Source organism: Cebus imitator, unplaced genomic scaffold (genome assembly GCF_001604975.1).
Source record: "Cebus imitator isolate Cc_AM_T3 unplaced genomic scaffold, Cebus_imitator-1.0 Scaffold256, whole genome shotgun sequence".
Classification (NCBI taxonomy): Eukaryota; Metazoa; Chordata; class Mammalia; order Primates; family Cebidae; genus Cebus; species Cebus imitator.
In genome coordinates this window covers 746,534-798,328 of record NW_016107571.1, presented here as the reverse complement: position 1 = coordinate 798,328, position 51,795 = coordinate 746,534, and the positions used below count along the sequence as shown (strand labels likewise).

At 48.2% G+C, this 51,795-nt stretch overlaps 2 protein-coding genes across 5 annotated transcripts in view; both read right to left on the bottom strand.

Moving 5' to 3' along the window:
* The window catches only part of CELSR2 (cadherin EGF LAG seven-pass G-type receptor 2), a 26,408-nt gene extending 19,169 nt beyond the window's left edge, over positions 1-7,239 (bottom strand). For 2 of the 3 annotated variants that reach the window (XM_017499235.2, XM_017499236.2), the window contains exon 1: positions 3,400-6,760. In XM_017499235.2, coding sequence (XP_017354724.1) covers positions 3,400-6,709 — 3,310 coding nt within the window. In that variant the 5' untranslated portion in view covers positions 6,710-6,760. Of the gene's footprint in view, positions 1-3,399 lie in introns of all 3 variants that reach the window. The other variant, XM_017499237.2, reaches the window with a different exon arrangement.
* Positions 7,240-18,909: 11,670 nt separating this feature from the next.
* Positions 18,910-41,614, bottom strand: SARS1 (seryl-tRNA synthetase 1). Of its 2 annotated transcripts, XM_017499233.2 has the most exons (12): positions 41,358-41,612; positions 32,611-32,681; positions 29,189-29,269; positions 28,045-28,203; positions 26,512-26,655; positions 25,742-25,897; positions 21,621-21,842; positions 20,948-21,077; positions 20,507-20,664; positions 20,188-20,253; positions 19,686-19,815; positions 18,910-19,334 (listed from the first exon to the last, which is right to left on the bottom strand). In XM_017499233.2, the coding sequence occupies exons 1-12, from the start codon at positions 41,491-41,493 to the stop codon at positions 19,183-19,185; spliced, it is 1,605 nt and encodes a 534-aa protein (XP_017354722.1). In that variant the 5' UTR covers positions 41,494-41,612; the 3' UTR covers positions 18,910-19,182. The 2 variants fall into 2 exon arrangements, with proteins under 2 accessions (XP_017354722.1, XP_017354723.1); XM_017499234.2 differs by lacking the exon at positions 20,188-20,253 and having other exon boundaries at positions 18,947-19,334; positions 41,358-41,614.
* Between the last annotated feature and the right edge of the window lie 10,181 nt (positions 41,615-51,795).

The window sequence follows — 51,795 nt, the reverse complement described above, 5'->3', positions numbered from 1 at the left end:
AACAATTAGCCGGGCCTGGTGGTGGGCACCTGTAATCTGAGCTACTCAGGAGACTGAGGCAGAAGAATTGCTTGAACCTGGGAGGTGGAGGTTGCAGTGAGCCGAGATCACCCTATTGTACTCCAGCCTGGGTGACAGAGAGAGACTCCATCTCAAAAACAGAAACAAAAACCAAAAAAAGCAGGTGGAGCCCAGCTACCTATAAAAAGTGAATGCTTACCCTAGCAGTAATGGGGCAGGAACCCATGTTTCTGGGGTGGGGTGGGAGTAGGCGAGGGACATGGGAACAGATTCCTTGTCTGTGTTGTACCTACTTGCGGTGGCGGACTGTGACAGCCGTGGCTCAGTTGAAGCCGGGAAAGCTGAAGGCAGACCCCCATCTCGGCCGTGTCCCCGGCCCACTGCCCACCTACCCTCCAGCCGCTTCACTTGCTCGTTCTCAGCAGCTCTCAGCAGCAAGCCTGCCTGTCATCACCCACTTCTGTTCCTCCCGCTCTCATCCGAAGCTGCTGCACAGGCTGTTCCTTCCCACCCAGACACCAGCCCACAGTCCTCCGACTCTTCTAACCTGCCCTGATCTCACCTGCTCCAGGAAGCCTGCCCAGATTTATGGCATAAGGCTCTACTTTCCTTTTTGTTTCAGACTTCCCCAAACTCAGGTGCTCAGCTGGCACAGGGCTCTTGTGTACCTGGTGCATCTGCCTAATGATTCCTTGACGGGATATTTCCTCCAGGCTGAAAGCAGCTGGAGACTCCACATACAGTGCCCATAACTGATTAAGAGAGGACAGGAGGGAGAAACTTTGCCACCCCTCAGCCCTGGGAACAAACACTCCTCCCTGTGCTCCCCACCACCATTGACTTAGGCTCCGCCTGGGCCCCCTCCCAGCATGTCTCTGTTGCTTCCCATCTGGTCCACCATCTGTGGCCACCTGCCCCCCTCTGCTATTGTCCCCTGTCCCCAACAGTCAACCCATTGCTCTCTCCTTTCTATGTCAGCCTCCCCTGCCTTGACCCAGGTCACCCTCAGGTGCAAAGGCAGACTGGGAACGGGGGTGGCAGGTACACTGCCTAAGCTGTCTTCCTGGACAGAAAAGAAAGAGCTGGGATGGCCTCTGACCCCAGGAAATGCCACCTGTGCCTCAAGCTTAGCTAGGCACACCCAGAAAAGCACCAGGTCCTGATCAGCCTCCCACCTTCTCTTCCCCTGGCACATGTGCCAGCGGAGGCTGGAGGCCAGGAGGGCTCTGCTATTCTGGCAGCTGCCCAGACCATGGACAGGAGCTGCTGTGTGTCTGAGCAGAGGAAGAAAGAGGTGAGGGGAACTGAGACTCCAGGAGAGCCATCCAGCCCAGGCTAAGCCACAGGGAAGAAGAGAGGGGAGACAGAAACAGAGATCAAATAGGAGGAGACAAAGTCCCAGGAGAACAGCCAGCAATGGGCGAGTGGGAGAGCAGGAGAACCACAGGAGCAGGAAGAGGGCGCGGGAGAGAGGCAGTGCTGCAGGCCCCGCATGGGCAGGGCGGGAAAGAAAGAAGAGACAAAGAACAAGGGGAGGAAAACAAAGGGGCAGTGGGAGTCAAACCCCCTCACCCCGGCCTCCCTGAACTTTGGGGTTGCCGTGGTGACTGCCTCCAAGGGTCAGGGCCGAGGGGAGAAGGCGGGGCCGGCACTGCTGGGCCAGGAGGGGGCCAGGAGGGGCCGTCCTGAGTGTTGCCCCAGCCCTCTCCTCTAGACCAGGGAACCAAGGTCTGGGGCTCTGCCCAGGTCGGAGACTGAAGGCTGGGTAGGGGTGTGTCTCTGCCCCCATCACTCAGTGTCTGGCCACGCTCAACAAGGGAAGGCTGGGTGTGGAAACCAGAGGGAGAGGCCCTCTTTCCCACTGTCTCGAGTGCCCAGGCACACATCAGGACACAGGAGCTCCAGCCTCCAACTTCCTCCCCTGGAGGGGAAACTGAAGCCTCAGGAGCCTCAGAACCTCAGCCACAGCCCCTGAAAACCTCCTGCTTCCTGGTTCCTGTGACCACCTTGAGGCGTGGGGCAGGGAGGTATCTGTCCAGCAGGGACCCTGAGTGAGGCCACGCCCTGACTCTTGCATGCCCCTCCCTCCCCTTCAGACCAGACTTCCTGGGGTGGGAATAGGGGCCTGCCAGCCTCTTCTTTTCCTCCCTTCCCAGATGGGTCTGAAGGCTGCCTAAAGGGGGTGTGACCCGACCCACCCCTGGGGTGCAGCTAACAGCAGCTCCTCAAGAGGGTCTCAGTCGTTCCCAGGCTTGGGGGAAGCACTCAGCAACTCGGTGCGGTTCTCTCCCTGCTGCTACCTCTGGCTCCCCACAGCTGATAAAAAAAGACAGAATACTGTCACCAACCCCCTCCAACTCTCCTCCCCCAGCCCTGCTGTCCAGGGAGTCTGTAGGCTGAGCGCTTGGCCAAGCAGCAGGAATGCCCCGGCCTGGGTTCCCGCCAGGCTCCCACGCCCTGGGACTCTGTTCTCTCCTCAGATCAGGTGCCTTGGGGTCTCTGCTCTCAAAGCCCATCAGTCCCCTGGCCTGGCCTGCTCCCTACACCTGATTCCTGGAGCCTGGGCTGGTCACAGCCAGCAGCAAAGGAAGGCCGGGCACCCTAAGAACAGCCTGTGGGGTGGTAAGGGGGCCCAGGAGGCCTCAGCCTGCCCCCCAGCTTCATTGCAGCCCCTCCTCCAAGCCAGACCCAAACCAAGGATTCTGAAAGTGGGGTCTGTTTGGACAGACAATGAGCTGTGGCCTCACTTCCTGCGGGAGCTCTGAAGGGGGAGCCAGGCTGGGCTCCTTCTGCCTGGAGGGAAAAGAATGCGCTAGACAAAGTCCGTGTCAGCCGATTCTGCAGCTCAGCCAGGAGTCAGAAGGGGCCAGAAGAGGACTGCAGGGTCCTGACCTCTGGGTGGCGGCAGCCCTGTGCGCCCATGGCTCTCAGCTCTGCCAAAGGCTGTATGAGACTGCAGGAATATCTTGATAGGGATGAGGGGGCCCTGGCCTCACCTCCTCTCTTGGGCCACAGTCCTCTCTACCCTTCCCCCAGCTCTCCTGGCCCCCCAGGCTTCCACGCGCCTTTTCTCACAATTCTTGGCAGCCATAGCTGGGGCAGCCTCACAACACTTCCCCAACCATGTCACAGGCTGGTAGACGGTGGGGGCAGCCAACAGAAGCAGCCCAGCCCAGCCCCGGCGGAAGGCGGGACCTGCACCGGCTGCCAGGATTCCTGGGGCTTCTTCCCAAGCTGGCTCTTGCCCCCTCCCTCTCTCTGCCGGGCACCAAGCAGGGACATGGGTCCATAGCTGCTTCCTGGATCATGCCCTACCTCCAGTGGCTGCCCAGACCCTCCCCGCAAGCTACCCCTAGTGCCACCTGGGCCCTTCCTTACCTGACACCAGCACGCTCATGATGGCCTCCAGAGGCCGGTTGTTGTCCAGTGCGCGGCTCAGCCTCAGCTCACCCGTGGAGGCATTGAGCAGGACCAGGCTGAGCTCGTTTCCCCTCTCAAAGCTGTATGTCAGGCTATCTGAGATGTCAGGATCATGGGCAGGTACTCGGCCAATGGCACCACCAGGGAAGCTGCTTGAGCGGTTGGTGACATAGTTGTTGAAAAGGATCTCAAAGTTACCCAGCACTGGTGGGTTGTCATTTCGGTCAAGGAGGCGGACATGGACCGTAGCCCGGCTCACCAGAGGAGCTGACGTGGCCTGGATGACCAGGACGTACTCAGGCCGGTCCTCGTAGTCTAAGTCTACCAGGGCTGTCAGCTCTCCAGAGAAGATGTCCAGCTGGAAGACCTCTGGGATGTTGCCCTCCACAATCTGGTACATGATCTGGGCATTGGTGCCTTCATCGGGGTCAGTGGCCGTGACCCGGGCCACGGCCAGCCCAATGGGGCTGTTCTCTTCCACAAACACATCAAACTCGTCCTGCTCAAAGACAGGGGGATTGTCATTCACATCCAACACAGTGACTGTCACTTCCATGGGTGTGCGGGCTGGGGGCATCCCCTTGTCCACTGCATATGCCCGCAAGACATACTGGGCCACATTCTCCCGATCCAGCCTCCGTAGTGTTCGCACGATGCCTGACGTGGACTCGACAATAAAGTCACCATCTCCATCATCACCTCCTTGGAAGGTGTAAAAAACCCTGCCATTAAGGCCAGAATCACGATCAGTGGCTGAAATCTGCAGGACGCTGGTGAAGGGTGGCACATCCTCATAGACGCTGCCCTGGTAGGAGTCACGCAGGAACTGAGGAGCATTGTCATTCACATCGTTCACCAGGATCTCCAGGTAGGTGGTGTCAGACTTCTGGGGAATGCCGTTGTCCCGAGCGGTAATGGCCAGGGTGTAAGATACTTGGTCTTCATAGTCCAGCTCAGCCTGGGTTGTGACAGCCCCCGTGTCTGCGTCAATGCGGAACTGGGGGATACTGTCCTCCATGAAGTAGGTGATGCGGGCATTCTCACCTGTGTCCTCGTCTGTGGCGCTGATCAGCACCACCGTGGTGCCTGCGGGCCGGTCCTCATTAACATTCACTGTATAGTGGGAGCTCTGAAAGACGGGACGATGGGTGTTGGCGTCGGTGACATTCACCACAATCTGTGCTGTGTCCTGCCTCGTGCCATCGGAGGCAGTAACAGCCAACACATACTGCCGCTCAAGTTTGTAGTCCAGTGGAAGGGCAAGGGATACCAGCCCACCACCACTCTGGCTGGTGATGGAGAAGCGGTTTCGGGTATTGCCGCTGGTGATCTGGTAGGTGATGACACTATGGGCATCACGGTCCACAGCTGACACCGTCACCACGCTGGTGCCCACAGCTGCATCCTCATTGAGCCGCACTGTGTACTCTGGTTGGGTAAAGGTTGGATTATTGTCATTGACATCCAGGACAGTCACGCTGACACTGGCCGAGGCAGTGAGTGCTGGAGTGCCATGGTCTCGGGCTTCTACCCCAAAGCTGTAGAAATCAACTTCCTCCCGGTCCAGTTCAGCAGCCACAGAGATCCAGCCTGTGCCGTTGTTGATGGTGAAAGGGAAGTCGTGTCCCACCCCAGCAAGGCGGTATTCCAGGCGGGCATTGTCACCAGCATCAGCATCGATAGCCTGGACATGGAGAACCAGGTAGCCTAAGGGGACGCTCTCCAGGACAGTAGCCTGGAAAGGGGTGCTAACGAAGATGGGGGCATTGTCGTTGATATCCAGGACCTGCACTGTCACCAAGCCAGAGACATTAGAGAGCGGGGGACGGCCACCATCCTGTGCTCGCACCCGTAGGGTGTACTCCTTGGTCGTCTCATAGTCAAGAGGGCTCACCACATCCAGAGCTCCAGTCTGGGCATCCAGATAAAACTGTCCCCGAGCGTTGCCACTCATGATGCTATAGTGCACCAGGGCATTGCTGCCCTTGTCTCGATCTGAGGCTGTGACTCGGAGTACTGGGGCCCCGGGAGTCACATCCTCCCTCACCTGGACCACATAGCGCTTCTCACTAAACTGGGGGGCATTGTCATTGTCATCCTCCACAGAAAGGAAAACAGCGGCTGTGGTACTCCGAGGACCCGGGTCCCGACCCTGGTCACTCGCCTCCACCGTCAACTGGTAAGACTCCACCTCTTCCCGATCCACAGGGCCACGGGTTCGGATCACCCCAGAGCGAGGGTCGATCTCAAAGACTTCAGAGGGGCTTCCCCCAGGCCCCTCCAGCAGGCGGTACAGAATATTGGCATTGGGAGGGGCATCCCCATCCGTGGCCCTGACAGTGAGCACCTCATAGCCAACCTCCAGGTTCTCCCTGAGGCTCTCCTTATACTCCTGCTGCTCAAACACAGGGTCATGATCATTGGTGTCAGTAACCAAGATGGTGAGCGTGGCTAGGGCACTTCGTCGGGGCATGCCATGGTCCTGCGCCGTGACCCTGAAGACGTGGGTGCTCTTGGTCTCACGATCCAGCTCCTCGGCTGTGGTTACTGCACCAGTGATTGGGTCCAGGGAGAAGAACTGGTTGGAGCGGCTATCAAAGAGGGCATCCATGGTGTACTCAAGTCGACCTGCCTCACCCTCATCTGGGTCGATGGCCCGCAGGGATGCAACAGGGGTGCCTGCTGGCTGGTTCTCTGGCACTGTGGCCTGGTAGCTGGGGGGCTGGAACTGGGGAGCTGTATTTACATTCCTTTTCCGACGCCCACCCATGGACTCTTCTGGGGGCCCTTCCCCTGCCATAAGCCCCGGGGCCTGTGCCAGCTTGCAGGACTGGCATCTGAGCCGTGGGGCCTTTAAGCACGGGTGCTCCTGGGGCAGAGTGAGCTTGCCTTGTGGAGAAAGGTGGCCTCCAATGCCCACGAGGCGACAGCTCCAGGGGCAGCCTTCAGGGGCTGGTGGCAGGGGAATATGGGCCCCGGGTTCTGGACACCAAACCCTCAGGCCATCGTGGTGGGGTACCAGGTGGCCACTCAGCTCAGTGCCCGCATCCCTGCAGCGGCTGGTGTAGAGCCAGAGGTTCGACGCTGAGCCTGGACAGAGCCAGCCCATGGGGGCGCAGGCCCCCGAGGAGCCGCGTCCCCTGGACCCCAAGGAACGACAGGGCCCCACTTGGTCGCCCAATAGCCGCGGCAGTGGCAGCAGCAGCAGCAACAGCAGCAGCGGCGGCGGCGGCGTTGGGAGGGGGGCGCCGGTGGCCGGGCTCCGCATCTCTCCCCGCTCCCGGCCGGCCGGGTCAACAGCGGCAGCGGCTCCTCCTCCGGCTCCTGCCGGCCCCGCCGGGCCTCATGCCCGGGCCTGGGCGCCAGTCCCCGGGGGCCCCCCGCGCGCCCCGCGGGGCCTGCGCCTGGATGGCTCGGAGGAGCCCCGCGATGCGCCCTCCGATGCCCCCAGGCTCCCACCGCCCCCGGAGCCGGACCCGCTCCCGGGTCACCCTGAGCACCGCGGGCAGCCGCCGCGTCTCCACCTGTGCTCCGGGCACTCACCACCTGCGCCCGCGGGCCCCGCGGCGCCCCTGGCCTTGCCGGGTTCCGGAGCCGGGGTGCCCCCTCCGCCCCGGTGGGATCGCCCACCTGCGCCCGCGCAGCCGCGAGCCCGGACCCCGGCCCGGCCCCGGCCGCCCCCGACGGTCCCGCGCCGCACGCTCGCGCCCCGCGTCGCCGCCGCGGCTGCTGCCTGTCGCCGCGGCCCCGGGCCCAGCCCCGCGCTCCTCGCCTCCCCGGCGGGCGGGCGAGCTCTGCAGAGCGGCGGCGGCGGCTCATTACCATAGACCTGCTCGCGCCGCGGCCGCCTTAAAGCGGCGACGCCGGCCGCGCCGGAGGAGGTGGGCCCCACCCAGCGCACTCCTCCATGCCAACGCGCCAGGATTCCCGCCAGCAGGACCCTCCATCCCAGTTCTCCCTAGCCGGCCCCGCCAGATGCCCGGTGAGAATTAGCGATTGGAAGCCACACAGCCAATGGTAGTCATGGTGGTAGTACCCTAAGTATGCCCAGAGGTTTCCAAAACATTTCAAGGGCTCTCAGAGGCCAAGTTCCCACTTCATGCCAATCATGAGAGCCCTCATTGCTGTCTCCTCCCATAGGTCCCGGGTCAGACTGCGCTAAAAGGGCTCTGAGCAACACTACAAAGCCTCCAAAATCCCCCAGAAGCACCCACCATGAGCTACGGAGCCCGCCCCCTCCCTACCGTGCCCCCACTCCCCCTCCCCCACCAACCGAGGCTGTGGTCTGACCAGCATTCCCCTTGGGGTCCACCTGCTGGAAGAATGACCCCAGTCTCATCTTGGACACCACTTGGGCTTTTCCAGGGAGATAAACTAGAAGGGTCAGAGCAGGTGGAAGCCACCAGGTGTAAATACACTATCGCCACATTCGGAGGCTGGCTGCTGTGGAGCCTAGCTTTAACACAGGCTTCCTGCGTCCTAGACAAGGGGCTTGCACTGCCCTCTGAAGTCCTGTCTGGAGAAGCAGCCTCTCACCCCCTCCTGCCTCCCTGTTGGTGTCCAGCAGGTACCCCCTTCTTCCAGCACGGCTTTGTGTCCAGCGAGCAGACCTGCCACGTACACGGGCTCCTGACCCTCTTCATGGCAGCTTCACTTGAGAGGCTGTGCGGGATTCCAGGGGTCCTCGGAGAGGTCCAAACATGAAGCTGGACCAGGAGAGCCAGGTAGGAACCATGCAAGCAGCCCAGAAAAAGCTACCCCACACCATGGGCAGCCAGGGACCCAGTCAGGTGGTAGAGAGCTGGCCTGAGGGGAGGCTTAGGCCTAGGTCCCAGCCTTCAGCCCCACAGCTGTGTGACCTTGCTCAAATTCTGTGCCTCAATGTCCCTTTTTGTAAAATGAGGAGATTGAATAAGGTGAATGGTTCTCAAATGTTTATTTCGCAGTAGAATCCTTTTCTTTGAAAGAAATCTGAAGTGAACTGGGTGCAGTGACTCATGCCTGTAATCCCGACACTTTGGAAGGCTGAGGTGGGCAGATCACCTGAGGTCAGGAGTTCGAGACCAGCCTGACCAAAATGGAGGACCCCCGTCTCTACTAAAAATACAAAATTAGCCAGGTGCGGCGGTGCATGCCTGTAATCCAGCTACTCGGGAGGCTGAGGCAGGAGAATTGCTTGAACCCGGGAGGTGGAGGTTGCGGTGAGCCGAGATCATACCACTGCACTCCAGCCTGTCGGGGCCTTGCCCCTCTCCACCACTCCCTCAATCAAGAAACCCCTGGACTGCTCTGTGGAACTTGAGGGCCTGGAGGAGGCCATCTGCAAAGCACTGGATCAGGTGCTCCCTTCTCGCACTGCCCCCTGGTCACAGTGGTGCCACTTTCAGTGGGTCACAGCAGAGGACCCCACAGCCCCAGGCCCAAGGAGTGTCTGTGTGACCACACAGTGAGGCCAGGATGAGAAATCAGCTTTTCTCTTTTTCCCTGGGGAAATAGGAAAGGAGATGGGCCTTGGGTGCAGCAAGAAAGATTAGGGTTAGACTGTGCTTCTGGCAGGATGGAGAGAAGTAGGGAGAAGGAGCACCCGTGGCTCAGGGAAATGCCCTGCCATTGGCCAAACAGGAGCTTTCTTCCTCCCAGCAAGGCCAAGGGCAGCTCCGCAGGTTTTGCCTCTCCAGACTTCCTCAGACTCTGGAGTTGGGGAAGATCTAGGCACTGCGTGGGCATTTTGTTCTTCACCTAATAGCCATGTGATGCAGAGAATGCTTGGAAATTATGCCATCTGTTAATTATCCTTTGAATTGGGGTTGAGTAATGAGACTCTCATTTCTGGTGAAGGCCCAAGCCAACCCATGGAGAAGCTCCATTCACCTCTCTCCTTTTGTTGCTAAAATAAGCTTTCTGGGTGGTAGGGAAGAGTAGCCCTGCTCTGGATCTCGGAATGTGGTTCTGGAGCCTCGAGCTGAGGCGGGGGTTGCCAGGGAAAGCATGAGCACAGGAGCCCCCTCCAGGTGGGTGGCCTCTCCACCCAAGGGCAGACAGGTTGGGGGATCCAAGGAACCCTTCCCTTCATCCCTGAGCATGTTTGCCAAGTAGTCCTTAATCCTCCCTGGCCCTCCCTCCAGGGGCACGGGACAACGCTCTCTCCCCATCACTTCCTCAGATACTTCCACCTCCCAAAAGCAGAAAGGAAACTTCCGAGTTTCACATGCATCACTGGAAATCTCAAATGAGGGAGCGTTTGCCCTGGTGGCGGCCTCCCTGATCCCCAGGGAAGGGCTGCCTGCTTCATGGAGCTTTCCGGTTGTAAAGAACCTATGGACCTCCCTCCTACATGTAAGGAATATTAGGCCTCCTTTCTGCATAGCTTCTAGGTGCTGTCAAAGGGCAGCAAGGGCTTTGGGTCTGTTCAAAGAGAATTTATTGTTCTAGTCCAAACCTTCTGCTTCACAGTGGAGGCTCTGGGAAGGAAGGAGAGCTGCTTGGCTAGCCTTGGAGCTGTCTTTTAGCTCTCCTGGGATTTCCTCACTCAGGCTGCTTCCTGAGGGTCCCCTGGATAAGGCAGGGCCCTGATTCTCAACTCAACAGGGTTGTATGGTTGAAGTGCTCCAGGAGCAACTGAGACAGAAAAGACTAAAGGAATTCAGAGGAGAGAGCAGTGAGGGTAGAGGAAATCTCAGAGGGCCTCCTGGAGGAGATGGGACTTGGGCTGCATCTTGAAGAATCAGGAACAGCATTCCTAGAAGAGGAATTCATCAGTTAAGTCACTTAACCTACAAATTAAGTGTCTTCTCCATGATTATATAGCTAGTAAGGGAAGAGCTAGGATTTGGACCCAGGCAATCTGGCCCCAGAGCCCATGCTCTTAAGCAGTATACTATGAATGAATGAAAGAAATGAATGAAATGCAAGCATCAGCTTGGCTGGAGCTGAGATTGGGGTGGCTCTGCTGTGGCCCAGCCCATGAGGGGCAGACAGGGGCCACATTGGGAAGAACAAGGTGAGCTCTGCCTTGGGCAGATTCTTGTGGGCTGAAATTCTAGAGCCAGTGGCCTGCTGGGAAGGAGGGTTGGGGAGGGAGGCTGCTGATGGGTAAGGTCATGGTGACCTTCCGTGGGTGGTCAGGGTACCTTCTCTGGAAGGAGAGAATGGGGAAGAGGCCCTGGCACCTGATCTCATTTCTGGGCTCCATGCTGCTTTAGAAAGGGCACAGAAGGCCAGGCGCAGTGGCTCATGCCTGTAATTCCAGTACTTTGGGAGGCCGAGGCGGGCGGATCATGAGGTTAGGAGATTGAGACCATCCTGGCTAACACAGTGAAACACCATCTCTACTAAAAATACAAAAAAATCAGCCTGGCATTGTGGGGCGTGCCTGTAGTCCCAGCCACTCAGGAGGCTGAGGCAGCAGAATCGTTTGAACCTGGGATGTGGAGGTTGCAGTAAGCTGAGATTGCGCCACTGCAATCCAGCCTGGCAGAGAGTCTCAGAGAGCGAGACTCCTTCTTAAAAAAAATGAAAACAAAAAGAAAGGGCACAAAAAGAACCTGGCCATGGGGGGGCTCCTGGACATTGGGTGGCTTGAAGGGACCAGGAACCAGCAGACTTGGAGGTTGGGGGCGGCAGAAACCTCAGCATCCTTTGGTCCACACTTGCCTGCCATGCCCCGCCCACTGCCCCCCACTTTCTTCAAGGCTGGAGGGTGCACTCCTTGTGGGGGGCTCTGTTGTTTCTCAGCCCCCCGCTTTAGGTCTGTCACAGATACCCAGTCAGGGTTTTACGAATTCTTCATGTGGTCACTTCCCCTCCAAACCAGTCTCTGCTCAGCAGCCAAAGTGATTTTTTAAAAAACTAATAAACATGTTCTTAGGTTTAAAAAATCTCCCCAAGTTTTTTATTTGGGAAAATTTCAAGCATTCAGAGAAATTGAAAGAATGGTATAATGGTATAATGAATACCTGTTAGATTCAACAATTTTATTTCTCACTCTGTCACCCTGGCTGGAGTGCAACGGTGTGATCATAGCTCATGGCAGCCTCCACCACTTGAGAGCAGCCCCAAGCCATCCTCCCATCTCAGCCTCCTGAGTAGCTAGCTGGGACTACAGGCGCAGGCCACTATGCCCACCTTTTTTTCTTTTTTTTTAGATGGTTTTTTGCTTTTGTTGCCCAGGCTGGAGTGCAATGGCGCGATCATGGCTCACGGCAACCACCGCCTCCTGGGTTCAACTGATTCTCCTGCCTTAGCTTCCCCAGTAGCTGGGATTATAGGCATGCGCCACCATGCCTGGCTAATTTTTGTATTTTTAGTAGAGATGAGGTTTCTCCATGTTGGTCAGCCTGGTCTCAAACTCCCAACCTCAGCTGATCTGCCCACCTCGGCCTCCCAAAGTGCTGGGATTACAGGTGTGGGCCACTGTGCCCTGCCTTATTATATTTTCTTAGAGATGGAGCTTTACTGTGTTGTGCATGCTGTTCTCAAACTCCTGGTCTCAAGTGGGATTACATGTATGAGCGACTGTGTCTGGTGTCTGGATTCAATAATTGTTGACTCTCTGCTTTATCTCTCTCAATTTTTGAAGAATGAGAAGAAAATGAGGTGCCTGAGCCATGGGCCCCTCCACAGGCAGCTTCCGAGAGTCAGGGAATGCAGTTTTCTGGTTAAAGTGAATAAATTTAGAGCTGCCCTTGGAGTAGCCTAGAGATCCTGCTGGCCTGCCAGATGGTGGCTCCAGGCGTAAAGGGATACCTGGTCAGCCCTCTCTGCCATCCATCCATCCATCCAGCCTTCCATCCATCTATCTCATCCATCCATTCATCTACTCATCCATGCATGCATCCATGAATGCATCCATCCATCCATCCATTGATGCATGCATGCATCCATCTATCTATCCGTCCATCCATCCATCCATCCATCCATCCATCTATCCATCCATTCATCCATTCATCCATTCATCCATCTCCTTCCATCCATCCATCTATCCATCCATGCATCTATGCATCCATCCATTTATCCAACCATCCATCCATCCATCCAGCTTTCCTCCTTTCATGTATTCCTTTTTTGACCAATATTTTCCAATTGCCTCCCCTTCTTCCCTTTCTTGCACACCCACAGGACTGCTGCTTCAACTAGGAACATGAAGGGGAATTCCTGGTATCATCTAATATGCAGTCCAATCCAAATTCCTTACTGTCTCCCAAAGGTCTTAGACAGCTGCTGCCTTCAAGTTTGTGGATTACATTTGGTCATATGTCACTTTTATTTTCTTATTTTCTTTTATTTTTTTTTTAATCTCTCTCTCTCTCTCTTTCTCTGTCTCTGTCTCTCTCCCTACCTCTCTTTCTCTCTCTGTCTCTATCTCTCTCTCTTTCTCTTTCTTTCCTTTTTTGGTGACATTGCCTGAAGAGTCCAGTTCAGTTTTCTTGTTGAAATGCCACATTCTGGATTTATTTGATTAAAGGACAGGGTACTATTGCATAGCCTTAGATTTGAGCACGTCACTCCCCTTCTGAAAACCCTGCCCTGGGCCTCTGTTGTACCTTGAATAAAATCCAGCTTCCCTCTGTTTATCCACAAAGTTCAGTGTGGAGTGGCCCAGCCTCTTCTCATTCCTTCCCTTTCACTCTGTTCGGGACATGCTGGCTCCCTTCCAGCTGTTGAACATGGCTGTCTTAAATGCCCCCACTTTCCTGGCACATATGACAACTTGTAATTATATGAAATATTTACTTGGCTCACATCTGTCTTACTCACTGGCATTGAGCTCCAGGACCAGCAAGAACACATATGTCTTGAGTACCCAGCACCTAGCTCAGGACTGACACACACAGTAGGCATGTGAAAAATATTGGTCAAAAAATGAATACATGGGCAGGGTGCAGTGGCTCATGTCTGCGTCCCAGCACTTTGAGAGGCCAAGGCAGGTGGATCACCTGAGGTCAGGAGTTTGAGACTAGCCTGGCTAACATGGCAAAACTCTGTCTCTACAAAAAGTAAAAAATTAGCTGGGTGTGGTAGCATGTGCCTGTAATCCCAGCTACTCAGGAGACTGAGACATGAGAATCGCTTGAACCCAGGAGGTGGAGGTTGCAGTGAGCCAAGATCATGCCACTGGACTCCAGCCTGGATGACAGAGAAAGACTCTGTCTCAAAAAAAAAAAAAAAAAGAAAGAAAAAATGAATACACACATGGAGGATGGATGGATGGATGGGTGGATGGCAGCAGAGAGGGGCGACCAGGTGTCCTTTTATGCCTGGAGCCACCATCTGGTAGGCCAGCTGGGTCTCTAGGCTGTTTTAAGGGCAGCACTGAACTCATTCACTTTAACCACAAAACTGCATTCCCCATGCCTGCTGCAGCCAGGGGGAGAGGTTTTGATATCCCAGCCCTGTGAGATAGACCTTCTTTGGGGCTTGTTAAAAGGTGATATTGGATGGCTTATCCTACTGAAAGGTTCAACCCACAGAGCCAGTGTTCTTTGTCAAGGGTGGCTTAATACTCCCACCATTCCATAAGGATATAGAGCCATCTGCGATCCAGCTGAGCATACTTTCAGCCTCTGAGCACAGGACAGGAAGAGATGGAACCTGGGGCTGAGCTCTGAGCGGCAAATCCCCAAGTACCGTCTGAATAACATGGCTGTTCAGGCTGTCACAGCTGGCCGAGGCGGGAGGCCCTGTCTGGCACAAGCCAGGCTCCAGCCATGGGGATAGGTAGCTAAGTGTGAGAGGTGCACAGATGAGCTAGGGCCTCAAGGGACAGCCAGTCCCTTGGATAGAAACAAAAGTTGTCACAGAGCTATAGTCGCTAATATTTTTGTGTGGGGGTGAAGGTGTTAGGGAGAGCTTTTTAAAGAAGGTGGCATTTGGCTGTCTTGAAGAGGAAGGAAAAATTCCACAAGTAGGCAGGAGGAAAAGGCATTGGGGCAGAGGGAACAGTGTGAGCAAGCGTGGAGAAGCACAATGCACGGTCATTGCCGGGACGGAAGCAACCGAGGGGGCAGTGGGGACCAGGAGCAGAGAGCCGCTAATCTGAACTGGGACTACATTTTGATGAGCTGGGACTCCAGCTGAGGAGTCTGGACCTTATAAGTTGAGGGGAACCAACTGAAGTGTTTTGGCAGGGGAGGGATGATCATGGCTCTGCCATCTGGCAGGCTACTCTGGCACAGTGAGGAGGCTGCACCAGAAGAAGGGGCTGAGGTCCAGCAGACCAGCAAGGAGGCGGCTGTTATAGTCCAGGAGGAGGGCCTGTGCTGGGGCCAGGGAGCAGGCTGTCAAGGGGGCAGACCCGAGCGATGAACACTCAATGGGGCTGCGAAACAGACTGGCCCCTGGGGGTGAAGCAGGGGGGAGTTGTCCAGGGTGAGTCTCAGGTATGTGTTGGGGTGCCTGAATACTAAGAGGAGATGCCCAACATGTACGCTGGGGGTGGCTGGAGATGCTCAGATGAGAGATGATGGATTTGAGAGCCCTGCATGTGGAGGTCACAGAGCAGCACAGAAAGCGCAGGCGGAGGCCAGCATTTAGGGTCAGGCACCAGCTCCTGACCCTGCCCACGTCTCCAGCCTCCAGTCAGGATCACCCTTACTCTGTGCGTCAGACTGTCAGCCATTCAGGCATTCTTCCTGTCCCCTCGTGCAGTTCCCTCTGGAACATTCCACCTTCCCTCTGAAGAGGGTGGGGTGAAGGAGGGCCAGGAATGTTAATGAGGTAGCAGAGCCTGCAAGTGTCCACTGTTCATTAATCTTTGAGGGAGAGAAGCCAGATGGGATCGCAATTTGACAGGAGTGGCAAGACTGCGGGAGGGCTGTTTTCAGATGGGGAATACGTAAGCAGGTCGGGACTGAGGGGAAGCGGGACAGTAGATGAGACCTGGTTTTGGACGAGTAAAAAAAAGGTTTTCTCTGAGACAAGATGGAAGGAGGCAAGGATGAAGGCTATTCCAAATGGGAGCTTCATTCTTCAGTTTCTGCAGGGTTGAAAAACCACTTGTCCCAGAAGGTCACACCGTCTTATCAGCAATTTACACTTCAATGAAAATAAACTCCCAGGCCATTTTGACAGCAGGCTTGTGTAGTCTGGGGAAGGAAACCAAGTCCTATGGAGGGATGGGGACCAGTCTAAATGCAGGGCTCGTGAACCAGCCAGTCAAAGCAGCAGGAGAGGACCTGCCCTCCAGAACAAGAGGTTCTCTCGGAGGTTGCTGGGACACCCTACCTCCACCCGAAGGTCTCAGAGAGGTAAAGACCTGGAGTTCAGGGCTTCTTTCCTGGCAGGTGGATGGGGAGCTATCTGCACATTGCTGGGTGCACCCCCACCCCGCCCCCATGGGGAGAGCTTTTTTTTTGAGACAGAATTTCCCTTTTGTTGCCTAAGCTGGAGTACAATGGCATGATCTCGGTTTACTGCAATCTCCAGCTCCCGCCTCCTGGGTTCAAGTGATTCTCCTGCCCCAGCCTCCCAAGTAGCTAGGATTAGTCAAGCACCACTACGCTCCACTAACTTTTTTTAGTAGAAACAGTTTCATCATGTTAGCCAGGATGGTCTCGAACTCCTGACCTCAGGCAATCTGCCTGCCTCGGTCTCCCAAAATGCAGGGATTACAGGAGTGGGCCACAGTGCCTTGCTGGGGAGGGATCTTAAAAGGGCGATGTCAGAGGCTGAGGCATCAGCCCCACCAGGACCTGGCCAAGTCCAGGCTGCATGGATGCACTCTCCTTTTGTACTTGGGAGGAGCTGCTGGGGAACCCCATGCTGGGAGTTAAGTGGGGGAGCCAAGCATCCTGGCACAGGCTGGGACATGTAGCACATTTCTCTGGGGCCCATCCCGGCTCTGTCTGTCAGACTCATCCTGGGAGTGCAGCCAGGGCCGCCCCAGCACTATTCCCCACCTCCCTGGAGATGGGGGCTGGGGAAGAGGAGGCATTCTCAGGATCTGGGGTAAACCGGAAAAGCTTTAGGGGAGGAAAAGCAGGACAGGTGGCTAGGAGAATGTCAGTTCCCAGGAGTGAGGTTTCAGTGTTTGGCTAACAAGCTGCCCTGCCCAGCCTGAACTGTGAGCACAGGCGGTCCCTTGGTCTTACATGGGTCCCCAGTTACCTGCCTCTTTAGTTTCTAGAAGCCTGGCTTTTATGGTTGTCTGTCTTGGTGGAGAGGCCAGACAGTTGATCCCAGTTTCCTCACTCCCTGCCTAAAGCACCCAGACCTGCATCTTGGGCCTGAATACCTGGGTGTGGGAACCCAGGGTTGGTGAGGGACCCAGGGCTCTGACTCACTCCACTAGGCTTCTGGAGGGTGTTTGCTAACTGAGGTAACCCGGGTAGCTGAGGTTGGAGATGGGGCAGGTCAAGGTGCCAGGGATGAGGGCATCAGGCGTGGGTTGCGGAGGCAACTACCAGGGTGGAGTCTAGGCTATCTGGGCCTGTTCCCAACTGCTCAGCTTCCAGGTGGGTCAGCCCCTCCTAAATGAAGCTTGCATCAGCCCCATTCCACTGCCTCCGGGCGGGAGAGTCTGGTTTTCCCTCTCTCTGGAGGAAGGTGAACCACACCTGTCCCAACAGTTATTTGAGAGCAAGGACTCTTGCATTTTCTGTAGACACTGCTCCTAATGGTACCTGGCACAGGGTAAGCACTTGGTGACTGTGTTTGCCCTCCTGCTGTTGTGCTTTCCAGGTGTATGGCCTGCGGGCAGAGACCTCAGCAATAGTCATCCTTGCCTTCATTACCATTGGCTTTCTCTCCTCTGGCTTCGGGAAGCACTGGGTCCCTGCTTCTGGAAGCATGGGGTCCCTTACAGTTACTTTCTGCTGACAGGTCAGTTGGTCCATACAGCTGTCTTCCTAGCCAGCCAGAAGGCTGGCAGGGGAATCTGGGCTGTCCAGGGCAGGAGGGTCTCTACACAAAGCAGAGAGGAGTCCAGGCAGCCAGCTCCAGCAGGTAAGTCAGCTGGGTCTCCAGGGGCTAAGAGCCCCAGCTTCTGCCCAGAGCTTTCAGAGCAATGGTTAAAAACAGAGCCTCCTACTGGTAGGAAGGTCATGGGTACCAGGAGCCAAAGCAGGTAGGCATGGGGAGCAGAGCATGCAGCTATAGGGAGCTCTAAGGCAGCGCCGGAGTGTTCAGGGCCATGTGAGAGTTCCCAGTGGGTTTCTGGAATGGGGTGGGGGTGGGGGTGGGGCAAAGCTAGCCTCCTGCTCACTGTGTAAGCTGCATTTCTTCAAACCAAACAGTTGGGGCCACAGTAATGTGAGTTTCTGGTCCTTCTGAATTACAAATAGGAGCAGCTTGCCGTTTATCCCCTTGCCCCAGCTTTGTTATCCCAGAGTTGGGGGCAGTGGGCTATAGTCCAGGCAGGCTGTTTCGGCCTGCCTGTGGGCCCCCAGCTGGCATGGCCAGGCAAGGCAAGAAAGCCACTGTGTCACCCTTTCACACACCCAGCCCAGTTTTGACAGGGTTTCCAGTAGCAAGATTAATAGGATCAATCCAAAGCCCCCAGTGGAAAATAGAGCACATGACCCCTTTCCTTGGTACCGTGCTCCAGCAGGCCCAGGGAAGTTGCTGCTCAGGGGCTAAGGAAGCTGAGGTGAGATAAAGGCTCCTAAGTGACAGTCCAGTTCACATTCCAGCTCTCAACCTCCCAAAAAACATGAAGCACTGCCAAGGAGTTGGGACTTCCAACCTCCACCAGGCCATGTTGCCTCGTCTCCCTTACCGTCCTAGTATTTCTGTCTTCGAAAGGATGGAACAGGCATAATCATATAATCATGTCCCCACCCTACCTTCTGGGACCATCACAAAGATAAAAGAGATCATCTATAGGGAGTATTTTAACCTCCCAAGAGAGAGGCACTAAACTAACAGAAGCTGTTATTAAAGTAAAGGGTTTGTAGATTGCAGATGAAAGGCAGCAGGTAAATAAAGAGCCTAAATATCACCTTCCCCTGAGAAAGGAACTGGCTATTAGGGCAACAGTGGGAGCTCCAGGGAAGGGACTGCAGCATTTTTCTCTTCCCTTCTGCTCTGCTGGCTATCTCAGTCCTTTGGAGTCGCAGCAGCAAGATGCGATGCAGTTAGTTGGTCTCCCCACGTGGGGATGCTGTAAAGAGAGAAACTGCCGTGCTCGGGATAGAAGCTAGGGGCTCTTCTGGATTAAATACAGCCTCCTCCTTTCCATGGAGCCCTTCATAGGGAACAGAAGTGCTAAGAGGCTTTTATATCAGTTCTTGTCTAAGCTAGTCCTACCTCAATGATTTCAAGCAGGAACATATTCGTAAAGGAGGATCCTGGCCCTTGCCCTGCAAGCTTGTGTGTTTCAGACTCCATTTTCCACCTTCCCCTTGAGCCTCTTCTAAGTATACCCGTCCCTTCACCTACTTATTTAAAGGCTCTGTGAGTTGCTAACTAGAGGGAGCAGCCAAATTTGGAAGGAAAAGCAGAAATGAGTATCAGGGAGAACCATCAGAGGCGGGGTTCAAGTCCCAGGAAGAAGACTGAGGAACAGTCCTAAGCCCTCCCCAGAGATGCTTTATTACACGGTTTCATCAGTCATCGGTGATGGGTTCCTATGTCCATGCGAGGAGACAGGAACATCTGTGCGGTACGTGGCACTGTTCCCCTCTTAGCTACATAATCAGATGGGGGCAGGGCGATGAATGGGTGCGTGGCTTCCCTGCTCTTGGGCAGGCTCTGAGATCTTGGCAGACAGAAATGAAAGCCTGGCAAACAGGGAGGCAGGAATGTTCAGGCGTCGGTGACCTCCATGTTCTGAAGCCGGTTTTCCAGGGTGACGTCTCTTGCTTTCTTTTTGCTGCCCTCATGTTGCTTCTTCTGTTTCTTTGATGGCTCCTGGTCAATGGGCGCAGGCTTCACAAAGGGGATCAGTTCTTGCAGTCCTGGGAGGGAAGAGCCAACCAGATGACCTATTGTTTCTCAGGGAGTTAAAGCCCTAAGACCTCTGGGGAGAATTCAACAAGATGATGATCCCTTTGAACAGAGGGGTCCCTTTGATAGGCACCGGTTTCCTTTATTCTTTTCTTCCCTAGTCTGAATTTTAGTAGCATTTCAGTATCATAACTGCACGGGTTACTTTCTCAGCCAGGCCCCCTGCCCTTCCCAGCCCTAGAGGGCAGTTTCAGGGGCTGTGTCTGAACAAAAAAACCTGGTACCTTCTGAAAGTGGCCTGCTATTTAGAGGAGTGTGAAGACAGAAAAGAGGATGATGATGAGCTAAGCTGGGAGTTTTACCTGGTGGCATGAACTCCTTCAATTTCTCAGGCACAGTGATGCCCTTCTCTGTCTGGTAGTTCTCCAGGATGGCGCAGATGGTACGGGTAGTGGCGCACATGGTAGCATTGAGCATATGGACAAACTCCACCTGGGAAGACAGGGTCCCGGAGGGAACGTTGGGCTCAACTCTCAGCTGGTCTTACTGATGGCCAGGAACCATCCATTCAACAAGACTTCCCCAACCGTAACTGTCAGATCAAAATGATGGGTTCTACCCCTTAGCAACTTTTTTCCAAACCTGAATTATTTGGTGTTTACTGTCTATTAGGTAACTGCAGAAAGATCCCTCATGTCTCCATGAGTGGCACATGGTAGGTTCTGGTATTTTGAGGAGTTGGGCCCTTTGAGGGAAGAAAGAAACTACTACTGTGACCTCTCCTTTTCACCCCTTTCAAGCCCCTGACTTGGAAAAGAGTAGGGCCTGAAAATTGGGTTTAAAGAGAGAGCTTACAACCCAGACCTTCTTGGGTGAGAAGTGGGAAGCCTCCAACTTGTTCTGTGTAGATAAATGGAGATTATTCTTTCTCTGGAGTTAAGAAAAACAAAGCCAGAAAGAGAAAAGCTAGAATTACCTTATAGAAGAGAGCTAGATTCAGGTTTCTAGCTAAAAGAACTCAGTCCTGACTCAGAAGGCATTTTCAGATTCCCTTTTTGGTCTAGATTGAGAAGCTCAGATTTTCCCATGATGCTGGGGACCAATGCACCCCAAAGGCTGAGAAATAAGACAGACAGGCTGTGTACTGAAGGCTCTGCTTCCCACCTCCCTGGGGGCCATCTACCTTGTCCATCATCTTCTTGGTTTGCCCATATCGGATTCGAAGCCGGCGAGCCTGGTAATCCGTGCAATTAGAACACGAGACCAACTCACGGAAGGCTCCTGAGCCCGGAAACCAGGCCTCCAGGTCAAGCTTCTTACTGGCAGCGTGATTCAAAGAACCTGTAAGGAAAAACCCCTCCAACTCATGAAGGAGGGATGGTATTTCAGAAGCCTAACCTTTAGCAAGCCTGAAGAATTCTTTAATTCATGTCCTGTCTCCAGAAGTGAAATCACATCCAGATATTCTTATCACCAAATACTCCCAAGTGAGAAGAGTGTAATATTTTAATTAATGTGAGCCATGACTTGAATTGTGAGCTGTTTCTCTGTGTGGGGGGCTCAGGGGAGGGTGGCGTCTGCAGGATGCAGGAAAGGGAGGCTGAGAGGAGGCTGGGTCCCATACCTGAGACAATATTCACAATGTGGTAAGGAATCCCCAGGGACTGGTAGAACTCCTCTGCGGTGGTAATCATCTCTTCAAACATCTCCCAGGACTTGTTGTCATGGGGTGATGAGTATACAAACTGTTCAATCTGCAGAGAGGGACCCAAGGAGAGGGTGATAGCAGTATAGGGTGAATAAAGGACTGAAGCAGGAGATATCCTTACAGTGAAGGCCCATTTCCATACCACTGGGAGGCAGGCAAAGCTGGGACCCCAGCAACTGGGACTGGACCACAACAAGAGCAAATACTTATGGCACGAGCTTCCCATGTGCACGTCAGCCACTATTCTGTGTGCTTTACGTCTACTGACTGGGATAATCCTCACAATAGGCCACAACAGGCCTGGTGAGCAGGCACTGTTACAGTTTTCCTCCTCGCACAAAGGCAGAAACGGAGCACTGGGGGCCTATGCATTTTGCCCAACGTTACACAGCTGGTAAGTGGTAGAGCCACAGCCTGGTTTCAGAGTCCATATTCCAAGCCATTCCACCATGCGTTTCCCCAGATCCACAGATGGAAGCGATGAAAGGAAAAGCTGGAGCCAGGCTGGGCCTCAGCAGCACAGATCCTGTCTCTCGTCTAACCATCCTAGAGAGAAAGTTCCACTCCTTACCCTGACCCATCTACTCACCTTCTCAAACTGATGGACTCGGAAGATGCCACGGGTGTCACGGCCATGGGAGCCCACCTCCTGGCGGAAGCAGGTGGACAGACCAGCGTACTTGATGGGCAGGTCCTCCGGCCGGAGCCACTCATCCCGGTGCAGAGCCGCAATGGGCTGCTCTGAGGTGGCAATCAGGTACTTCTCATCATAGGAGTTGTCATCAGACTTTTCACTGCCTTTGCCAATCACCTATAGAAGGAAGGACCTATACCAGTTAAGAGGAAGAGTGGAGGACCTTGGCTAGAATAAGAAACCACAAGAAAGATAGCAATGATAATACAGGAAAAATTTCCTTTAATCCCTGCCTGGGAGTGGGGAGAGAATACTAAAAAGATAAGGGAATGGGTCAGTCCAAAATGGGGTTCCTGACAGAGACAAAAAAAATGTAAATTAAGAGGAGAGAATATTTTCCACTCATCTTTTTTTTTTTTTTTTTTGGAGATGGAGTCTCACTCTGTTGCCCAGGCTGGAAGTGCAGTGGCGGGATCTTGGCTCACTGCAACCTCTGCCTCCTGGGTTCAAGGGATTCTCCTGCCTCAGCCTTCTGAATAGCTGGGACTACAGGCACGTGCCATCATGTCTGGCTAATTTTTCTATTGTTAGTAGAGATGGGGTTTCACCATGTTGGTCAGGCTGGTCTCGAACTTCTGACCTTGTGATCCACCCACCTCGGCCTCCCAAAGTGCTGGGATTATAGGTGTGAGCCACCGTGCCCGGCCGGTAGCTACATAAATTAGTATTTGTGAGGCATTTACTAAACACCAATGTGGAGCAAAAAGGGACACCAGCCTCTGCTTTCTTGGTGCTTAAGGGTTAGTCTAGTGGTTATAATCCTTAAAGAATGCACTTTGCTGTTCAGCTGAAGAAAATAATGCAAAAAAAAAAAAACACCAAAAAACAAAAAAAGTTCGGACAGGACAAAGTTCACTGAAACATTATTTATGGAATATTATACAACCATAACAATGAAAACCATGTAGTAACACAGAAGAACACTTTTGATATGCTATGTAAAAAGGCGGATGAGCACGGTGGCTCATGCCTGTAATCCCAGCACTTTGGGAGGCTGAGGCGGGCAGATCATGTGAGGTCAGGAGTTCAAGATCAGCCTGGCCAACACGGTGAAATACCTTTCCTACTAAAAATACAAAAATTAGCCAGGTGTGGTAGCATACATCTGTAATCCCAGCTACTCGGGAGGCTGAGGCACGAAAATCACTTGAACCTGGGAGGTGGAGGTTACAGTGAGCCAAGATCGTGCCACTGCACTCCAGCGTGGGCAATAGAGTTAGACTCTGTCTCCAAAAATAAATACATAAACAAAAATAAAAATAAAAAATAATGCTAAGTAAAAAGGCAATTTATGTACATGGCAATTGATGAATATTTTAAGATGACAGTTGTTATATTAGGTCATCTAATGCTTCCCAGTAGGTCATGGAAAAGCAGAAAATTCCCCGCCATTTCTAAATTTTGTCATGTAGCAGTATTTTAATTAAAAAAAAAAAAAAAAAAGTAAGGAAGAAAGGTTCCCCTGGGTCAGTGTTTAGAGGCTTGGAAAACTACCTTGCTACCTGGCAGAAGAAATTTAGCCACTTGTGGGGTCATTCACATACAACATAGGAAAGCTCTAGGGCTGTGTGGCCTAATATGGTATAGCCGACCACATATGACTATTTAAATTAAATTAAATTAAATTGGGCTGGGCGCAGTGGCTCACATCTGTAATTCTAACACTTTGGAAGGCTGAGACAGGTGGATTGCTTGAGCCCAGGAGTTTGAGATCAGTCTGGGCAATATAGTGAGACCCTGTCTCTATATAAGAAATTAATTTTTAAAAATAATAAAAACAAATTAAAATTAAAATTTAGTTCCTCAGTTGCATCAGCCACATTTTCAGTGCTCAAGTCACATGTGGCTGATGGCTGCCATGCTGGATCATGCAGACTTAGAGAACATTTCCAACAGTGCAGAAAGTTCTATTTGGTAGCGCTATATTCATTCTTACAGAACCAAGGTTTGTTTTTATGATACAGAGTCTTGCTTTGCTTCCCAGGCTGGAGCACAGTGATGTGATCTCGGCTCACTGCAACCTCCACTTCCTGGGTTCAAGCAGTTCTCTGCTTCAGTCTCCCGAGTGGCTGAGATTACAGGTGCCTGCCACCACACCCGGCTAATTTTTCTATTTTTAGTCGAGACAGGGTTTCACTGTCTTGGCCAGGCTGGTCTTGAACTCCTGACCTCATGATCCACCTGCCTCAACCTTCCGAAGTGTTAGGATTACAGGTGTGAGCCACCATGCCCAGCCACAACTGAGGTAGTGCCAGCCAAATTCTTCACTATTGAAACCTGTGATTCTTCCTGCCTGTGGGTACAAGAAGCATCTGGAGATAAGAGATGGAGAATGCAGGACTCAGGGAACACCAGCTACCTAATAGTTTCCATAATACTCCATATAGGTTTCTCCCTCAGGTTGGTTACCTGCAGTGGACATTTCTTTCTTTCTTTCTTTTTTTTTTTTTAATTTATTTTTTTTTTTTTTTTTTTTTTTTTTTTTTTTTTTTTTTTGTTATTTTTTTTTTTTTTTTGTATTCTTGTGCAGTGGACATTTCCAATGTTCTGTTAGTGATTATCTAATCTTAGGAGTTGAAATTAGAAAAAGAAAGAAAAGGCAAAACAGGTTTTAGTCGATAAAGAAACACATTCCTTCGTTCATTAAAAGAAAGAAGAGAGGGAGGAAGTCAAGGTTATACTAATGCTCAGGGTTTAGAGACAGCATTGTTTCCCAGTGCGTCTTGAATGAAAACTTAACTTTGACCTCATCAACAGAACCAATGGAAAGATTGTTCTAATTATTGAACTATCTCCCTATATAAATTAGATGAGCCCAACAGCAGTTGTCTAACTCTTCCTCCACTGTCTGGAGAGGAAATAAGCCAGTAAGAACTAAGTCCCGCCGGGCGCAGTGGCTCATGCCTGTAATCCTAGCACTCTGGGAGGCCAAGGCGCGTGGATCACCTGAGGTCGGGAGTTCAAGACCAGCCTGACCAACATGGTGAAACCCCGTCTTTAAAAAAAAATGTAAAAAGAAGAACTAAGTCCCTATTTCTGACAGAAGAGTTGAAAGGGAGGGACAGATAAATAGTAGACACTGCTGATAGACAGCTGTTAGCAGAGACGCGCTAGAAATCTTGGTGCTCAACACAGAGTAGGGTGTTGTTATTGGTGTTAGAGCCAGTTGATCGCAATGACCTTTTGAACCTTGACTTGAATTGTCTGTCTCTCCCTGACGTGGTCCATGGTTGAGAAGGGGCCACAGACTGGAAGCCACCTCCATCCCAAGGCAAGTTATGTCTCACCCTGTGGAAGCTTCCAGTCTGGGGTTTGGAATGGGAGGACATGAGAAGTGGGCTAGGAGATCAGTGCCACCACTGTAATTTCCTTTTGTCCAAGCCCCCAGTAATGGGCTTCTTTTCTTTTTTTTTTGACGGAGTCTCCCTCTGTTGCCAGGCTGGAGTGTAGTGGCATGATCTCAGCTCACTGCAATCTTTGCCTCCTGGGTTCAAGTGATTCCCCTGCCTCAGCCTCCCAAGTAGCTGGGACTACAGGTGTGCACCTCTATGCCTGGCTAATTTTTTGTATTTTAGTAGAGATGGGGTTTCACCATGTTGACCAGGATGGTCTCCATCTCCTGACCTTGTGACCTGCCTGCCTTGGCCTCCCAAAGTGCTGGGATTACAGGTGTGAGCCACTGTGCCTGGCCTGAATGGGCTTCTTTTCTAAGCTCATGGTATTCAAGTATGCTCAATTTATAGACATCATACAGATTACCCAGGAAAAGGTAAAAGAGGCTCTGCAGCTGCACTGTCTAATATGGTAGTCATTAGCTACATGTTTAAGTTAAAATTAATTAAAATTAAAAATGTGCTTCCTCAGTTGCACCACCCACATTTTAAATGCTCAAGAGTCACAGACAGACAATGTTTCCATCATCACAGAAAGTTCTCTTGGACAGCGCCACTCTGTATCAATGAAGTTAAGCTACATAACTAAAGAAGTCATTCTGCCACATGCCCTGGGCTACTCACCTTATAAAGTTCTTCATCAAACTGGCTGAGCTGTGCCACCTCCTGCATGACCTCTTTCCTCATGAAAAAGGGGGTATAAATGGGAGTGTAGCCCCGACTTCCCAAGGTGCGAAGAGCATACTGAATGAGAGCCTGTTCCAGGAACACCAGGACCCCCTAGAGGAGCAGAGACACAGTACTGTGTGATTGGGTCCTGTTACCACCATGTTCAGCTAGAGCTGACACCCTGGGGCAAGAGAACAGGACTACCTAGGGTCACACAGGAGGCCAAAAAAGGCCACGGACTACAATAACTGACATTCTGAACCTTGAGTTTCATTCCAAACACCGAAGCAAGTAACAGAAGCAAGTAACAGCGTATCATCCAGGCATGCCGTTAAGAGAATTCTCTTTATGCTCTCAAAGCACTTTGGGCCTACACAAACCACAGCGCTTATGACAGTAGATTTTGATTCTTTGTTACTTGTCTGACTGTCCAATTATACTGAGCTACTTAAAGGCAGAGACTGTTCTGATTCAGTCAGCAAAACATACATTCATTATGGAGGACCACTTAGTGGCTTTTGTTCTATGGAATCCTGATAAGCCCTCTCTTGCTTTAGAAAGAGAATTGCATCTAATTGCCAATACATTTGCAGAAAGGCGAGTACAACTGGTAGATCTGTGGGCCTCTTTAAGTAGGAAGTAGGTTATGTTTCTCCACCAAAAAAAAAAAAAAATCTTTTTGTTTCTTCTTTATAATTCTATCCCCACTGGTTCCCAGCTCTTACCTTCAAGAAGTACCCTCGACTCCCAGCCACCACGGCCCCCTTTTCGCCTTCAAAGCCATCTACCATCACCACCAGGTCCACATGAGAGTACTTCTTCCTGACGGAACAATCACCCCAAATCCTCTCTACTTTGTTGTCTGCATCCTAAGGAAACAGACCAAGAAAGAAAGATACATGACATATGATTTTATTATATTTAAATTAATATTGTGTGTGTGTGTGTTTGTGTGTGTGTGTGTGTGTGTAGACAGGGTCTTACTCTGTCATCCAGGCTGATGTGTAGTGGCATAATCTTGGCTCACTGCAGCCTCAACCTTCCAGGCTCCAGTGATCCTCCCACGTCAGCCTCACTGGGACTACAGCCGTGCGACAATACGCTTGGCTCATTTTTGTATTTTTTGTAGAGACAGGGTTTTGCCATGTTGCCCAGGCTGGTCTCTAACTCCTGGGCTCAAGCAATCTGTGTGCCTAGGCGTCTCAAAGTGCTGGGATTACAGGGGTGAGCCACGGTGCCAAGCCTGATACATGATTTCTTAATTTTACAACCCCCATCTTTCCAACTTTATTCCAAGAACAACTTAGCTTTGTGAAGCCATTGCTTAACTCAAACACTACTGTGTATCATAACTAGAGAAAGCAACTTGCTACTCAATGGACAAGTAATAACTTACAAAGTTTGAGTAGTAATTCTAGCCATGATAAACTTAGATCTCACTGCTTAAAAAAAGAAAAAGAAAAAAAAAGAGAAGTAATTCTAGCCATAAAACTGGGAATGATAATTTTCCAAGAGTTCTATAGTATTGTTTGTTTTGTTTTGTTTTTTTACCCTTTTAAATTACCCCTCAAATCCTACACAAGGACAACCCTTCCCAGACAATTGACATTGCCTGGGGTGCAGAGGAGAATGTAGATTTTTTTTTTTTCTCCATGCTCTCATTGGTCCCAGGGCCACAGGAGGGCGGACTCAGGGCCCTGACCTCCGGAGTCTGCTCAAGGTCTGTGCTCTGCAGCCTCTGGCATACCCCAGCCTGCAGTGAGTTTAATGTTCACCAGGGAATGAATGAAAGAGGCACAGATGGGCCCTGCTTCGGCTGGGGTGTCAGGGAACAAAGGCTGGGCTCAGAGCAGCTTTGTGCAGGGGAAGCTCCCGCTCAGCAGGAAACTTTTATCATGCAGATTTCCCTTCAACCTGCAGCTTCTCAGCAGGGTGTGGGTGAGGGGGTTAGGTTGATTTAGCAGATCCCTCCCACGAGACGCCTGCTACCACGGGCAACACACAGTGGAGGACAGCAGCCCTATTTAGAAGAGATTTCTGTGCCAGGAGTCTCCTCCTACCTGCTGTCTCTGCTACTTCCCAATCAGACAAGGATCTGACTCCTGCAATTCTCAATTGGTGGACAGAGGGAATATACAAAGAACCTGCTTCTGACAGGGAGTGCCAGCGTTCCACATTCCACATGTCTCCTCCCGTCCCCGCCTCAGCAGAGACAGCAGCGATGTGAGGCAGACTCCTGCTGCGGCACAGCCTCCTACCTCATCGTTACTGATGGGCACAGAAGGGTGCAGAAGGTTCCCGATCTCTCGAAGGTTCTCAAACCGCTCTGCTTCCAGCTTTATCCGCTCAGCGTCACACTTCAGGATGGCTTCATCAATGAGGAGTCGGACTTTTTTGATTTGTGAGACTTTCAGGTTCTGTAGATGAACAGGCCAGGCCCGTAAGCAGGACGGTGAGGCAAGGACAGCACAGGAATAAGATTGTGTTGCCCTAACCCTGTTGTGCTCTAAGGATAGCCCTTGTGGTCGCATTTTAAAAACTGGAAACGAAGACTTTTGAAGAACTGAGATTTATTTCACACACGGATATATAGTCTTGCCCTACCAATGCATTGGCATTTTTCTTTGGGGGTGCTTAAGGCAGAGATGGACAGTTCTGGCCACTCCTATTGTTCCCTTACATCTCAGGAATTTTAGTACTGTCACTCTCTCAACAGGACTTTTCCTTAATTTCCACTTTCTGATTTTGTTGACTGAACCAATTTATTGATTGGTTCAGTCTATTGATGTGCTGCATTTAACTGTTCCCTAGGAAGATTATAAATGCATTAGGAGTAAGAGATTTGTCTGAAGCATATTTTATATTTTGTATTGCAAGTGTTCCAAAGTGTGCTCTTATTTCTTTGAGGTGAGCCCTTTGCAGTGGACGAGGCAGGCTTAGGCCCCCAACCCCAGCCCTTCAAGCACAGCAACTTTGCTTTTTTGGTTTATGTTCTTCTATATGCTAAGGGTTTCAAAAAAGGGTTCATTGACTAAAAAACTCAAAAATTACTGTTCTTGCCCAGCGTACTGAATATTTACCGTATTATAGTCAACTGAGGTTTCTTGCCTTTGTGAAACAAAGGGTAGAAAATGGAGTTATATAACCAAACACAGTCCCTTTCCTTTTTCTATTCTTCCTACCCTTGACTCTCCCACTCCATCTGTCTCCATCTCTGCTGTCTAATACTCAAGTTTAGAATATAACAAGAATGGGTGGGGACATTTCCCAGCAGCAGAAATTAGCAGCAGAAATTAAAGGATGTCACAATGCTGTGTAGAGCAGAGTGTGAGCACTTGCTGTCTAGGAATAAATTAAGACAAAATAGCAGAGATTCTAACTTAAAAAAGGACTGTAACTTACAGCTAAAGTGTCTGCAGTAAGGTCATCGAAATTCAGTACATTCTCCGGGATGGAGTCATCATCTCCCACTGGCTCTTTTTTCTGCAGGAAGGAAAAAAACCCAACACAACTAAATAAAAGAAAATCTCTGGAGTGCAGACCAAATTAACATATTGTATAAAGGAATCACAGAACTTCTTACATAAATTTTTCTAAAAGATTCAACATGTAGGAGAAAAATTAGTACACTGGAGGCCAGAAGTCAAAGTTTCAAGTCCCTGTGCTGCCACTGAATAGCTTTTTGATCCTAAAATCAATTAATCTGTCTGGGTCAGAGAATTAATATCCTGAAGAACATGAGAAGAATGTCATTCCCTGTACATAGATCATCACAGGAATCAGAAGAGAATTTATTTGAAATGCTCATGAGCTATAAGCGCTGGAGAGACAGTGCAGTGCTCAGGAGCAGGCCCTGGAGCAGACACACCCGCGTGTGGATTCTTTTTTTGTTTTATGGAGTCTCACTCTGTCACCCAGACTGGAGTGCAGTGGCATGCTCTCAGCTCACTGCAATCTCCGCCTCCTGGGTTCAAGCGATTCTCCTGCCTCAGCCACCCGAGTAGCTGAGACTACAGGCGCACGCCACCACACCCAGCTAATTTTTGCATTTTTTTTCAGCAGAGACGAGGTTTCACCATGTTAGCCAGGATGGTCTCGATCTCTTGACCTCGTGATCTGCCCTCCTCAGCCTCCCAAAGTGCTGGGATTACAGGTGTGAGCCACCATGCAGGCATAGTGGAGTGCACCTGTAGTTTCAGCTACTTGGGAGGCTGAGATGGGAGACTGCTGGAGCCCAAGAATTAGTGGCTGTGGTGAGCTATGATTATGCCAATGCACTCTAGCCTGGGTGACTTTTTAAAAAATTAGCCAGGCACAGTGGCATGTGCCTATAGTCCTAGTTACTTGAGAGGCTGAGATGGGAGGACTGCTTGAGCCAAGGAGTTGGAGGCTCCAGTGAGCTATGATCATGCCACTGCACTCCAGCCTGGGCAATAAAGCAAGACATTGTCTCAAAAAAAAGAAAAGAAAAGAAAGACCGAAAGGACTAAATCTTCTAAATGTAAAGCATGGAAATCCTTTAGGTTCATTATACATTCTCATACAGTCAAAATTCTAACCATAACTCTACTCACACCCTTCAGTGACTCAGAGCAAACTCATCTTAAAAAGTTGGAAAAATCTGGCCAGGTCCAGTGGCAACATTGGGAAACTCTGTCTTTACAAAAAAAAAATTAGCCGAGTGTGGTGGCACGCTACTAGGGAGGCTGAGGCAGGAGGGCTACTTAAGCTCAGGAGGTTGAGAAAGCAGTAAGCCATGACTGTCTCACTGCACTCCAGCCTGGGCAACAAAATGGGACTTTGTCTTAAAAAAAGAAAAAAACTTGGAAAAATCTGAAGCTATCATAATGAGTCTAGATAAGAACAAACACAGACTACAGAAGTAGGAAAAAAATTGACTAATATCTCAAGATTTTTACAATGGCATCATAGGCAGAGTGAGCATATGTTACCAGCCTCCCTTGCTGTTTGACAGTCCCCCAGAGCGGCAAATTCAAGTTCTGAGCTCAAGGTTTGACTCTGCAACTAAGTTACGGTATGATTTTAAATCAGCTCTTTATAATTTCCTAAGACTATTTATTCCCTTACCCTTTAAATAGGGCTGATAAATGTACTATCTGCACTCCATGTTCTATTTGCAGTAAGGATCAAAACCAAAATGAGATGTCTGTGAAAGTATCTGAATGTTTTCGAGCTCTACAAATTAAAGCACTATTATTACCATTTCAATGGCAGCGGGAGTGAACACTCCCTGCATGGCTAGCAACAAAATCAGATCTAAGAATGTTATTGTAAATGACAACACTCACAATCCCATCTTCTTGCTACAAAAAATACCCAGCTGGCACTAACTGTACACAGATCCCAAAGAACACCCAGGGAGGAGTATACATGGGAATTAACATAATTATGGGGCCTCTCTCATGAGAATGATTAAGTCCCACAGAAAGAAACTGCATGATTATCAATATCACTTTTCACAGCTAAAAGTGTTACATGCTGAAAGTGTAACAAAATGTTGTCAGAGAAAGATGCAGACTATCATGAAGTCAGGTGGAAGGTGCCAGAATCCCAAGGCAATCTTTTTGTGCTCTTTACTGGTGTAGGTTCCAAAGTTTTATAATTTTTGTTGTTGTTGTTTAGTTTTGAGGTTTACAACTTAAAAGTAATCTAGATTTATTGTAAAATTCACTTAATTTATTTTTTGTTTTTTGTTTGGCGGAGGGGAGACAGGGTTTCGCTGGAAACCCAGGCTGGAGTTCAGTAGCACAATCCTGGCTCACTGCAACTTTTACCACCTGGGCTCAAGTGATCCTCCCACCTCAGCCTCCTGAACCACAGGCATGGGCCACCATGTCTGGCTAATTATTTTATTTTATTTTTGTAGAGACAGGGTTTCACCATGTTGCCCAGGCTGGTGTTGAATTCCTGAGCTCAAGCAATTTGCCCACCTTGGCCTCCCGAAGCGCTGGGACTACAGGCGTGAGCTACCACACCCAGCTATCATATGTAATGTAGCATGATTGAGAGGCTAAACAGGTTATTTTTGAAGAAATGTTAAAAAACATGAACTATTCTGGATACCAAAGCAAGAGCTGAGCTGAAACTTAGTATTTTTCAAGCATAGGAAGGATTTTTTTTTGGACGAAGGCCAGTAACATTACTTGGCATTCATTTTAACTCACAATTACTGACCAACTACATGTTCTAGACATCGTGCCCAGTTTTCTACATTTAAAAGAAATTTAATTCTATCCATAACCATTGCTTGGCATTTAAATTTAAGAAAAGGTTCTAACAATTCCATTCTATAGGTGTGTTAGTATCGTCATTTTACAGATGAGAAAACTAAGGCTTAGACATAAACTTGCCTAAAAGTCATGTAACTTAGCAAGATTTGAACTCTGAATCTGTACTATTTTCTTTTTTTTGGGGGGGGGGGAGGCTGTACTATTTTCATCATGGAGCATGACTATACTGAGATGAAAAATCTGAAATCTGCCATAAGAAATCCTTTCTGGCACCACAGGTTGAGCCTGGGAAAGATGACTGGTGGAATTTATATTCCTAACGTAAGAACAGAATAGACAACAAACGGTTAGTGAGATAAGAATCTTACCTGAACACAGAAGACGGACTTGGGGTAAAGTATTTGAAAGCCCCTCTAAGTTCCCTGCCTCCCTTTCTTTTTAAAATATTTCCCCCTACAGAAATTAAGCATCTTGTAGACTTAAACACTGAGTTAGAACTTCAGTGAACACTAGCTAAGAGCAAGATCAAATATCTCCGTTCAAGCTCTCATGGCTGTTTCTCAGTTCTCTTACCTTCATTTTCTCTCCAATTGTCTTGCTGCATAGGTTCTTCAGTTTGTTCAAGTTGTCTGCCCGAAATCTACCTAGGAATAAAGAACCCAAGAATATACCAAAGAAATGCCGATAATTAAGATACTCCCTTCTCCTGATCATGACTTCTTAATACTGATCTCAGGTTAAGGCCTAAATGCCCTAAATGCCGGCAGAGTTGAAGGATCTGCCTCATGAAGTCATAAAATCTTTGGGCTTTTTTTTTTTTTTTTTTTGAGACAGAGTCTTGCTCATGTTGCCCAGGCTGGAATGCAGTTGTGCGATCTGGGCTCACTGCACCCTCCGCCTCCCAGGTTCAAGCGATTCTCCTGCCTCAGCCTCCTGAGGAGCTAGGAGTACACGTGTCTGCTACCACACCGGTTAACTTTTGTGTTTTTCATAGAGACAGGATTTCGCCATGTTGGCTAGGCTAGTCTCGAACTCCTGACCTCATGTGATCCACCCGCCTTGGCCTCCCAAAGTGCTGAGATTACAGGTATGAGCCCCCACACTGGGCCTAATCTTAGAGCTTTGGAGCCCCAAATTTAGTTGGCATACAATGGTGACTATAATAGAGTGTTCCAGCATTTGGTGACAAGAAAAAGACCATTCTGAGGTTAAAATTAAAAAGTATCATAACCTGTATGACACCACTATAGAGCTAACACTTCTGAAAAACTTGGAAGATATTCAAGTAACTAACCTGCCCAATTATCTTAAAACTCATTTAAGGAAACTAAGTGCTATGAACAGGAATCTATAAAGAGTACAGTCATGACTGCTATCTCTCCATACTAGAAATGGCTAACGTTATCCTTTTGCTTTGATATAATGCTTATCTGGCAGCCTTGAGAACAATTTAGTCTCTTATAATTTGGTTTCTTTTGTGGGAAGACAGTGCACTAACTAGTCAACATATTGGCCCAAATGAATACATTGGTGTCATGGATCATCAGTCTAACTCTGATTACTAAAAGTGGGACCTCTTGAATCTAAACGTTAGGGGCAATATGGTAAAACTCAGGCCCTTAAGCTTTTGTTTTTTTGAGACAGGGTCTCACTCTGTCACCTAGGCTGGAGTGTAGTCGCACAACCTCAGCTTACTGCAACCTCTGTCTCCTCCCACCTCAGCTTCCCAGACAGCTGGGACTATCAGTCTGTACCACCACACCCAGCTATTTTTTTATTTTTATTTTCGTAGAGATGGGATTTTGCTGTGTTGCCCAAGTTGGTGTCAAACTCTTGGGCTCAAGCGATCTACCCAGGATGTGCTAGGATTACAGGTATGAGCCACCGAATCCAGCCAAACTCAAGCTTTTAAGAGGCAAAATGGATGACGAGAAATGAGATAGCACCTACAGAGCTATTCTTTAAGGGTTTACCAATAAGTTTTTCTCTTTGATAGCTCTTTAACGAAACTTCAATGCAAAACGATATCACTATTTTCTCACTTATTAACATTGATAAAATTATAGAGATAGATAATAGATTAGTTGTTGCTGCGGTAAGATGGAGGGCAAATGGAATGGACTACAAGAAGATAGCAAGAAGGATCTTTGTGGTGACAAAATAGTTCTGTAACTTGAGCGTGGCAGTGTTTACACAAATTTACACATGACAAGATCCACCCAGAACTATACACACATGTGTAAAACTGGAAAAATCTGAATAAGGTTTGTGGATTGTAGCAATGTCAATTTCTTGGTTTTAGTATTGTACTAGTTATGTAAGATGTTATCAATGGGGAAAACAAGACCTCACTATTATTTTTGCAACTTCCTGTAAATTTATAATTATTTTGAGATTCCTTCCTATTTGCAAGGCACCACAGTAGGTACTGGGAGCATAAAAAAAAAAAAAAAAAAAGAAAGAAGGCAGAGCACGGTGGCTCATGCCTGTAATTCCAGCACTTTGGAAGGCTGAGGTGGGTGGATCACTTGAGCCCCGGAATTTGACACCAGCCTGGGCAATGTGGCAGTCTCTACAAAACCCTGTCTCTACAAAAATATAAATAAATAAATAAATAAATAAATAAATAAAAATTAGCTGGGCATGGTGGCATGTGCCTGTAGTCCCAGCTACTTGGGAGGCTAGGGTGGGACGATCGCTTGATACCAGGAGGCGGAGGCTGCAGTGAGCCGAGATCACTCCACTGTACTCCAGCCTGGGTGACGGAGCAAGACTATATCAGAAAAGAAAAAGAAAAGAAAACTGAATATTGTAACAATGCTGAATGTTTCAATCAAGGAATATAATATATCCCTTCATTATTTTTAATTTCTCTCAGCAATGTTTTATAGTTTTCAGTGTATGAGTCTTAAATGTTATTTATTAGGTATATCTCTATGTACCTGATGCTTCTAAACTGTTACTTGTAAATAGAAGTACATTTGATTCTGTGTATTGTATCCAGTGATTTTGTTAAAGTTATTTAATTTTAATAGTTCAGATTCTGCATACACAAGTGATCTGCAAATAATGACAGTTTCTTCCATTTCAAGCTTTTATTTCTGTTTCTTGCCTCATTCATACTGCCTGGAACCTCTGGCATAATGTTGATTAGAAGAGGTGATAACAGACATGCTTATCTTGTTCCTAACCTCAAGAGGAATGCATTCAATATTTCATCAAGAAAAATGTTAGCTATGGGTTTTACTATAAGTACCTACTATCAGATTAAGAAGCTCCCTTCTATTTTTAGCTTGTTGCATTTTTATCATGAGCAATTGACCCTCCACATTTAAAAAAAAAAATTGATCTATCTCACATAATACACCACAATTAGTATTAAATAAATCTTATACCTAAATGTGAAAGGTAAAGAAATAAAACTTCCACAAAAAAACCCCCAAAAAACTGGAGAATCTCTTCTGGTGGTTAACACATAACATGATTTCCAAAACACAATAGATAAATCGCAGAAGAAAAGTTAATAAATTAGACTTCATTAAAATTAGGAACTTCTATTCATCACAAGACTGAAAGAATGAAAAGGCAAGCCACAGAATGGGAGAGCAGATGTCAGGTATCTGTATCTCACAGGTATTCTTCTATCCAGACTATATAAATAATTCCTACAAAACCACTAAGAAAAAGACAAATAAAAATTGGTCAAAAGGCTTGAACGGGTGCTTCTCAAGATAGGCTATCCAAATGCCATCAACTTCGGAAAAAGCGCTCAATATCTTTAGTCATCAGGAAAATGCAAATTAAAATAACAATGAGACACCACTATATATCTACCAGAAAGGCTAAATTAAAAGGACTGCCAATGTCAAGTACTGGCAAGAATGCGGAGAAACTAGAACTCTTAGATATTGCTGATGGGAATATCAGTCATTATAACCACTTTGGAAAACTACTTGGTATTATCTACTAAATCTAAACATGTGCCCACCCTATGATCCAGCAGTTCTCTTTGGTACATACCCAACAGAAATGAGTGTTTATGCCTACCAAAAGACACATATAAGAATACACATATGGGCCGGGTGTAGTGGCTCACGCCTGTAATCCAAGCACTTTGGAGGCCAAGGCGGGCGGATCACCTGAGGTTGGGAGTTCAAGACCAGCCTGACCAACATGGTGAAACCCCGTCTTAAAAAAAATAAAAATAAAAATAAAAAAAAGAATACACATGTTCTTATCACAAAATATAAGTATTTGAGGTGATATATGTTAATTAGCTTGCTTTTTTATTCCACATGGTATTCATAACTCATAACATTACATTGTACCCTATATATATGTATACAAGTATAATTTGTTAATTTACAATCAGAATTTTTTTTGAGACGAAGTCTCACTCTGTTGCCCAGACTGGAGTGCAGTGGCTTGATCTTGGCTCCCTGCAACCTCCACCTCCTGGGTTCATGCAATTCTCCTGCCTCAACATCCTGAGTAGCTTGGACTACAGGCATGTGCCACCACGCCTGGCTAATTTTTTGTGTTTTTAGTAGAGACGGGGTTTCACTATGTTAGCCAGGATGGTCTTGATCTCCTGACCTCGTGATCCACCCGCCTTGGCCTCCCAAAGTGCTGGGATTACAGGCTTGAGCCACCACATCTGGCCAAAAATTTTTTAAAAAAGAATCTCATAGAAGCTGGTTCCTAATGCCCTCAACTGCTAACAGCCCAGTTTATCCAAATGTCATGAAGTAAATATGCCAGTGGAATTGACTGGCATAATACACCAGTAGAATTGATTGGCATATTTACATAGTGGACTATTATATAGCAATGAAGAGAACCAACTACTGCTACATGTTAGCAACGTGGATGAATCTTACAGACATAATCTTGAAAGAAACCATATACAAAAGTATGTACTACGTAAGTCCATTTATATGAAGTTCAAAATCAGGCAAAGGAATTTATGGTGACAGAGGTAAGAGTACTATTATTTTTGGAGGAGGGGCTGACTGGGAGGTAGCATACGGTAATCTGTTGGTGTGCTGAAAATGTCTTATATTTTGATCTGAATGTCACATGTATGTACAGATTTATAAACCCATCAAGCTGTATACTAAGATTTGTGTACTTTACTGTATATATGTCAATAAAAATAGGTTTTTGAAGGGTATATGCAGGAATAGTATAAATGCTGTAAGAGATTTGTAAGATAATATAAGGAGAGCACTCAACAAGTGAGGTAGCACTACAGCAGCAGCTGAGCGGCCAAGAGGGCTGATGGAAAGGGGAGCAGCACACCCTGAAAAGGAACATGCCAGGAAGAGGCAACAGTCACAGAAGTGTGAAAGAGTCTAGGAGTAGCATCACAAGCTAGAGCAAAGGGCGGAGGCCCTATTTGGGGAGTGGTAGAAGGCGAGGCCAGGAAGTCATGGGGGACTTTGTAAATTGTGTTCAGAAATTTAGATTTTTATGCTTTAAGGCTGTACTATCCAATACAGTAGCTTTTAATATCATGCGACTAGGAGCATTTGAAATTTGAAATGAGCACCTGAACTGAGATGTGCTTTAAATCTAAAACATACTTTGGAGTTTGAGGACTTGTACCCCTGCCCCCCACAAAAAATAAAGTATCTCAGTAGCTTTAGTAATTTTAAAATTCTGATTATATTTTGAAAATATAATTTGGGAGCTGGGTGTGGTGGTTCACACCTGTAATCCTAGCAGTGTGGGAGGTTGAAACGGGTCATTTGAGTCCAGGAGTTCAAGACTAGCCTGGGCAACAAAGGGAGACGCTGCCTCTACAAAAAATTAAAAATTTAGTCGGGTGTGGTGGTGCACACCTGTGGCCTCAGCTACTCAGGAGGTTGAGGTGGGAGGACCACTTGAACCCAGGAGGTCCAGGCTGCAATGAACTGTGATCATGCCACTGCATTCCAGCCTGGGCAACAGAACGAGACACTGTCTAAAAAACATACACACACACACACAAACACACACACACACCTTTTTAAAAATATATATGTATTTTATATATTTTTAAGTTTCATCTGTTGCTCTTTGTATTTTTTAGATTGGATACAAACAAATTAACAATGACACTTTCACCAACTTATGATGGTTCAACTTTATGAAATAGTAATAAATTACCTAAGATATTCAACACTTTATTATAAAATAGGGTTTGTGTAAGATGATCTTGCTCAACTGTAGGTTAATGTCAGTGTTCTGAGCACGTATAAGGTAGACTTGGCTAAGCTATGATATTCAGAAGGCTAGGTGTTAATACATGCGTTTCTTACTTACAATATTTTCAACTTCTGATGGATTTATTGGGACATAAAACCATCCTGAGTCAAGGAGCATCTGTACACATGTAGCTAATATTCTATTCCTATCAGACAGTGCTGCTCTAAAGTATGAGTGTCACTGCAAAACTTAAGCCTGCAAGTAAAATGATCAGATTTACATTCTAGAAAATTATATGCCCTGGTGAGATGGGAGTAAAATTGAAGGCAGATAGAAGGCTATTCCTATTCCAGTTGCTGGGGAAAACAATGATAATGACCTGTTTTACATGCCTGTAATCCCAACATTTTGGGAGACCGAGGTGGGAGGATTGCTTGAGGCCAGGAATTTGAGGCCAGCCTAGGCAACATGGCAAAACTCCATCTCTACAAAAAAACACAAAAATTAGCCAGGAACGGTGGCATTGCACCTGTAGTCTCAGCTACTCGGAAGTCAAGGCAGGAGGATCATCTGAACCCGGGGAGATCGAGGCTGCAGCGAGCCGTGATTGTGTCTGAGTGACACAGTGAGACCTTGTCTCAAAAAAAAAAAAGAGGAAACAACAACTTCAATTTTCAATTGATAGCAAAAAGAAAAAAAAAACACTCTGGATAGCACTTTTTGTGGGAGGATAGAATTCTTGTGGTTTGCAGCAGATTTCCAGATACGTGGAAATCTATTTGCTTTGGGAGTGGGCCAAGACAATTATGCCCCAGTGTAGAGTCATTACACTACTCTGAATTAAAAAGAAGAAACCACAGTTGAAATCTCTGGAGTTAGAAGAGTTATAAGTTTCAATGTGGTATTATGGCTCCAAGTTATATTGGACTCCTGTGTTCTCCAAGGAACTCTAGTGGCACCTTGGAAGTCTACAGAAAGACAAATTGGTATTGATGTAGTGGAGGACTTGAAGCTTGCTGTGTGTCTTCAATTAGGGAGCATGGTCTGAGTTCTTAATGTGGCTTTGTTATTATAAGCCCTTGTTCAAGCCAATGAGAACAGAACTCTATCCTCTGATCTGAAGTTAAAGACACAAAGAACCTTGATACAAATCTGTCAATGTCCACCTTGGGCAGTTGGGAACTTGGGAAAAAACATAAACTCCATTTGGATGCAAACAGAATACTGGAAAGGGTTGTCAAATAGAAAAGAATCCAATTAATAGATTCACTGGAAATAAACCACTGGCCAGGCACAGTGGCTCACACCTGTAATCTCAGCACTTTGGGAGGCTGATGTGGGTGGATCACTTGAGGTCAGGAGTTGGAGACCAGCCTAGCCAACATGGTGAAACTCCCATCTCTACTAAAAAACAAAAATTAGGTTGGTGTGGTGGTGTGCACCTGCAGTCCCAGCTACTTGGAGACTGAGCCACAAAAATCTCTTGAAACCAGGAAATAGAGGTTGCAGTGAGCCGAGATGGTGCCACTGCACTCCAACCTGAGTAACAGAGATTCTGTCTCAAAAAAGGAAAGAAAAGAAACAACTTCACATTTGGGATTAAGTTTTTTAAAAAAGAAAATAAACTACATAAACTACTTTTCATAGAGAATGTAAAGTGCCCTGAACTCCTCCAAACAAATCTTTATCAAGGCTTTACCAAGGATCAGGTGCAGTGGGAGGTACTGGGATTTTATGTATAAATGTGTGTATGTATATCCTAAAAACTGGGATATACAGATGAATAAAACTCAATCCTTGTCCCTGAAGAACTCACTACCTATCTACTTGTCAGATAAGGGACAAATTCCTCAGATATGGACATTGTACCCAAAAGAGTAGCTAACACATTCAAAGTCATTTGGCACTGGCTCAGGGCTGGACTGACACAAAAATATGATACTGTTGACTTCAGATTCAGTAGAACAGTGCTCAGGCTAGTTTTATCCTAAACAAAGAATGTGGCAACATTAAATTCCATTCCAACTCAAAACTTCGGGTCAAGTGTAGCATCTCACAATCAAACAAACTACTACAATAGTGGGCCTAAGACATACAGAATCAGCACACAACTCAAGTTTAGCAAATACTCTTTTGACACCCAAGATCCTTACAAACAGGAGAAAATCAATTTCCTAGTAGAAATCTACCACACTCTTGGAAAGCGGCTGCCTCTGTAGTATTCTGTCATCAACCTGGCTCCCAGACGGTTGCAGACCTATTGCATCAGACAAATCGAATCACATGTACTCGACAGCATCTGCCCAAACAGTGACCACTCCAGTTAATACAGGCAGAGATTGAAGGGCAGAGGGTTCTATGATTTTATTCAGCTTCATAAAAGATGCCCGAAATGACTCCAAGATCCGGCAGTTCTAGGTTCTAACCCAGCTCTGCCATGTCTTTAAAGGAAAACTTCCACAAATCACAATTAAACAGCCTCAGTCACTACAATCTTTTTCTTTCCTCCCCACTCCTCTCACCTCTGATCTACCACGGAAAAGACTTTTCCGATTCTTAAAGGTATGCCCACAGGTCAGGGAGATGGCCTTCGCAAAAGCTTCAGGATCATTTATTTTGGCCAAGAGCGGCCTCCAACGCCCCTAAATGCTTCCGTTTACGGAAGGAATCAATCTACTGTGCTGCAGAAGTGACAGCCTCAGGAAGGAGCCTTTGATCCTATCTAAACAAAGGAAGACCACTCTGGCCTTGCTGAAGATAAGACAAAGACTGGGAGCGACCAAAGATTCGTGTTAGGAAAGCGGCCCCGACCCCACAACCTCCCGCCCCGGCAAGCTCTGGCTACCCGTGGGGCAGGAAGACTTGACAGCATCCGATGCGCGTGCGCACACAGGCAGCGAGCCGCACTGAGCACGCGTGTAAGGGACCTCGCACCGCCCGGGTGGAGGAGAAAGTGGGGACAACCCCGGATCCCCGGCTGTTTTCGGGGATGGGGAGAACCTCGGAGCCACCGCAGCCTGGGAGGGGATCTGACGAAGGGTGGAAGCTGTGGCCTCAGGAGCGGTGGCTGGAGCTGAGAGATAAAATTGGGTTTAGGACCAAGGGAGTAACCCGCCCGTCCCGGTACTTACATCGTCGCCACTCGCTGTCTGCCTTCACCAGCTGGTCCACTAGTCCCGGGTCCTTGAAGCGTTTCTCTTGCGTCTCTCGGATGAGGGCTGGGTCCCCTCCTTTATCCACCCGAAACAAATCCAGATCCAGCACCATCTTCTTTCCTCCCGGGCCAACACTCTGGGAAGCGATAATCGCGCCGCAGCACTCAGCCTGTGACGGCGGCACTGCGCCGGCGCGCCGACCCGCTCTCCCTGCGCAGGCGCGGCTGGAGCCCACAGGCGCCGCCTCCCGGCCAGAAGCAACGCGCTGACCCACCCTCCCTGCGCAGGCGCGCCTGGAGCCCGCAGGCGCCCCCTCTCGGCCGGAAGCGGCTTGTGGGAGGCGGGGAGGGGAGAGTGGGTGGGCGTGGGACTCTACCTCCGGTTCCTTCTCCCCGGCTCTGCCCCACTCTGCAGGGACTGTGATCGCCCCATAAAAGTGCGAATGCCTCAGTTTCCTCCTCCTGTCTCAGGCCAGGCAGAGGCCTGTCCCCTCATCCCTAGCTTAGAACCCGGTGCCTTCACCAGAGGCCCATTTTCCTCTCACTAGGTTGGGTCTTTCCACCCTGAACCTCGGCTGTCATCTCCATCTTGTCACAGAGGATGGCATATTTAGTACCAGGGATACCTCAACTTAAGATTCCTGCTCTCCTACCTTAGAAATGGGATACCTTTCTTCATGCTGAGCGTGTTAGAGGGGATAAAAAAAAAAAAAAAGAAATGGGATACCTTTCTTAATCTGATTATTGGATAAACCAAATTCTCCCTTTACCAACTCTTAAGAGCATAGGGTTGGGAAAGTGCGGTTGCCTTTCAGAGAGAAAAGAGAAGGGACATTTAGCAGATTTGAATGCAGTATAAGGTGTTGAGGTCATGTCTTGGGTCAATTTGAAAGCGGCTTGAAGAACGATTTGTATCATACTTTGATTTTATAATGTTCAGGCCTTTACAATGAAACATGCTGGTTGCTGACTGAAGCCAAAGTTATCAAAGAATCTCACTGATAACGAGATTATCTGAAGGATTTGGGAACAGATGGTCTGTTTCCCCACCCCCACCCCCACCCCCAATCCTTCCACTTTGCAGAAACTTTAAAGCCTCACTCCCAATGCCTACTCAGAGCTAGATGTGCTAAGACCTTCTTGATCTTATTACACCATCATGGACTTCTGAGATGAGGGTGTGACATAGCTATCATATTATCTATAATATGAAATATAATTGGCCTTTGGTCCCTCGTTCCTGTCATAGCCTCTAAAACACTTGGATTTCCTGAATAAGCCCCCTTTGACAACACCTGAGTTTATAATAAGGAGGTGAGTTAGGATGGGGGCCCTAGATAACCTGAGAATGGGGCAGCCACCAGAGAGACCAAGTGATTGGAGGATCAGAACTTTTATCCCTACTCTCCAACCTCCAGGAAAGGGGGAGGGGAGGTGCTGGACATCAAGCTCTACAAACACTGAACAACAAGAGTTGATGGGCTTCAGGGTTGCTGAACATGTGGAAATGCCAAGAGAGTGTCTTGCCCAGAGAAGGCATGGAAGCTCTGCACCCCAACACCTTGCCCTATCCATCTCTTCATCTGTCTGTTCATTTGTATCTTTTGTACTAGCCTTTATAATAAACTGGTAAAGGTTTCCTTGAGGTCTGTGAGCCTTCTCAGCAAATTAATCAGACCCAAGGAGGGAGTAGTGGGAGCCTCAGTCTGTAAGTGGTGAGTCAGAAGTATAGGTGAAATCTACTACTTGCAATTGGCATCTGAAGGGTGGCAGTCTAGTGGGATCAAGCCCTTACCCTGTGGAATCTGACACTATCTCCGGATAGCTAGTGCCGGAATCAGAATCGAATTGAATTATAGAATGCTGAGCCAACGTCCACCGGACAATCGCTTGGTGTGTGAGGAGCTTACCCGCCAGGGCCCCTCACCCCTGTATCTGGTCACAGAAATGTTGTGTTGAGTGTGTGACTGAAAGGAGAAAAACAGGGTTGGTTTTTTTTATTTCTTTTTTTGACCTCTTACACTATCCCTGCTCCCCAAAAAGCCTCTGCCAAGCCAACCCTGAAGTGTAGTTCAGGGCTAAAACAGTGATAGAGGTAAGTAGAGACCCTGAGGGAGGCAGTGGAAAGGGGCTTGCCTGGGTTTGCTCCCCTTGGTTCAACCTGCCTGCAGTGTTACATTTAAAACCAGTGGAAAGGAAGGGTGAGGAGCTGCAGTCTCGAGGAAAACATCTAAGAAGACTCTCCTCAAAGTGTTGGGTTCTCTGAAACCTCCTGAGGGCAAGGTCTGTGATGGGGGTGCTGCCTGCTTTCATGTCATTGAAGGCACTGCTAAAGTGTATTGTCCATTAAGTTTCAAAAACAGTGACAGGTGTTTCTGGGGCTGAAGTGGTCCCAGTGGCCCTGGGTCAACCCTTTAAGGAGGTCATCAGTGTCATTCGATGAGTGATCTTGGTATTCTAGTCTCTCCAAATTTATTCATGAATTTTCACAGTTAGTCTTATTAGATTACAAACATCTCCCTTTAAAATGTTCATGTGGCCGGGTGCTGTAATCCTAACACTTTGGGAGGCTGAGGTGGGTGGATTACCTGAGGTCAGGGGTTCGAGACCAGCTGGCCAACATGGTGAAACCCCATCTCTACTAAAAATACAAAAATTACCTGGGTGGGGTGGCACATGCCTGTAATCCCAGCTACCTGGGAGGCTGAGGCATGAAAATGGCTTGAACCTAGGAGGCAGAGGTTGCAGTGAGCCAAGATCAAGCCACTGCACTCCAGCCTGGGTGACAGAGTGAGACTCCATCTCAAAAAAAAATTTCATGTTACCTGATGAGTATAATAAATTAACATAATAGCATACTTCATCAGCTCAGAATCATAGGATTTTTAGAGTTGGAGGGGAACTTTAGCTATCTGTTAATGATTCCTGATCTTTTCATCAATTTGTCCCTCATGTTTTAAAATATTTTTTTTCAACTAATGTAATTTTTAAAAATAATAATTCATTTGGCTTTTTTATTAGTCAGATCTATATGGCTGCCAACTAAAAATTCTGATCAGCAGGAAATAAGCAGTGTTGCTGCACTAGGTAACTCCTGCCAGAAGCTAATGCAATAACAAATCAACACAAAAACTTTAGTTATGGAGTGATGGTGTGAAGCCTCGCCACCTTTGGATATGAGATTTCTGTTAACCCAACTACCAAGAATGTTCTTGGGTACTGCCTCTGAGGACTGAAGGGCTCAAGAAGCCCCGACTGGAAAAGAAGCCAGCCAGACTAACCCTTTCATTTTCTATATAAGGAAACAGGCCCAGAGAAGGTAAGTGATGTAATCAAAACCAGGACACAGGTAAACACCTAAGATAGCCTAATGTTTGGGCTTTGCCCTTTTACTAGCATTCCTTAGCGGAAAACAGGCAGTGAGAGCCCTGACTATGCTATGGGGCCTGATCTTACAGGGCAGAGACCATTGGGTATTTGCTTTTTTTCTCCCCACGGGACCTAGCACACTGCCTTACCCATGGTAAGTGCTTGTATATCCCCCCTGAGTGAGTGGGTTCCGGGGGAGTAGGCTGAGAAGGTGGAAGCTTGTTGCAGGTCAGCAAGCAGAGTCCTGGGTGAAGATACTGCCTTGGGGATCCTGAACAGCTAGCAGGCAGCCTAGGGGGAAAGAATGACTGCAGAGAGGGAGCAAGAAAAGAGGGTGCGGGGCACCCCACCAAAGCTGCCTACCTCAATTTTCCCAATTTGGAGATGGCTAACTTGGAAGGGTTCTCTTAGGCCTCACTACAGCAGCCCTTTGTATTCCCCTGTCTTGGATTCTTTCTTTCTTTCTTTTTATTTATTTATTTATTTATTTTTCTTTCTTTCTTTCCTTTCTTTTTTTTTGAGTAGGATTTCTCAGTGTTCAATGAACAATTCTAATCCTGTCACTCCCTTGCTAGAGGTATTCTGTGGATACCTGTTACCATCAGGGGAATCCAAACGCGGGTGGCAATGCCATTTATGATCTGTCCCCTCTCCCAGCTTCTCTAACATATTCCCTCTTTATCTCGTGTGTGTGTGTGTGTGTGTGTGTGTGTGTGTGTGTGTGTCCCACTCTGTTCCCCAGGCTGCAGAACAGTGGTACAACCATGGCTCACTGCAGCTTCGACCTTTCCAGCTTCAAGGGATCCTCCCACCTCAGCCTCCCGAGTAGCTGAGACTACAGGTGTGTGCCACCACGCCCAACTGATTTTTGTTTTTGTTTTGGTAGATACAGGGCTTTGCCATGTTGTCCAAGCTGGTCTCAAACTCCTGGGGTGGAGCAGTCCTCCCACTTTAGCCTCTTAAGGTGCTGGAAGTGCTGGGATTACAGGCGTGAGCCACCTCAGCTGGCCCTCTTTATCTCTTAACACCCTCCCTTCAAATTCCCCATTCCAAACTACTTGTGGCTCCCTTTCCTTGCCTCTGAGCCTTTCTTTGCACAAGTTCCTTCTTCTTCCTGGAACTCCCTTTCTCTTCTCTGTTTCTCCAACCTAGCGAATTCCTCCTTTCTCCTGGAAGCCTTCTCTGGCATCCTTTTTACCCCTCCCCGCAAATTGGTTAGGCACCCTTCTGGTTTCCCACAGTACAGTAGTATTGATGATACCGTTTCAGGAGGAACTGACCACCCAATCTCCAGTTCTGGCTTACCCACTCCCTTCTATCAGAGAGACACAGTAACAAAGGAAGTCCATGTTGTTATCCTTCAGCAACTAAGCAGGAATCGTTTAAAAATAGCGTGGGTCAGGGAAAGCTGCCAGGACCTGGGGGGGACTTTGATCCAGCCTCTCCATCTGATAGAGTTTGGGTAAGATATCAATTCTCCCACCATACTGTATCATTCAGTAGTCCCCAGTGGATGCCTGAATCCACAGACAGTACGGATCCCTACATATACTGTCTTCGCTACATATTCTGTGTTTTTTCGATCTGGTAACTGAGACGGCTGCTAAGTGAGTAATGGGTGGATAGTGTAGACAGCGTGGATACTCTGGACAAAGGGATGATTCATGTCCCGGGTGGGAAGGAGTGAGATGGCACAAGATTTCATTATGCCACCCATAATGGCACACAATCTAAAATTTATGAATAGTTTATTTTGAATTTTTCATTTAATATTTTTTGACTTAAGTTGACTTTGGGTAACTGCAACTGTGGAAAGTGAAAGTACTATTAAGTCTGAACTACTTGGATAGGGAATTGCATTTTATGTGGGATTGTTAACTTTGGCACCGAGACAAAATTAGTTTATATTCCGAATTCCCCTTGAATAGCTCTTAAATTATTCACAAAGTTTTGTATTGCAACCCTAAATCAGTTTCTCTATCTCTTAATATTCACTGTTGCTCTGTGCTTCCGTGTTCATCAATTGTCTTCTTTAAGATTTAGACAAGTCGTAAGTTTGTTCTTGCCTGGTCAGCTTAATGTATTTTACTTCTTCCTCAGTGATTGGGAAACCCTTAAAAATATTTCCAGATCATTACTCAGGGCTCTCCCTGCCCTGCAATTTCAAGCTTGTGCCTGTTGCTTGTTTGTTGCATTGCCCTGCAGTTTCAAACTTGATTGTGTCTGTTGCAAGTTTGTTGCATTGTACAGTGTCTGTTTCTTGTTTGTTGCCTTGCACAAGCTTGTGTCTGTTACTTGTGTGTTGCATTGCACAGTGTCTGTTACTTGTTTGTTGCATTGTACAGTTGAATTCATGAAGATTAATAGCAGTACTCCCATGGGATTGTTTATTCCCTGTTACATCCCACAGTGGGGTGACGTGGAAGGCTGAGTGGGATCTGTGAGATGAAAAGGAAACAGAGGGACAGAGAGGGAGCACACACCAAAGCTGGAGGCATGAAAGTGCTTATGATGGAGAGCCCGTCAAAAGCTCAGTGTGGTTGTAGTAGAAACACTGTTGGGAGGGTGGGCAGTGTGGGCTGCTAGGGACCTTGTAGGCCACTTTACTGTTGGAGGCACAGTTTCTTTTTCTATTGTAATGGGGACAGTAGGCTGTAATAAAAATGAAAAAAAGACAATGCTGTGAAAGCATTAAGTCCAGACTTGACACAGAGTTGCCAAATGAATGTGTTTTCCTTTCTACTTTCCTTCTTAGAGTTTTGACTTTATGCTATAAGCAGGGGCAGTGTTCAAAATATTTAACTACTAGTACAACCCGGGTACCACCCAGTCAAAGTAGATGTGGGCCATAAACAATCAGCCTTGGAGTGTAGGTGGGTACCTGCTGCCAATTGCTCCTGCCTGACAGCAATAAAGAGCCATCAGAGATGGCACATTCGAGTGCTGTCAGATGTGTTAGAAAAATGGCTTTGAGTGTTCCAGCTCTTGTAGAATTTTTTTTTTTTTTTTTTTTTTTTTTAAGACAGGGTATGCTTCTGTCACCCAGGCTGGAGGGCAGTTGTGCAATCCACGATCATAGCTCACTGTAACCTCAACCTCCTGGCCTCAAGCTGTCCTCCTTCTGGCCCTCCCAAAGTGCTGGGATTACAGGCATGAGCTGCCACATCGTCTTTTAGAATTTGTTTAGCAGTTTTTCTGGCTTTTACCAGAAAACTTTTCATGAACAAAGAAAAAGGGCTCTGGCTACAGAGCAGGGGGTTCATACTGGCATAGGAAGCACTGGCAGGGAGAGGCCTGTTTGAAGGTTAGACATTATCTAAGGACCCTGATGAAGAACATCTGGCGTTAGTGCCATTCGTTCTGAAAAGTCTGTGACGTTCCCAACTCGTCTATTAATACCTGAGAGACTTCTTTTTGGGGATCAAGTGCCCTCAACTAGAATGAAGTACTGAAGCAGAAATATCCACACTGGCCTCAACCTGTAATCCCAGCACTTTGGAGGCCAAGGAGGGCAATCTCTAGAACCCAGGAGTTTGAGACCAGCAACATGGTGAAACCCTGTCTCTCCAAAAAATACAAAAATTAGCTAGGCACGGTGGTGCATGCCTGTAGTCCCAGCTGCTCAGGAGGCTGAGGTGGGAGAATCACTTGAGCCCAGGAGGTTGAAGCTACAGTGAGCTGAGATTGTGCCACTGTACTCCAGCCTGGTCAACACAGTGAGACAAAAAAAAGAAAAAGAAAAAGGAAAGAAAGAAAAGAAAAAGAAAGCAAAAATCCAGCAACCCAGGGAAAGGGTAGGCCCTTGATATTTATTGTCTAGGATTTTTTGCACATCTAGTTTGTCATAATCTACCTCATACCCAAAGAAGCTAATTTTACTTCTATTTGTGGATTTATTATTATGTGGCTGGCCTCATGCTCCCCGAAAGAAACCTGAGCAGAAGGGAAGGGAAGTAACATGCGAAGTGGCTTATGAGTTATCTCTTTTGACCTCATTCAATCTTGGGGGTTAGGTATCCTGTGGAAACTGAGGCTTTGGTCAGTGACTGATTCCTCAACAAGTAGTGAGAGGCTTCTAGTCTATGACTATCTCGCTGGGAAGTCTGTGCTCTTTTCTCTGCCTCTCTGCAAATGTGGAATCCTCCTCCTCTTCAGTTTAAGCTTCCAGGACACTTACATTTCCCACTCACTCCTCCAGTCACCAGACCCATGTTCAAGAAAAACAACTTGTAAGGTATGTTTTTATTTTACAAAAAAAAAAAAAAAAAAGTGACATGCAATACCCATCCCCTAACAAACTATTACCGCTTGGAATACAGAGTAAAAAGGAAATCCAACCGGTCCTGAAGAGACAAAAATTCAATTTCACAAAGCTGAAAAAATCTGTTACAAACTCTCTGTTGTGTAAATATAGTCAGTCTTATCTTTAATGTAGTCAGACAAAAAAATGTTTGTTGGTATAAAAAAAAAAAAAATCCCTGCTGCTTGAATACACCACAATCTTCATTTGTATTCCCAGCCAGATACAGGTGATGACTATGGGATGAGAGTTACTGCATGTTCCAGGACTCAGAGTAACCAAATGAGATTTAAACATTTTATCTCACCCCCTCTAGCAACAGCCTAGACAGACCAATATAGCCCTGGGTCAAGGACTAATGCCTTTGTTCAGAGAAAACTGAACATGTAGGCCAGATGCGGTGGCTCATGCCTGTAATCCCAGCACTTTGGGAGGCCGAGGTGGGTGGATCACTTGAGCCCAGGAGTTAGAGACCAGCATGGCCAACATGGTGAAACCCTGTCTCTACTAAAACCACAAAAATTAGTTGGGCGTGGTGGCACACACTTGTAATCTCAGCTACCGGGGAGGCTGAGGAGGGAGGATCACTTGAACCCCAGGACAGGGAGGCTGCAGTGAGCTGAGATCATGCCACTGCACTCCAGCCTGGGCAACAGAGCAAAGACTCTGTCTCAAAAAAAAAAAAAAAAAAGAAAAGGAAATTAAACATGTCTTTATTCTCAAATGGGTGCACAACTCTGTGAGTATGCTAAAAGCCATTGAATCCTATGTTTTAAAGTTGAATTGTTTGATATGTGAATTAGATCTCAATAAAGCTGTTAAAAATATATGACATGTCCAACTTGCTAGGGGAGCAACAGGTATCCCTGGTAGCATAACTCAGGAGTTCCTGACAGGTCACGGGGCAGACCTGTAGAAGTCAGCACAGTAAGGGGTAGTAAAAAGGAGCTCCTTGCCGGGTGTGGTGGCTCAAACTCATAATCCCAGCACTTTGGGAGGCGGAGGCGGGCAGATGACCTGAGGTCAGGAGTTCGAGACTAGCCTGGCCAGCATGGTGAAATTCCATCTCTACTAAAAATACAAAAATTAACCAGGTGTGGTGGCGGGCACCTGCAGTCCCAACTACTCGGGAGGCTGAGGCAGGAGAATCGCTTGAACTCAGGAGGTAGAGGTTGCAGTGAGCCAAGATTGTGTCATTGCACCACAGCCTGGGTGACAAGAGTTAAACTCTGTCAAAAACTAAAAAAAAAAAAAAAAAAAAAGGAGCTACTTAAAGTATTATGGCTAAAATTAGTGGAGTCAGAATAAAGAAGTCAAAAGCATATGCACTTTTTCCTACTGTTCCCAGAATAGTCTAAGGGCTGTGTGTGGCCTTTGTCACAAAAGAAAGCTGTTCAGTGAGATGGCACATGTCCGGGTATTGCTGAGGCTACAGCAGATTTTAGGCTGGAGCTCAGGAGCTGCATATCTGCATCTACACAGGGGGAATTCCAACATGGACACAGGTTCTGAGAGCCTGACTCCTGCAAAAGGAGGGAGAATTTGGATACCTAAGGAAAAACTGGATTTATTAGACCAAAGGGACTCCCTGCCATCACCAACACTGTTGATGGCCAGAGGCCACAGCATGGTTCTTGTTCTCATTGACTCTTAGAAAGCCATCGCCAGGGCAGCAGTGGCTAATCAGATGAGCAACCCATTTTGTGGCAGACAAATCACTTGCAAATGCCATCCCCTTTCTGTATCTACCATCTGGTCACCAAATGGCCACTGGAGAAAGGGCACAGGCACAAATCACGGTCAACTGGGGCTTGACCAAGGGAAGGTCACCCTATCCTGATAGTGGAGACAGAATTACCAGTAGAAGAAAAAAGAAGGTAATTTAAAGTCTTGCTCTGGTTTTACCCGTTCTAGGTACTTAAAAGTTCATTGATAATAGTTGGCAGAAAATTGAGGAAAAATGGGCATAGAAGACACCTACTCTACTCACCTTTCAGAAGGGATGTTGCCAGAAATGGAACCAGAAGTCTCTTTAGTTTTTTAGAACAAAAAGCAAATGAGAATGAAAAAAAAAAAAGAAAGGGCTTGAAAGTGAGAAGTATCCCAGCTTGATGAACACCTTGTTTATTTTTTAATTTTTTAGAGACAGGGTCTCACTATGTTGCCCAGGCTGGTCTTGAACTCCTGAGCTCAAGGGACCATCCTGCCGTGGGTTTCCAGGTGTGAGCCACCGTGCTGGGCCCAGTGAGCATCTTTAAACTCTCCTAGCCTTCCTTCCTTGAAAACTGGTCTGATTCTGCTGCTGGGGTATGGGCCTGGGATTTAGTTCCATTTTCGGCTAGCCTAGACATTTATTCTGTGCCTGAGCAGATGGGTTAAGCTTAGAAGCAGACATCACAGCTACCTCAGGCCACTGTCATTATGGGCTGGATCCCCTAAAAGTGCCCCATTAAAATCTTGGCCTCCCTGTGCTCTTTTCAAATAAGAGACCCCTGTTCCATAATATGACCTAAACTTCTAGGATGGAGGCACTCAAGGATGGGGAATTTTCCTCACTGACAGGGGTTTGCCATCTCTGTGGGTAAATCCAATAGAGGAAAAGGATGGAACATCTGGGTTCGGGGCTGACCTGGATTCTTTTCAGGGTCATAGAGTGATAGTGGGAGGTTTAAAATAAATAGGGAGGATGCTTCCACCAAGGCTTTGGCCATTTTCTTTCTTTCTTTCTTTCTTTTTTTTTTTTTTT

Coding starts and splice junctions, on each gene's coding strand:
- SARS1 (XM_017499233.2), bottom strand. CDS start 41,493: ATGGTGCTGGATCTGGATTTGTTTCGGGTGGATAAAGGAGGGGACCCA. Junction 26,656..28,044: donor TGCCCATCAGTAACGATGAG/GTAGGAGGCTGT, acceptor CTGTTTCCTTAG/GATGCAGACAACAAAGTAGA. Junction 20,665..20,947: donor CATTGTGAATATTGTCTCAG/GTATGGGACCCA, acceptor TTTTCCTTACAG/GTTCTTTGAATCACGCTGCC.